Source organism: Prionailurus bengalensis, chromosome C1, assembly GCF_016509475.1.
Source record: "Prionailurus bengalensis isolate Pbe53 chromosome C1, Fcat_Pben_1.1_paternal_pri, whole genome shotgun sequence".
Classification (NCBI taxonomy): domain Eukaryota; kingdom Metazoa; phylum Chordata; class Mammalia; order Carnivora; family Felidae; genus Prionailurus; species Prionailurus bengalensis.
Window position 1 is genome coordinate 166,157,611 of NC_057345.1, and position 72,089 is coordinate 166,229,699.

The window sequence follows — 72,089 nt, forward strand, 5'->3', positions numbered from 1 at the left end:
CCCTTGCTTGGGGAGCACACTTTGGAAGTTATTCCCTGTGATCTCCTTATTTGTTGCAAATAAAGTTTCTTTTGTGTGACAACACCATTTGGTGTAGTCTTTGTAACTCACCAAGGAGCAAACTCCTTAGTTCAGTGACAAAGGGATACAATGTTCCAATTGGCCAGGCCTAAATTACATGCTGCCCCTGTGGTCAGGGATGGTATCAGTTCTTGCTGAACCATGTAGTCTGAGAATGAGAAGTGGGTAGTTTCATAGGAAAATCAGAGTGCTATTACTAGAAGGGAACTGGATGCTAGATAGGTGAAATCACAGATATTCATTCCAGAAGATGTGACAAGGGAAACACAGGGAAGTCATTTGTGAAAAACCTATTACAAAGATTTTAGCTTTTTCAAATTTCCAAGTTGGGACCTGAGAAAGAACATAATCACTGTGTATGATTCATTAATACTTCTAATATCAAATTACCTCCTCATCCTTTAAATCACCCACCTATGAGGTGTGCCTGGTGTATGTGTGTGTATGTGCGTGTGTGTTGGGGAAGAGGGTGTGATCTATCCTATCATCTCAACACACTCATCAGAACTGGCCACTGGGAGAAGATATTGTCAAATGACATATAGGGTAAAGAGTTAGTATCCCAAAATCTATAAAGAACTTATGAAACTCAACACCCAAGAAACAAATCATCCGGTGAAGAAATGTGCCAAAGACATGAATGGACACTTTCCCAAAGAAGACATCCAGATGGCTAACAGACACATGACAAGATGCTCAACATCACTCATCATCAGGGAACTACAAATCAAAACCACAATGAGATACACCTCACACCTGTCAGAATGGCTAAAATTAACAACTCAGGAAATAACAGATATTGTCAAGGATGCAGAGAAAGGGGAACAGTTTTGCACTGCTGATGGGAATTGCACGGTGCAGCCACTCTGGAAAACAGTATAGAGGTTCCTCAAAAAACCTGGGTGGCTCAGTCAGTTAAGCATCTGACTTCGGCTCAGGTCATGATCTCACCATTCATGAGTTTTAGCCCCATTTTGGGTGAACTCAAGCCCTACTTCAGATAAGTTTGAGACCCACTTCAAGTAAGCACGAGCCCTGCTTCAGGTGAGTCACGCTTTTCTCTCTCTCCCTCTCTCTCTGTGTCTCTCTGCCCCTCGTAGGAATCTCTTTCTCTCTCCCTCTCTCTCTGCCCCTTGGTCTCTTGTGCCCGCTCTCTTGCTCAAAAAAAAATTTTTTTTTGTTTTAAAATAGAGCTACCCTACAACACAGCAATTGCACTACTAGGTATTTTCCAAAGGATATCAAAAATACTGATTCAAAGGGGCACATGCATCCCAATGTTTATAGCAGCACTATCAACAACAGCCAAATTATGTAAAGAGCCCAAATGTCCATCAACTGACGAATAGATAAAGAAGATGTGGTATATACACAATGGAATATTACTCAGCAATCAAAAATAATGAAATCTTGCCATTTGTAACAACGTGGATGGAACTAGACTGCATTATGCTAAGGAAAATAAGTCAGTGAGAGAAAGATAAATATCCTATGATTTCACTCATATGTGGAATTTAAGAAACAAAACAGATGAATAGAGGGGAAGGGAAGGAAAAATAAGACAAAAACAGAGGGAGGCAAACCATAAGAGACTCTTAAATACAGAGAACAAACTGAGGGTTGCTGGAGGGTTGGGTGGGGGGATGGGCTAAATGAGTGATGGGCATTAAGGAGGGCACTTGTTGGGATGAGCACTGGGTGTTATATGTAAGTGATAAATCACTAAATTCTATTCCTGAAATCATTATTACACTATATGTTAACTAACTTGGATTTCAATAAAAATTTAAAAAATTAAAAATTAAAAAGAATTGCTAAATAACAATCATTCCCCCCTCCCCCCACAAAAAAACTAAAAAACCAAAATCGACCACTACTTTAACCTCCCTGGGAAGTATATGCAAATTCCATGAGGGTTCTCAGTATTACAAATCTTGTGTAAACAGAGGGAGAAGACAATGGAGGAAAGGACCAGAGAGGAGCTGAGAGAACCCTTAAGGGGAGAATCAACGTCCTAAATAAAGACAAGGTAGGAGAACACCAAAAAAGGAGGGATAGGCAGTAATACCAGTCCCTGGGTTAGGGAGGTATGCTATGGATTGAATGTGTTGCCTACAAATTCATATGTTGGAACCCTAATCCCCAATGTGTTGGTAACCCCCAATGTGTTGGGAGATGGGGCCTTTAGGAGACAGTTAAGTCATTAAGGTATAGTCCTCGTGATGGGATGAATGTTCTTATAAAGAAGAAATGCAAGAGCTAGCTCTCTCTCTCTTCCAAGTGAGGACACAGCAAGAAGGCAGCCATCTGCAATCAGCAAGAGGGCTCTTACAAGAACCCACCCATACTGGCAGTCTGATAGACTTCCCAGTCTAAAACTGTGAAAAATAAATGTTTTTAATTCACTCAGTCTGTGGTATCTTGTTAAGCAGCCTAAACTAAGTCAAAGTTATGGTTATACATACACGTTCATGTATTTTTAAGGCATTGATTAAGCCTAGAAGAAAATATAAATGGAGAGACACTAAGTTGTTGACTGTGGTTAAATCTATGTAATAGGATTTGTAGGGGAGAGAATTTTGTTTTGTGTTTTACTTTAAATACTCCTTATTTAAAAACCAAGATTTTAGAGAAGTAAAACTATTATCATATTCTGAATATAGTGGTGGATGATAGAGCTTGTAGTATGTTACACTTCCTCCTTTCTCAGAATTACATGTCCAAAATATTTTCATTCAATTTCCATTCTCTTTTCATTCTGACTTTGTCATCATTTCCTGTTAATCTTGGAAAAAATCAATTCCTTGATCTGCATAACAGTTTTCTCATTCACAAAATGAGGCATGCAATCTAGGTAGGGCTTCCCAACTACTGCATTTTGGCCTGCTGGTGTCCTGGATGTGGGTTAAGAAACTGACTTCTCCTGCAACTGGGCAATTAAGAAGGGCCAGGGAGAGCCAGAGTCCTCTGGGCCAGTACCTCTGGCTGTGAGCAGCCTTGTTTAGGTCTCTTTAGGGCAGCCTGTGCAAAGCAGTCTGGGGTGTATCCTAAAGCAGCAGCAAGCACAGTGGACAACAACCAGCACTTACTGTTCTGTCGGATGTGCATGGCCAAGGAGATGCCTATCACTTGGGCATCCATATGCAAAGGACCTCACTGCCCATCAGTGACTGGAGATTTTGGAGCCAGTGCTCAAATTTGTGATCCAGATATCCAGGGGTCACAACACACAGCCTCAGGGGTGGTCTGTTAGAGGGTGAAAGAGGACAGAGTGGGGTTTCCAGTGGGCTCAACTCCAGGCAATGCCCTTCATATCTGTCTTAACATATAGTGGTTATTTCTATCCCTTTGTAACAATGTACTCTTTTTCTGGTGTCCAGGCTAGCTGTTGACAATGCATGCATGTTCTGAAAGCTAGAGTTTCGATATGGAAATCCTGATATAAAAATATACTATTGGGTTCCAAATCCATTTTCATTATCTTATGAAATTGCAATATGACATTTGTCAGTAAAAGGGTTGTTATTCTTTGCATATAATTATAATTGTAAATTTTGAATGGTTGTATAAAATGGTTTTAAATATTCTATCACCCACTTACATGATCAGAGTCCCTCACCGATAATTACTATTTGGAATATGAGAAGTTTATTATTAAGAAGTCTGGATCAGAAACTGCATAAAGCCACTTCGACCATAAAACCTAATGTCAAAATGTATTCACAGGATGATCTTTAATGATCAAGTTGATCATTAAAAAATGTGGAAAATTTTTATTTGAAAGATTTATTCTAATTTAATTTTTAATATATTCTCTAATGCATTATTACTTATTTTATAATTATATAAAGATAATGCTATGACTTTTTTTTACCATCAGTTAGATGCCTCCAAATCTCTTCTTTTATGTTACTAGTTTGCTGTGCAAAAATTATCCTTTTCTGTATGTGTTATGATATGAAAGATGTTGAGAGGCCCTGATATAATTTCTTTATAAAGTGTGTCTGCCATCTCATCTCACCCTAGGACCTTGTCCCCTGCTTCCCGCACCATATAGTTTCTTTCTCTCTTTCTCACATTTCAAAGAGTGCCAGGGCTACAGTGTACAGTGGCCAAGGTTTAACTCTGTATCCAACAGGGTCAAGTACTCCAGCATGGATATTTTTATGAGATACTATGTGGCTCCAGGGCCGGAGGGTAAACTTAGACAAAAGCATAACAAATAGCTAATGTCGAAAAATCACTTAACAGCAAACCTGGATAAATCCAAAGAGAGGAATCCATATTTACTCAAGGATAAAAGACGTGAATGAATGTACAGACATATCATATTCTTGGATGGAAGTACTTAATACCCTATCCCCCATCATTTCTCATATGAATATAAGAATTTAATACAATTAAAAAAAGAATAATAGCAAATTATGATTATTATTACTAATTAGAACTAACTTGGTTAGCAAACACCTAGACAAACATGCCCTATGGTGAAGCCAAGTGATCAGGTTTTTTTTGTTTTTTTCCTAAGTAAGCTCAATGCCCAATTCGGGGCTTGAACTCGTGACCCTGAGATCAATAGTCACATGCTGTACTGACTGAGCAGGCCAGGCGCCCCAAGTGATCAGTCTTCTTGATGACCTTTGCAGTGGCTCTTAGGTATCTTGGTGTAGACACTACCTTCCTAAGTGAAGACGTCTTTAACTTTGTGTTTTTCTTTTTTCTAATTTTTTTTAACGTTTTATTTATTTTTGAGACCGGGAGAGGCAGAGCATGAACAGGGGAGGGTCAGAGAGAGGGAGACACAGAATCGGAAACAGGATCCAGGCTCTGAGCTGTCAGCACAGAGCCCGAGGCGGGGCTCGAACTCACGGACCGCGAGATCATGACCTGCGCCCAAGTCGGCCGCTTAACTGACTGAGCCACCCAGGCGCCCCTTTGTGTTTTTCTGAGTACTCAGAATTGTCCAAGTTATTCATGACTATTTCACAATAATCAAACTCACAAAGCCTGATGTATTAACCAGACACTAAGGGTATATATTTTCTGAATGTCTTAACTACTTTTGTTGGCTATCAGGAGTACCTGATAAAAATACATAATGGTTTGCTTGTGATGTGGAGTCATAATAGGAAGAGGCTGATTTAGAGGGTTATTTCATCCAAGTTACATTAAGGCCTGGTGACTGGGTTCTGCCTCAGAACAGAGTACTTTTTGTTCATGCCTCCTAAATAAAACACCTGTTCCACTTGGCAGCGCTAGATAAACATCAACAAATTCTTATTCTTTGCGCTCCCTTTTCCAAACTCCAAGCCCACCATTCCCTATTTAACACAAACTGTTTTTCAAGCGATTTATATATTTGATTAGATTTCTAATCTTTCCAAAGGAGCGCTTGCTCAATTCTAAAGTGGCTGACTGCTTCTTTACGGATCGTTACATTAAAATACCGGGCATTTCTTAGCAGGGTAGGAGACTTGCCAATTGTGGCCACTTTTATCAGTACCTTCGTTTAGACACGGATCGGTAGATTATTAATTTACAGCTCCCATAGGTGTTGGAGACTCACCTCCATTTTTCATTTAAAAAACTAAAACTAGAGCTCAGTAAGGTCGAATGATGTAAAATCACTACATAAAGGATTATTAGATCGGTTTTCTATCTGTCTCGTTCGTTATACTTCAAAATCGAGTTGGAAACATTAAGATAAAGATCACTCGCGTAAAAGAAGCCTAACTGACCACCCTTTTAGAAATCTTGTAAATCATTCCTGAAATTACGTCCACGAGAACAGCTGTTTCAGCTTTCCACGTTAACCAGAAGTTAGAAATCTGTGGCGATAGATTTAAGTTCAGTGAGTACCTAATGAACTGACCTCGACCAGTCCTGCCTCAGCTCATTAAGGGTGAAATTTCACTAGATCAGCCGCGTTTTGAGGCCTTTCCAAGGTGCCTATGAATCACACATGTCGGGGTCGCAGGGATACCTCACAGTGGGCATCGCAGTCACAGAATCTGGTCTCTGGCATGTGGAAACGTGCGAGGAGATGCCGAGGGGCCCACAGGGCTTTCTTGCAACCTTAAAGCACAGGTGAGAAAAGTGCGGTTTTATTCAGGCACGGGAATGAAATGAATTCGTAAGAGCAAACCGAGAAGCCTACGTGGGGGAGGGGAAAAAAGCGCGAGAAGAAAGAGAAAAGCCTTTTCTCCGGTGACGCGCGGTCACGAGGCATTCTCCCGACGTGGGCGCTCGCTATTGGCTGAGTCCCCGCTGACGTCCCCGCCTGAGCCCCGGCGCGAACGTCGGAAAAGGCGGCACCGCACTGGAAGTTGGCGAGGCGCGCGCGCTCCCGCGGACCGGCCCGCCCCCGCTCCCCGCCCGCCAACCCGCTCGTCCATTCCCTCTTCGCGCCTAGTTGCCCACGCCCCCTTCCGAACTTGCCCCTCCCCCACAGGCCGGTGGCGCGCGGAAAGCGCGTCACGTGATGACTAGCCCCGCCTCTTCCTCTCGGTCCCATATTGAACTCGAGTTGGAAGAGGCGAGTCCGGTCTCAAAATGGAGGTAAAACCGCCGCCCGGTCGCCCCCAGCCCGACTCCGGCCGTCGCCGCCGCCGCCGGGGGGAGGAGGTATTAGGGGGAGAGCGGGGGGTTGACGGGTAGTGGCCGGCGTGGGGGGCCTAGTTCGGTGGGAGCGGGGAGGCCGGGTGGACCGTGTCGACCGTCCCGCGCTCTGCGTTGAGACGGGCGGTGGGAGGGGGAGGGGAGCGGGCCTCGGAGGCCTTCTGGGGGCCCTTCGCTCCCCTTGCCTTCTCCTTCGGCTGCACAGGTGGCCCCTCGGAGGCGTTGCGTGGCTGGGGAGATCTCGGGAGAGGAGCTGGCCGGGAGGCCGCGCGGCCTCGGATCCAAGGCCGAGGGCGGCATGGCGGGCCTCGGCGGGAGCGGTTGGGAGGAGGCGGTGGGGGAGGGGAGGGGACGAGCAGTCACATCCGGGCGAGCGAGCAGCCGGGCGGCGGCCACATTGACATTGATCCGCTGCCGCGTTACGAAATGGCGCATTGGGCCGCAATGGCCGCCGCCTCGCTCCGCCGCCGGGAAAGAGCGCGGGATTGGAAGGAAGCGGGAGGAGGCGGCCCGGCAGAAAATGCCACAAACGTTCTTGGGTCTTGGGGCCTAGTGCTTTCGCTGAAGTTATGCCCGCGCGTTTCTCGTCCTTTCAGATATTTTTAAGGCGACGAGAATTTTAATTCTCCTGTTTTTTTCTTCGCAGCACCCAGTTGACAATAATGAAATTTTTAAAAAGTTTGCTGCTTTAGAATACTTCCTGATTTACTGTTCTTGCTAAAGTACTTAGAATTATACGTATTTTCGCGCCTTGTGGGTTGGCTGTAATGGTTTCTTTGATTTTTGTTGTAGAGGACTGCAACCACAGTTGAATTTTTCCTGTGTTTGAGATAATTTTATGCGGTTATAAGTTTTTTTTTTGGTCATCTTTGTGTTTTGTCGATTAAGTGCTGTTAACCAAGATTTGAAAAGATTACGTGAATGGTGCTTTAGGCTATTAATCATTTAACATTTTTTTCTAGCATGTGACAGTCTTTTCATATTAAATGCCTTAACATCTCTACTTTGGAAGACACACGAAGACATTAGAATGTAAATGTGAGCCCCTTTATTTAAGGACTTTGGATGAATTAATTTTAATGCATGCATTAAATGGCAGTTCATGTAACTTTATTAAGGAAGTAGTTAAATTGCAAAACAATTCAGTCCATATCACATCTTAATTTTTTTAAATCTCGTTTTGTTTTGTTCTCCATTCTTGTCGAACATTACATACTATATTTAATGTAACTTGTCCTTTTTGTGATCCTATGTTTTTGAAATTTTTGCCATGTGATACAAGTGCAAATACAGATTCTTTTTGTAATTTTTGGAGGAAGAATGCTGGTTTAGCCTGGTATTGAGGAATACCTGTTTTAACATCTTTTTTTGAAATTGATGAATTTTTAAAAGTTTACCACTAAGAACCTTTAAGTTTTTCTTCACGGTTTTGTGGTTTAAAACTAAAATGCTTGAAACGTAGACTGAGGAGGGAAGACATGAAAATAAATGGCATGGATGGAATACTGCTTCTACAACACATTGGTTTCTTTTTTTTTTTTTAAGTTTTTTTTTTTTTTAACGTTTATTTATTTTTGAGACTGAGAGAGACAGAGCATGAATGGGGGAGGGTCAGAGAGAGAGGGAGACACAGAATCTGAAACAGGCTTCAGGCTCTGAGCCATCAGCACAGAGCCTGACGCGGGGCTTGAACTCACAAACCGCGAGATCATGACCTGAGCTGAAGTCGGACGCTGAACCGACTGAGCCACCCCGGCGCCCCAACACATTGGTTTCTTAAAGAATGAATAGTTTGCCAGTAGCAACTTCTAAACTCTGTCCCCAGATACTTTTAGTTGAAGTCTAAAGTTAAGGGACTTTTGATTCCAAGTTTTCTTGGACTTCAATGTAGTTGAAGTGATGTTGGCATTTGAAAGACTGGCTACAGAATTTTTTGGTGTTGGTACCTTTAATCAGTTGATGCGTGATCTTACTCCAGTTTTTAATTGGACAAGTGTTAAAGGTACAGGAATTTGATGTGAGTTTATCATATGTAGCAGATTAAAGCTTTGTGCACCTTAGCAATTCATCCGCTCAAAGAAATAATTAACATGTATTTGTTTTCTCAGGGCCATGATCCAAAGGAACCAGAGCAGTTAAGAAAACTGTTTATTGGTGGTTTGAGCTTTGAAACTACAGATGATAGTTTAAGAGAACATTTTGAAAAATGGGGCACACTTACAGATTGTGTGGTAAGTTAACTAAAAGAGCAAAAAAAGGTTGTTAGGGGGTGTGGGACCTGTACAGATGTATTTCAGTACTTTAAAAATTCTGTTTTATAGGTGATGAGAGACCCCCAAACAAAACGTTCCAGGGGTTTTGGTTTTGTGACTTACTCTTGTGTGGAGGAGGTGGATGCAGCAATGTGTGCTCGACCACACAAGGTTGATGGGCGTGTAGTGGAACCAAAGAGAGCTGTTTCTAGAGAGGTATTTTGATATTATGCTGCATAATGTGCGAAATTGTTGAAGAATTTGAATTTGGTTTTTGACATGTATTTTTTATACGTAGGATTCTGTAAAGCCTGGTGCCCATCTAACTGTGAAGAAAATTTTTGTCGGTGGTATTAAAGAAGATACAGAAGAATATAATTTGAGAGACTACTTTGAAAAGTATGGCAAGATTGAAACCATAGAAGTTATGGAGGACAGGCAGAGTGGAAAAAAGAGAGGATTTGCTTTTGTAACTTTTGATGATCATGATACAGTTGATAAAATTGTTGGTAAGTAGGAATTTATTGGAGCTTGAATGAGAAAACAAAAGGTTCCTTTGTGCTATGCTGGATTTGCCAGACTGCTTATCATTTTGTATTGTGTTTCATAGCATATAAAGCATATGGTTCAGTTTTCATAAATGACTACACCTGTGTAACCAGCATCCGGATCAAGAAATAAACCTTATTTATTGTTCCAGAACACTCCCTCATTCCCATTCAGTCACTACTTTCTTGATGATATTTTAATGAGTTTTAAAAAGGCTATCATTTATATGTGCTTTTCCAAACATCAAATAACTTCTGTTTGTTTGTTTGATTAAAAAAAAATTTAGTTCAGAAATACCACACTATTAATGGGCATAATTGTGAAGTGAAAAAGGCCCTTTCTAAACAAGAAATGCAGTCTGCTGGATCGCAAAGAGGTGAGTAGAACAATGTATATATACACAATAGAAGTGAGTGGTGTTTGTAAGGTTTTTAAAGATCTTCCTTGCCCGTGTTAAAGGTCGTGGAGGTGGATCTGGCAACTTTATGGGTCGTGGAGGAAACTTTGGAGGTGGTGGTAACTTTGGCCGCGGTGGAAACTTTGGTGGAAGAGGTAAGATAGTTATCTTTTAATGTGTCTACCTAAAATTTGCTAAGTGGAGTATTTATTTTTAATTCATAACCTTTTCCTCAGGAGGCTATGGTGGTGGAGGTGGTGGCAGCAGAGGTAGTTATGGAGGAGGTGATGGTGGATATAATGGATTTGGAGGTGATGGTAAGTTTTTAACTGTTTGATGTTTTGACTTTATGTACTTTATTGGTAGTTAAGCATTTGTTTATATTCTGAGTTTTAGTGAAAACTTCCATGGCTTATTACAAAGTGTGATTTTTTATAACTAATGACGTGAAAGACCAGATCCCCCCCCCCCCTTAATTTTTCACATCAGCTAGTTCTCTTTGGTTAATAATGTTTATTGTACTAGCAGGTGAGCCAGACTGTGTCAGTGGATACTGTTCACTATTTTCTTCAGTGAACTTTAACTTCAAAAAAGTAGAACAATTTTTTTTTTAGTATGAAAAGATACTTAAGCTTTTATCTTCATTCTCAGTAGCCCAGGTTTCTGATGCTGTGTTAATGAGGTATTACCAGCCTTTAGAGTGTTAAGTCATTGGTTTATTTTTCAGTTGGTTGGTGGTGATATAAATGTAGTTCAATAATTTGACTCTACGTTTGTGGGGTTTTTTGTGACTTTTTTTTTTTTTTTTTTTTTTTTTAGGTGGCAACTATGGTGGTGGTCCTGGTTATAGTAGTAGAGGAGGCTATGGTGGCGGTGGACCAGGATATGGAAACCAAGGAGGTGGATATGGTGGCGGTGGTGGAGGATATGATGGTTACAATGAAGGAGGAAATTTTGGAGGTGGTAAGCTTTTACTTGTTTTAAATATTCCATATCATTTATAGGTCATTACAGATGTCTTAAAAAATGTTAAAATGTAGCATTTAGTCAAATCATAATACTAGAAAATACTCAAATGATGGGTGATGAAACCAAATTTTTTTGCTGGCTACTTAGCAAATTGGTAAAATGTGTTCAACTGTTATGTAATCGAAATGGACATATTTTTAGTAATTGCCAGAATTAACTTAATTCTAGGCACTTTAAAATTGGACAAATGGGAACTGCAAATTAAATACAGACACGTTGAAAACTCAGTTGTCATCTAGGGTTTAGGTGACAGGAGTATTTTGAATTTTGATGTCAGGTACATTTCAGATAATCCAGTTTCGTCATTATTGCATGATACTGTAGATGAAGAGCTTTGTTAGGGATACATTGAGTTTCGTTGGGATGTTAATGTGTCAACAACAGAAGGTTTTTAAGTTTTTGTCATTTTAAATTATTTAATTTTTAAGTAAGCTCTGTGCCCAGTGTGGGGCTTGGACTCAAAACCCCAAGATCAACGGTTGCATACTCTACCCACTGGGCCAGCCAGGTGCCCCTTGAAGATTTTTTTTTTAACTTTAGAGAGTGGGGGAGGGGCAGAGAGCAAGGGAGAGAATCTCCATGCTGAAAGCGTGGAACCCCATGTGGGGCTCTGTCTCAGGACCATAAGATCATGACCTGAGCTGAGATCAAGAGTCAGACACTTACCTGATTGAGCCACCCTTCTTTTTTGAGTAGCTCATTTAGAGTATGTTCTTTGTCATTGATATAAAAGTTGTACTACATTAGAATTAGAGTGAATCAAGCACATTTCTGATGGTGTTAGTAGTATGAAGGCAAGAACATGAACTGGGGCATAACATCTGATGCGGACATAGGAGCTCTTCTGGACCATTTTCACTGATTCCTCCTCTCCTACTTATGCCTGAGGTCTGCTAGTGGGCCTCTGTTGGTAGAGTTGGTAGCTCTGTAAACTGCAAATGGGTTGCATTTTAAGTGTTCCCAAGCGTGCTGTCACAAGAATGGGTACATACGTTAAAAGAGGAAAATAATTGTATAGGTCAACCACCAACAAAACTTTTGTGATTTCAGGTAACTATGGTGGTGGTGGGAACTATAATGATTTTGGAAATTATAGTGGACAACAGCAATCAAATTATGGACCCATGAAGGGGGGCAGTTTTGGTGGAAGAAGCTCGGGCAGTCCCTATGGTGGTAAGTACTTTTTTATTTTTCTGGTTAAGTTTTCCATAGACTTCTTAATTTAAAAACATACACAGATTTTTAAAACAAAACTTGTGTATTTCTAGGTGGTTATGGATCTGGTGGTGGAAGTGGTGGATATGGTAGCAGAAGGTTCTAAAAATTTTCAGAAGAAAAGGGTAGGTATCTTTAAATTTTTATCATGATGATAAAGAATATGTGGAACTGTTCACTGAGTGTAATAATTTTTTTATCCTGTATTATTCAACAGGCTACAGTTCTTAGCAGGAGAGAGAGCGAGGAGTTGTCAGGAAAGCTGCAGGTTACTTTGAGACAGTCGTCCCAAATGCATTAGAGGAACTGTAAAAATCTGCCACAGAAGGAACGATGATCCATAGTCAGAAAAGTTACTGCAGCTTAAACAGGAAACCCTTCTTGTTCAGGACTGTCATAGCCACAGTTTGCAAAAAGTGCAGCTATTGATTAATGCAATGTAGTGTCAATTAGATGTACATTCCTGAGGTCTTTTATCTGTTGTAGCTTTGTCTTTTTCTTTTTCTTTTCATTACATCAGGTATATTGCCCTGTAAATTGTGGTAGTGGTACCAGGAATAAAAAATTAAGGAATTTTTAACTTTTCAATATTTGTGTAGTTCAGTTTTTCTACATTTTAGTACAGAAACTTTAACAAAATGCAGTTTTGAAGGTGTTTCCTTGTGAGTTAACAAGTAAAGAAGATCATTGTTAATTACTATTTTGTATGAATTTTGCTAAAGTTAACTGTAAAGAAACACCTGCTGACTTGCAGTTTAAGGGGAATCTATTCTCTGCATTTCCAAACCATGAAATGAATGGGCTCTGACATGTGGAGAGAATAGATATTTGTATGTTTGCAATGTGTGTTTTAGATAAATAGAATTGGGTATTTAAATTAGCATATTTGTGAATTTAATAGCATTAAGATTTACCTTCAAATGAAAAATCTCAAAATTCCTATTTGGTTTTTGTGCATTTTATTTCAAAATGTAATCATATGATTTTAGTGTGTTAGCTTTGCTGAGAGTCCTAGCTGTGTTTAGAACATCTCCATTCTACATTCACCATGGTCACATGTGAACTGCCATAGTTTTATTTGGGTGTAAAGAATGTCTACTGCCCTCTGTTTAAATTCTGGAAAGGGGTAGTGGATGTTTTCCCTTTCCCTTAAAAACCATTCTTAAAAACTTTTCAAAATAACAGGACCACTAAGCCTGCTGTATCTGAGCAAATTAGTGGCTACTCTTATTTTCCCTTTTTAAAGCACAAGAGGCCCATAAGTCTTCAGTTATTTTCCTTGGTTTAATATATATCTATTTTTTTGATACAAGCTTTCAGAAGCAAGAGAATAAAAATCATGCATTGTTGAACCCTTAACTGGCTGGCATGCTTTCCTGTGTGTACCCTCTGTATTCTGCTGGATAAAACCAAGGACAGTCTAGATAAAATCATCCCAAATGACTTCCTACAGTAGAAGTGTAGCATAGTTGCTTAGTACAAGCTTCTCACTTTCCAGAGACCCAAATTCAAATTTGAATAGTCTGAGTTTTTGCTCACTTAAAAATCCACAAGAACACACTGTTATTCCATATGTATGTTTGAACATATAAATCATGTTGGTATGAGTTAACAGTTTGGTTTGGAAGACCCTGGTTGAGAAGAGTTTTAGATAAGGTCGTAAATATAAAAACCAATGTCTACTGTTGTGCGCCAGCTAGTGCTTACAATTTCATTCGAGCCCTGAGTATGTGCTCTGCTGTTACTCTTTCTTTGGCAGTTGAACGTTGAATTCGAGATTATTTTTGTTTTCAGAAGTACTAAGCAAAACAAGCAATAAAAAGGGGAATGGGGCGTGCTAGTGTTTGAATATGCTCTCTTGTTGCTCTAATTCTGTGCCTCTGTGCATTATTAATATTTGGATGCATGCAATGCCAGCATGGAAATCGGTCTTCACAGATACTGCAGTTTTCCAGAAAACACTCACAAACCAATAAATGTAACAGACAACATTCCATTTGTTAACGGACATATGTGAATAAGCAGCGTAGAAAATAGGCTAATATTAGAAAATGGTTAAGTCTTTAACAACTTCAAATGTGGTTATATAAATGGACACTGTCAATGTTCATAATTTAAACCTGGGTACCTGGTCAAAGTAATGCTTGGGAAACATTTTATTAAAATTGAGCTAAATTGTCTCAAGTTCTTTTATTCATATAATAAAGGTTGAAGGAATGGGGGAGATTGACATTTCCTGTTTCTATGTTTGTGAAAATGTTTGACACAACCTTGACAGTATCCTTTAATGGCATATGAGGTTAATTGTACTGTTAACAAACTTTCTGTGTTCTGGAACTAGTTTAATAGTGAAAATATTTTCAGTAAGTTAATGTTTGCAACCTATAAGCAGGTGAAATCTGTGTATGTGACCTGTTTATAAGTTGTATTAGCTTAGTTCTTGTGAACAGTGTGGAAAAGTAAGCCATGAGGAGAGCGATTTAACCAGCTTTAAAGGACCTAAGATGTGCATTTTAAGCACAGTGTGGATCAAAGGAGACTCACTAAGACAGGACTTCAGCAGCCTTTTGAGTATGGACAAGTCAGCATAAATAAAGAATGACAAGGCAGCAGCAAGAGCTTCAACTACAGAGAAGTGAAGGCATAAGATACTATGGTGATAGTGAGCAACTTTCCAAAAGCTAGTTAAATCTGCTTATTACAACTGAAATATCGAAGAAAGTCTAGCAGGAAGGAGCTCTTCGCCTTTTGGAACATCACAATGAGAGATAGTTGCCACAGTCACTAGGTCTAGCATTTAGACCTGCAAGGAAGGGCAATAAGCATTAGGTAAGGCTTGAATTTGAATTTTTTCACTAATTAAAGAGTAATTTTTTGTAAAGCAAGGTAAGAGTAATCTTTTTGATTTGCAGGTTGAATGAGAACCCTACTTGCCTAAATGAGGAATGTCTTTCCTACCATCTTATATACGAAGGTTTCTGGCTGGGTAAGGTTTGTAGCTCACAGTAAAAGCTCATGACACCATTTGTTTCCCTACAAACTTATATGACATATTTTGAAACTATTAGGTACATTGGCAAAATTACTCAGCTGAATACTTTATTTCAGAACCAGATCCAACATTTTAGAACCACATCCAACAAACACATTTTAAACAGTTTCAGGCCCTGCAACAGCCATGAATATTTATCTTGAGTCAGATGTGGCCCCATATATACAATTCATTGTTGGTGTGTTTAGGGTAAAGTTGATTTTTGATGAGTAACCTTAAATTTTGTGAAGTTTTTGTAATAAGCATGACACTTGTAACAGAAGCATTAAGCTGCTAATCCTTATTCCATGAAAAACACCTTAGAATGAACTTTCAAAATTGTCAGGTGATAGAAGAATGGTCTTCATTCAAGTGGCCTCATAAAGTTCTCTTGCATATAAATCCAGGGAATTACTTGAACTAATAGGATACATTTTGGTTCTTTTGTGTTTTAATCAGTTAACCAGAAGTAGTGGGGGACCTAATTACGCTAATACTCCCTTAAAAGATTTCCCAAAGAGTAATTAAAATATTAATTACTATTTAAATCAGTTGCTGATCATTCATAAGGGCTATTATCACTGTCCCAAAGGGCTTATTAAAAATTTGAGAATTTGAGGGGTGCTTGGCTGGCTCAGTTTGTATAGCATGCAACTCTTGATCATGGGGACATGGGTGAGTTCAAGCCTCATGTTGGACTTAACAACTTCAGAAAAATTGAGATTTGATGTTTATGTACTTGAAAAAAACTTGGGGGACAGGCTTTTAAAACAGTTTCTAAATTACAAAGTTAATACATAGGTGTAGTTTTAGTTTATTCTCAAAATGGTTGGCTGTTTCCTCCAACTAAATCAGGACTAAATTTCCACACATCATCATAAAAATGAAGTGTTGAAGAAGATAATAGTCTTCTAATGATAAATTTTCTTTTAGTGTGAAGCAAATTAACCAAGATAGGTAATATTCTTTACAGTCCATCTCCTTTCTTTTGAAATAAAATGATTTTATTTAAATGTAGTTCCACTGTCATTTCTGAAAAATGTGCTCTTTAGTCATAGCACCAGTAAACCAAATAAGGAAGTTCTAGAAGGGGGAAAATGGTTGAGCCAGGCTTTGTAACAGATTTTTGTCAAACCAACTTACAGGTTATTGCTTCCCACACTACATTAAAAAAAAAAAATGCCTGATAGACACTCAAGTTCTAAAAAAGAAAATTTGGTACTAAAGATCATTTGTTAAGGAACCGAACGGTTGGAATAGGCTTGGTTTTAAGAGTTCTGGTATGTCACAACTTGAAACATTTCTAATGAAGGGACAGTATCGGAGTTCCAATAATTGAATGTCACAAATAGGTGAATAAGCAAGTTAATGGCAGGGGTAATGAAAGGATTGTTAGCCTATATAATACTCAAGATTACTTTTAAAATTCAATGTTTTATCCTGATTTTTAAGACTTAAGAGGTGGTCTGTAATGGATTCAAATGTTTCATTTGTAGTATTAATGAAATGTTTACAGAAAGATAACTTTTTCATTAAAATATTTTTAGAAATGTGTGTGTTGTTTTGTTGCTTTCCAGTGTTTGTGTGATTTAAACACTCTAGGTGAATATTACATACTTTATTAGTAATAAAATAATGGGAAACTTGAAATGAGCCTTTACATAGCAGTTCAAGGTTATGGATTCTATTCAGTGGGAAACATACATGACACTGGAAATGGGGACAGAAAATGAACTGAAAGCCTGTTGCTTAAGGATTTAAGTCTTGAATACCAGTGTATGAGATGCTTGGGTGGTAAGTGAGGAATCTGAACTTAAAAAAAAAAAAAAAACGCAGTTAAGGATACTTAAATGACTGAAAAGATAGGAAAGATAAAGGGGTTTCAGCTGTTGGATGCATTGGGTTTCAGTGGATTGGTTGAGTATTCTGTGGTGTGAGGGTGGACTGGGAGAAAACAGGAAATTCAGCCAGACTGGAATACTGCATTTTTATCCAAATAAAGGTGGTAATAGTCCTCTGTTAAAGCAAGAACTTTGGTGGGTAGAGTTTTAAGAATTGTGACTTTTAGAGAAACTTTGTAGCACAAATATTTGGATTCTTAGCATTAGTAGCTATTAAGAACATGTTGAATAGGAGTTGTAGCCATGTAAGGAATTCTAGCTGTTAGAATTGCAACGCATTTTGCTTGGGTTTGGTTTCAACACTGGTTTTCGTGGTATGTGCAGTGGTCTTACTCTGCAGCAGTAAGTACCTTATAATTCCAGTAGAACACTTTATATAAAGACTGGTAATGGCAAGGGTGCATTGAACTGCATTCTAGAGGTTAAGTGGGTACTATGCTGAAAGCTAGCTAGGAAATAGGAGTTTGCCCAGGATACTCAACTTCTAAGATTTATTGATGTGTTAAATACAACGATATTTGGCAGCTTTAAAATACTTGGAAATGTGAAATGGTTAGGTTTTACCATATCCATGTATATAGCCATAATATGTTAAAAGGGCCTATAATGACAAAAGATGAATTCTATGAAATGTTAACTAGTTTGGAAGTTAAGATACAGGTAATTTTCACTTTAGAATACACTGTTAGTCCATACATTGTTGATAGAAATGTTGAGTAAACTATAAGTACTTATTGAAAAGAACTCTGATAGGTGGTCTATTTGGATTTAATCTTTTGTCTCCTCTTTAATAGGTATTAGAATAATGCAATTAGATTTTTGTTTATATCAAGTTTAAGTCAGTACAGTATTTAAATACAGAACTTAAGCTGTTTTGTGAGCTTGGGCAAGTTATTTGGGGTTTCTTTATGCATGCTACCCATTGGCAGTTTGATGCCAACACAGACCCTAGGAATCTTGGTTTCATATGCATTAAGTACGTAGAACTAAACATTACATTGAAAATAGTAAAGTTTTGTTTAGTAATACATGCTTTAAGTATCAAATGAGGCTAGGAGGGTCTGACTTCTGACTTTGAAGTTATGTATGAATGGCATTTAGAAATAACAGTAACCTGATAATGTTTAACTGACAGTTTACTGTTAATGCTATTGTGGATTGTCGTCTGTAGTGTTGAAGAAAATACTAAATTCATTAACTTAGTGAAAAGAAGTAACTTTCTCCATGAAAACTCAAACTTAACTTCTATACAGATTAGGAGCTGTTTTTACCTAATAACTTGTGTAAAGCGGAGATGATACCCACCCTCTTTCTCATTGAGTCTGGAGGTTGAATCTGATGCTGGGTTTAAGGAACTTAACCTAGCATCTGGTCCACGGTCTCTGAAGATATTTGGGGTAATTATGGGTGCTTTCTTACTATCCTGAAGAATACTTAATTTTAACGGGTTACAATAAAGTTAATTATGCCAATGTCCTACAAGTTTTTCTCTCCACACAGTTTTTGTGGCCTTTAAATATTTCTCAGTTCTCTTGGGGTGTGGTGCCTTGGGTGGCTCAGTTGGTTAAGCATCCAACTCTTGGTTTTGGCTTCGGTCATGACTCAATTTCGTGAGTTTGAGCCCTGCATCAGGGTCCATCCTGACAGTGCAGAGCGTGCTTGGGATTCAGTCTCCCTCCTCCCTCTCTGTGCCCCTTTCCCACTCATCGCTGTTTCTGTCTCTAAACCTAAACAACAAAACAAAACTCTATTTTAAAGAAATTTTTCCAGTTCTCAAAGTATAAAAGCAACTGAAAACAACCTGTTCCTGATAAGTATCTGTAAAATAGAAATGGCAATTACTTTGTGTACATTCAGAGGCTTAAAAACAAGTATGGGTAGGATAAATGTAAGTTAATGTGATTAGCCACTCCTTCCCTAAACATGGGCTTGAGAAATCTCAGCAAGAAAATGTTTCTTTACATAATAAATGCAGTATCGTTCAGTTAAGATTCCTAAGAATGCTTGCTATAAATCAATGTAAAAGGCATAGATACTTTTTTTTTTTTTTTAACGTTTATTTTTTTGAGACAGAGACAGCATGAACAGGGGAGGAGCAGAGAGGGAGACATAGAATCCGAAACAGGCTCCAGGCTCTGAGCTGTCAGCACAGAGCCCAACGCGGGGCTCGAACTCACGGACCGTGAGATCATGACCTGAGCTTAAGTCGGACGCTCAACTGACCAAGCCACCTAGGCGCCCCATAATACGCTTTTTTTTTTGAAAAAATGTTTAAGGTTCAGTTTTGAGAGTGGGAGTGGGGCAAGGGGCTAAGAGGGAGTTAGAGGATCTGAAGCAGGCTTTAGGCTCCCTATCAGCAACAGCCTGATGTGGGGCCTGAACCCACAAACCTTGAGATCATGATATAAGCTGAAATTTGGATGCTTAATTGAGCCACCCAGGTATCCTGCATAGGTACACATTTTAAAATTAGAAACTTGAGTTTAGTGTTTGAATAACTGGATAGCCAAAATTAAACTGAGGACAGTATAAAGCTCTAACAAGTCTAGATCAAAAGATGAAAACTTGGCTTTAATTTTTGTCATAAGTAGGTTTTGTTATATTTAAACATTAAGTTCTGCATAATGCCGTATTTTATTTAAAAATTGCAAGAGAGTGGGGGAGGGGCAGAGAATCCAAAGCAGGCTCCACTCAGCAGAGCCTGACTTGGGCAGGAGGAGTGTATCACAACTGAGATCATGACCTGAGTTGGACACTTAACCTGAGTCACTCAGACGCCTATTTATTGTTTTCAGAGAACTAGAGAGAATGTTTTGTACTTACAAGTTATTTTTTCAGATCCTGTACAAAAAATGAGTCACCACAGTGAACTCAACTGTTATCAGGCTAGAAGTCTGTTCCAGTCTGCCCAGCAGTGCTTCTCACCCCTTGTAGGTGTGCCAATCCCAGGTGTTCAAGTGGGGCTGCAGGTAATGGATTCATGCCACATACCCCCATAATGCCTAAGGGTGGAGCACTTCAGTCTTTTGTCTTGAGGTTGGAAAAATGTCTCTGGAAAAATGTCCATCACCACCAGTTACAGAAGAGATTCTTGACTGTGCCAGAGAGGCCAGCAGCAGAATCTGAATGCCTGCTACATTCATTAGTCTCTGAAGTCGTGTTCAACCCCAAGCTGAGCTTTGTCATTCAGGCCAGGTTTTCTTACTGGCTAATTTCACTTTAGTTTCTTTCACTAGCAACTAAAAGCATCCCAATACAAGGCTAAGGAAAATGGAAAATATGCCTGTTGAGTGCTTAGTGAGCTAGGCACAATACTTTTTGCATAGTAACTCAATACTTCCTCTACAGATGAGGAAATGAGCCTGAGTGTCTTCAGTTATTGGAGGTCATTTAGCAAAATGGCAGCAGAAAGCCCAGCGCCTCTAGGGCCTGTGGGCCTCTGCATTGTATTTATTCTAAATGTGTTTTAATCCTCAAGATGAATCTCCCATTACCCCACTTTTTTTTTTTTTTAAGCTTGCTTTTAAGAGCATGAGTGGACAGAGGAGAGGGACCAAGCAAGTTCCATACTGCCAGGAGAGCCCAACAGTGGGCTTGAACTCGTGAACCATGAAATCATGACCTGAGCCAAAATCAAGAGATGCTTGACTGATTGAGCCACCCAGATGCCCCTCAGTTCTTAAAGATATTACAAGTCCTTGACTCTCATCTTCACCCAACATCTATCAGAAAGTTCTTATAGTTCTACCTTTGAAACCTGCAGAATCCAGTGCCTTCTCACTGTTCCTACTATCCCCACCCTAGACCAAAACACTATCCTATCTATTCCAGAACTTTCCCATTGCTCTTCCTGCTCCCACCTTAACCTTCTAGACTGTCTTCAATACACAGGCTAAGGAAACTTAAAAATCAGATGTTACTCCTTAACACCTATGGCTCCCCACTTTCCTAGGGAAAAGCCAAAGTCCTCATGAAGGTGTAACAAGGTTCTATGCCGTATTCCACTTCTACCTGCTTTGTTTCTCCCTCCATTTTCAGCTGTATACTTTTTTTGAGCAGCAGTCAAAAGTCTATTAGAATATAAGATGAGAAAGCAAGAATATAAGGAAGCTCTCTTTACAGAGGGGACATTTGAAAGTGAATGCTGGTCAGCCGTATAGTCCTTGTTTTTAGAGTTCAGAGCCTTTGAACATCCTATATCATGGCTGTTATACTCTTTAGTTAATAGAGTGGGTCACCTTCAAACGTTGCCATCTCAATAGGCTTTTACTGTTTGCAACCCTATTTTTTTTTAAACTTATTTTGAGAGGGAGGGGCAGAGAGAGAATCCCAAACAGGCTCTGCACTGTCAACACAGAGCCCGAAGAGGGGCTTGAACTCCTGAACCGCAACATCATGAGCCGAGCTGAAATCAAGAGTTGGACGCTTAACTGAGCCACCCAGGAGTCCCTGCAACCCTAGTTTAAATTGCAATGTTTCCTTTCTACTGGTCTTCCCAATCCTGGTGTGTGTGGCTTTGCTGTCTTCCTTCAGTTCCAGGAGTACTGGGATTTTCATGTCCTGTTCTTCAAAAAATACCTAGTACATGGTAGGCGTACATGTATTGATGTAAGTAAACTGAATGTTTCCATGTCCACATATTTTCCTTGGTTGAGCTGTGTTTGCTATTGAAGAGATAAAACATCTTCTGGATATACTTTATTTCTTTAGGTCTCTGGGACCAGAAGTTCAGTATAAAATGCTTTTCATATTTATAATGAATGGAAATGTTCTGAATGTTGTTTCTAAATATGTTAAGTGTGTTATGGAAAATACTGTGAATAAACTCAAATGAATTCCAAAGATAATTTAACAGTCATAATACTCCTTTATTAGTACCAGCTTTTCAACTAAATTGGTTTTTGCCATAGCTAAACAATTTAATATAAAAAAAATGCTTTTTGTTCATACAGTATTTATAAAAAAGTACATAGTGGTTAGTTTTGCAATTTGCTTTTAGCCAGATGTATCATATAAATCTATGAATGTAACAAATGAGATAAGAACAGTATAAATAAGTTTTTGTAGTATTTACACTTATACAGGAACTAGCCCAAATGGTGTTCTAAGAAATTAAGTTCGCAGTTAAAGTGAAACTACTGATTCAGCATACTGATGACTGACTTTAATGCTTTTTTAAAGTTTATATTATTTCCTATACTAGGTTTTTACTATAATTTTGCATAGAATTACTTATAAAGTATGTTTTTGCATTTCACATCACAGTAGGAGCTTTTAGTATAACAGTACAAAAAAAAAAAAAAAAACCCACTAGCTTAGAAAAGGTCAGATCCTTCCAAATCTAGTTTTTCTTCACATCTGGCTTCTTACTCTTGGGCACAAGGAACACATTGCCATCTCTTGTTTGCTGCAGGGAGTATTCACTAGGAGAGTAAGGTTTTCCATCTTCATCACGTAACATGCTGAAGACTTCAAGATACAGGGTGCTAAGCTGTTTTTTCAGTAGATGCAGGCTTTTGTCATTCTCGCCCTTTTCTCTGAGCAATTTTTCTTTTTCGTCTTTCAAATGATCCAAATCTTGTTCCAGTTCCACTATATTTTCCAGTTTTCTTTTTCTGCAGTTCTGAGCAGCCACTTTATTCTTACCCCGCCTGCGTATATCTCGAATTAATGCCAGTTGAGCTTCGTTGAATTGTTCCTTGGACATCATCTCATTGAAGTCATCAACAGGGAGGTTAATGATCTTTTCAACAGGGAATGGGATGTGGAGAGCTTTGGCCCTTAGCTCATCTCTTGTGAGATGAGCCTCCAAGCGGCTTGAATGTTTGTCTTTTGTGAATGGGGTTTTTCGATGACTGGGACTTACAGGCAATTCTTTCTTGGGCGTGTTTTCACACTGGGCATCACTCACTGGAGCACTGTGCCCTGGGGATGGTGACAGGGGTTGGACTGTATCTCCAGAAGACTGTACGGGTTGTGTTTTAGGACCATTCTGTTTGACACTCCCAGGGGCACTATCTATCTCTTCCATTTCAGAATCACTGAAGCCAAGCGGTGTGTCTCCATAGACAGAAGATTCCACTGAGTGTTCTGGTGATGCCAGGCCAGGACTCGTGTTCAGCGAAATGCCAGAGTCAGAGTCATTGAATTCTGTGCTTTCAGGGTGGCTTTGGTTGAAGGCTTTACAAAGTGATAGATCAGAAACATCAATGGGCCCATTAAGAAGTTCAGAGAGTGACTGGCTTAAAGTAGCCGAGGAGGGCATGCTATTGCTGCTACTAGGTTCTGCTATGAAAGCAGAATAAAATTCATCACCAAAATCAGTGTTTATTGTGGCATCTGAATTTAATGAGTTCACGGTCAACTGGCTGGAATCTTCTGTGGAGAGGATGCTGCTGAAGGAATCCTCAAAAGCACTGAGAAAATGTGGACTGCAGTTACCTACTTCCTTTTCCAGTGAGGGCATCGATGAGTAGAAATGATAATTGTTGTCAATTTCTGTCATTTTGGTTTCTGGACTTGGGACCGTGCTAGTCTCAACCAACTTGTCATTTTGAATATTAAGACACTGCACAGAAAAGAAATTTTTACCAAATGTAAGTCAAGTTAAATATTTTTAATAGCTGATAATCTGTATCTGATGGCACATATTTTTACTTATTTTGAAAGATTTTATTTTTAAGTGATCTCTACACCCAATGTGGGGCTTGGACTCAAAACCCTGAGGTCAAGAGTCACACGCTCCAGCTCCACAGACTGAGCCAGCCAGGTGCCCCTGAATGCAAATGTTTTTAATAGCTGATAATCTATATTTGATGGTAAACTCTCCCCACCCTCATTCTTCCCAAGGTCTTCTATAATTCAGATAATTCCTATTTCTAACAGATGTTTATGTCTAAGCATATGTATTTTCACAGTTCTTAGATCAGACTTCAGGTTTACAACTTGATCTTTCCTCAAGACATCCAGTCCATTTAATTAACAAAAGCATACTTAAGTGAGCATGGGCAGCTCTCATGACTAATTTCATTTATTTAAGTAATGTCTACATCCAGTGTGGGGCTTGAACTCACGACCCTGAGGTCAAGAGTCACATGCTCTTCTGACTGAACCAGCCAGGCACCCCTCTCGTGACTAATTTAAAAGCACCCTCCAATCCTTCCTAGAAGTAGGTGGCATATAAAGAGTAAGTGGAATAAATAATTTAAAGGCATTGAATATGAAAGTGTTTTTGGCACTTACTGTTATTAGATCTTAGTTACCTGTAATTCTGGAATGGACAGTAGCTCCTCCCAAACTTGCTCAATGTCCTGCTGCATATTGTCTAAATCAGCAATGACTGACTGAGTGACAAGAGTCTGAGGTGACTGAGCCTGATTAGGAGCAATGAAGACGGGGTTCTCGATTTGGCTGGGAATATCAGGAACAAGTGACTGAAACGCAGCTGAAGAAACCTAAAATTGACAAAGCATTTATCTGTGTGAGTCTGCCAGCAACAGTGGAGAAAGAAGTACATGCCGGGGCACCATCACAACACTTTAAACTGGAATTAGCCAACAGTTCTGTGGCCCCTATTTCTATATAATGAAACAAATCTCCCCCCCCCCCCCGACAAAATAACTCCACATTTATTCATTTACTGGCTTGTTTTAGCCTATGCGTTTGAAGGTAAATTTCAAGGAAAGTGATACGCTTTTGGATTTAATTTGCATCTCCCTGTATAATAGCTAGTATAGTGCTTCAAACACAAAACAAACGAATTGTTAACTGAGCAAGTCTTGGTTTGTTACCCAGCTTGCTTTTTACTCACCCAAATTTATTTCTCAGTACCTGTATGTATCAAATGAGTTACCTGTTTTCATGGTTATGCAGATCCATGCTTCTGGCTATGCAAGGATAAGAGGATTTGGTCTTGCATGGTGTAGGGACCTTTTCTTTCTTTTTTTTTTTTTTTGAATTGTAACGTTATCTATAGGCTAAGATTTCTTTGACAAAATTTCCCCCTAAAATACTTAAAAAAAATTTTTTTTTTCAACATTTATTTATTTTTGGGACAGAGAGAGACAGAGCATGAACGGGGGAGGGGCAGAGAGAGAGGGAGACACAGAATCGGAAACAGGCTCCAGGCTCCGAGCCATCAGCCCAGAGCCCGACGCGGGGCTCGAACTCACGGACCGCGAGATCGTGACCTGGCTGAAGTCGGACGCTTAACCGACTGCGCCACCCAGGCGCCCCTAAAATACTTCAATGAAGGCACACTCATAGGATGTATGAGATATAGTTGGGGAGTTTTGCTGTTAACCAAATGTTGTACCTCATTGTCATCTACAAATGGGAATGTCTCTGCCAAAAGCTGCATGCAGTCATCAAAGTACAGAGCATCTGGTTTGGGAATGTGGGCAACCTGGATAAAAAGGAAAGACATAGAAGAAGAGAAATACTGTTCAGTGTCCTACAATGATTACGATTTGGTTAATCAAACGTTTCTCTTCTCCTGAAATCAGTTTAGTGTAGTATAGCACACAGAATCAAACAGACCAGACTATCTGGGTTCAAATCTTGGCTTCCCTGATTTCTTGTGTGCTCCGGGCAAGTTACTGAATCTCTGAGCTTCAACTGCCCATCTGGAAATAAAACGCTAGTACTCTTGTACTACAGTTTCTACTATGACTACTGCTGCTGCTTGCTCGATCCTTACAGGACGTTTCCACAGCTTCCAAAGCACTTTCATGTAATTTATGTCCTCTCAATCCTTACAACGACTCTGTGAGGAAAGTCAGGTTTTGAACTCCTCAGGAAGCTGGGGCTGGGAAGTTGACTTGATATGGTCATGAAGACAGTAAAAAGGCAAATCTGGAACTCCAATGCAGATATTTTAAACTCACCGGTCAGTATCGGTTCCTTAAACCCTGCCACACACCTTCCCAAGAACTGAGAATTCTATACCTGGGAGTAGTTGGCAGATCCACTGGTTTCTGATGGGATGTGTTGGGCAGGCTGAATTGGGAGGAATTCACCTGTCTCTTCATCTAGTTGTAACTGAGCAAAGAAGGCTTTCTCTTGCTCCTTTTGGAGTTGTTCTTGTCTTTCCTTTTCAAGTTTTTTCTGTTTTTCCAGCTCATGTTCCTTCCGTCGTTGACTGAAGTCAAATACCTCTCGACTTACCCCGAGATCTATATCTTGCCTCCAAAGTATGTCAATCAAATCCATGTCCTATGTTAAAAAAAAAAAAAAAAGGAAAGAGAGACCATGGTTAAGATGGTTTTTTAAAATGGCAGATATCCTAAAATTTATATTATGCCATTATTGATGTTGCAGGATAGGGAAATTAGAAACAATCTGAATGGGAACACAGATCCAATGTTCTGGAAGGGCACAGTTAATTCCATTCAATGAATCTATTCATTAAAAGAAAAAACAACCTAAAAACACAGCCATCCATTCTAATCACTTATTACTTGGATTATTAACGACTGGGTGATAGTAGAGGTCACTAAAGAGCAAAGTAACATGTTGCACACTACAGCTCTTGAATTAAAAGAAATCTCACACTTGTTTAGTGGAATATAGAAATTGGAGCAAACACTCCAAGCCACTGGTATTATGAGACATGGAAAGCATGATCAAATATGTAGAATTTTTTCTAAACCTCAGCAAATATCCAGTTTACAGAGAAAAGGGGGAAAACCCTGGTTAAATGTCAATCTAGCAGTTGCGAAATATCACCAATCTTTTGGTATTTCCTACACTGGATTACTTTCCCCCATCATTTCTTGCTACTCTAATCCCTGTGGCTCACTTATTAAAACAATTTAATCTTGATTTGAGTTTTAGCTCCTGAGGTATGAACAAACTGGTAAAGAAAAGTCCTAGCTGGGGCGCCTGGGTGGCGCAGTCGGTTAAGCGTCCGACTTCAGCCAGGTCACGATCTTGCGGTCCGTGGGTTCAAGCCCCGCGTCAGGCTCTGGGCTGATGGCTCAGAGCCTGGAGCCTGTTTCTGATTCTGTGTCTCCCTCTCTCTCTGCCCCTCCCCCGTTCATGCTCTGTCTCTCTCTGTCCCAAAAATAAACGTTGAAAAGTCCTAGCTAATGGTAATCTTGTGACCCATGGGTGAAGCAAGAGGCTGGCCCTGGAAAAGGGGTAGTACCCACTAGTTTCACTTCTGAGAAATCACAGATAACCCTCTTAAACACACACACACACACACACACACACAGGAGAAAAAAAAAACCATGGTTCCACTGAAGGATGGAAGGTACTGAAAGCTTAAGACATGGGGAGATCTTACAATGAAGGAATGGTTATTTTGATCTCTATAACAAAACTAGGCCTAGGTACCACGTCCAGATTTTCCTAACCACAAATATGTCAAAACCAATTTTTTGACTTACAACTTTAGTTTTTGGAAAAGTCTTCACAGGTAGGAAATTTAAATCACTTTCCATTTAAGAAATCATCTATACTGAAAATAAGAAAATGAGACTGAGACTGGAAAAATCAAGACATGGGGGGAAGGCAGTTGGGGCCTGAAAGCCAGTAGACACTATGCACAAACATCACATGTGTTTTGCTTCTGATGATGGCTGGCAGCACAGGGTTGCCCAGTGCGTCTAGACTCTACTTTCTGCCTCCAAGGACAAAAATAACATGGCTGTTGCTTCACTGAGCAGTCAGGCTATTTTTACCCAACAAAGGAGGGGGCAGGCCACCCAGCCTAAAGGCAGCACAGCTACTTGGACAGCAGAGGCTATGGCATTCGAGCCCTGGTGGTAGAATCTTAAATGCTGTGAAACCCTTCCTGACCATGGGGTTTATCAGTATTCTAGCCTTGAGCAGTGTTAAAGAGTCTACAGCAAACAGAGTAGGTATAATTATAACACCGTCTATAGCTCTTTAGAACTGGCTAACGTGTATCTTTTTAAGCCAACGTTTATTAAAGGCTTTCTACATGCCAAGCATTGTTCAAAGTACTTTATATATATACAAATTAATCTGCAAACAACCATATGAAGATAACATACATCCTATTTTTTACAGATAAAAATACTGAGGTTTAGAAAGAAGGGATACTTCTAGGAAGTATACAGGGATATGTCCTGGGTAGTCTCAATCCTGGACTCATGCTTTTTTAACCACAAGCTACACTAAAAAAAAATATAATCTGATCACTGGCCAGTGGTTCCCAAACCGGGCAGGATATAAAATCCATTGTCGTATATATACTCTGCTTTAACATCTTGGGGATGTGAAAAAGTGGCCAGGTTACAGAAGGCTGGATTGAGCACATCACCTCATTCGCTTTCCTGGCCACGACACAGAATAGCAACCACAGAGCATTTATTCATACATGGCTATCTCCACAGGGAACTCCCCACTAACACAAAACATGAAAATAATTTCCATTTTAAAAATGATGGGTTTTCATGCTAATGGACATGTTTATCCAAAGGTGTTGAACGAGAAAGGTCCAAGGTATTAGAGAAACCTACTTTAAAATTCTAATTAGATTGGGCCATATCTTCTTAGTGAATTTAGAACAGTGGGGTATCCTATCTAGGCTTTCTCCAAGCTGGAGCTAAAGGAGCCAGGTATTAAGGAGGTGTTCGGTATATTCACACCCACTAAATGCTAGCACTAGAATTTAAAGGCATGCATGATCACACAGTCTCAGTTGAACTCCAGTTTCTCTCTATAAGACAGGCACTACCTGTTCCTAGCACCGCCCCCCACCAAAAACAAAACAAAACAAAACAAAAACTGATGTGGACAGTGTGCTGAGCTCTTCAGAAGATGAATCAAAGAGAAACCCAAACACTTGCCCCTGCACCTAGGGACCACTCTGACACATCCCTTCCTGAATTTCCCCAGAATGCCTAGGCGGGGCCTTCTCCTTGTTAAGAGATCTCAGGATAAAAACCAACATCCAGCTTTGACTTTTTCATAAAAGAACTGAAAGAACGCCGAAGCAGTTCATGTTGCCAACACCTGCTCACAAATCAGACTATTCCAGAGGATCCCCAGAACCCAGCCCTATGGGCTGAAAGAAAATGTCTAATGTAATTTACTCTAAAATTAACAGAGGCAAGTACACCAAAAGTTGATACAAGTCTATTCTTTCCTTTCTCCCCCTTCCCTCCCCACCAGATGAGATGCTTGAGTGGGTTCAGATGGTTTAGCTATAAATTTAGTATATAACTGTTCTGTCCCACTCCTGCCATACAGATGTTGGCTGATCAAGTGAGATGTGAAAGAAACCTCTCTATATGTAAAGTATATGCAAATGTTGCTATGCATGTTGACAGTGATGGTTCTAATACCTGCTGTAATATAAGCAAGATCAAACTCAAGGCCAATGGATAATAATGAAGCTGTGGACCTAACTGTACTGGGAGCCTGAAAAACATTCAGCAGGGAGGCTACTCGGTTCTTCCTCAGGGAGGGTCTGAAATTGACTCCCTGGCTTGTGCAACATGGGTTGAAAACAAAAACAGTAACCTATACTTTTATGTAAGCATGGATAGCACATATATACCCATTCAACAGCCATTCAATTCCTGATATGACTACCCTTCAATGCACAGCCAAACTAATTCAATTTCTTAAAATTTCCCATAAGAGGATCAGAAAAGGGCACCTTAATGGATCCTCATCCACAAACAGGAAAAATAAAACCTGAATCGTTTGGATCAGCTCTTGAGCATCCCATTCTTCTCTGATCTGAAACAATGCTGCACCCTAGGGGGCAGAGCAGCTCCTACCGCTCTAGCTTACTGTCTCCACCATTAATGCCACCAAAAGATGTTTCATGTGACATCTAATTGTTCTTAGTGCAGGCCAGGCAGCCTTCAGTGAGATCACAGGTGACAAAGCAGGTTTCAAAGTGTTCTCGGAGGTTTTCCTCTGTATTTTTTTTTAAGTTTATTCATTTTGAGAGAGAGCACGCACGTATGCACATAGAGGAGGGGCAGAGAAAGAGGGAGAGAGAGAATCTCAAGCAGGCTCTGAGCTGTCAGTGCATGGGGCTCAATCCCACAAACCATGAGATTGTGACCTGAGCCAAAATCAAGAATTGGATACACTTAACTGACTGAGCCACCCAGGCACCCCTCTGTATTTAAAGTTTATTATTTTTTGAATTTTTAAAATTGTATATATATATTTTTGAGAGAGAGAGAGCGAGCGAGCGCATCAGGTGAGGGGCAGAGGGAGACAGAATCTTAAGCAGGTTCCACACCCAGTGCAGAGCCTGACACTGGGCTCTATCTCATGATCCTGGGATCATGACCTGAGCTGAAATCAAGAGGACACTCAACCGACTGAGCCACCCAGGCGCCCCTTTTAAAGTGTATTTTTATTATTATTTTTTTAATGTTTATTTTTGAGAAAGAGAGAGACAGAGTGCTAGTGGGAGAGGGACAGAGAGAGACAGACACACAAAATCCAAAGCAGGCTCCAGGCTCTGAGCTGTCAGTACAGAGGCCGACATGGGGCTTGAACTCACAAGCAGTGAGATCATGACCTGAGCCGAAGTTGGACACTTAACCGACTGAGCCACCCAGGCACCCCAAAGTTTATTTTATGTACTATTTACTGTTGCTATGAGAAGTCTCTAAAAGAAAACTTATGCTTGAAAATAAAAGCAATGGTAGTTTTAACTACCCTGAATTCCTTAAAACAAATGTTCTGATCAAATTTTGAATAAAGCAACAATGGGTTTCTTGTCATGGCCTTAACATATTATACTCTGTTACTCAAATTTTCACTTCAACTTCAGAAGAAAAAAACCTGCAGAGATTTGATGGTGTATGAAACAAAGCTTTATGCTGAAAATGAGAACAGCAGAAATGTGTCCACCTAAGACTTGCTGTTGGGGAACCCCACGGGCTTGGGACTGTTCTGTGCTACCCTCACAGGCAGTGAGCATTTCCTGCAAGGAACCCTGTGACTAGGCACATGACTTACTCCACAAATGACCCACCTCTGCAAGGCTCGTGAACCATCTAAGAGGAAGTAGTCCGGGTGGAGCCTATAACAAACAAGAACAGGACGCAGGACAGCGGGGAAGGGAAATGCCTAAGGAAAAGCTAAAACTGCTCTTTGGCACATAAACCTGAGGCCCTGAGAAAGAAGAGCTTCTTATCCTTTCCAGGCCCCCAAAAAGGCAGGCCACCAGGTAAAATGGCAGATCGGTAGAGTCTGGGGATGGAGAGGAAAGCAGGGGGATGGTTTTCCACAGCATTCCAACAGGTATTTTTCCTGAAGACCTGGGAAAAACTTCCCAGAGCAACTGAGGCGCTGGATGGGAGCCTTCACAGACCATATGGAGCCACTTAGCATCTGACTTTTTTGTTGTTGTCCTTTAGTGATTCCTGAGTGTGTTGCAAATTATGCTGGTAGCTTGGCTTACACAAAAGATGACAATTTAATAAGAAACATAAATGTTTGACAATTCGCATTAAATCACCATCTGGTCCAACGGAAATATTCATATTTAAAATGTATATATCATCATTTGCCATCTGTGTAATCTATTACATGTTTTATGGGGAATCTGAAGTTGGTTTATTAACTCATACCACTTCGAAACAAGTATCTTTGTTCTAGGATAAAGAAAGAAGAGAGGCTTGAACACTGAATCCCATATTAAATATGTCTTCAGGGGTGCCTGGGTGGCTCAGTCGGTTAAGCATCCGACTTTTGATTTTGGCTCAAGTCATGATCTCATGGTTCAGGAGCTCGAGCTCTGTATCAGGCTTTGTACTGACAACTTGGAGCCTGCTTACAATTCTCTTTCTCCCTCTCTCTGCCCCTACCCTGCTCTCGCTCTCAAAATAAGGTTTTGTACCTTGAACAAACCAGCATTTTTCATGCTCAGATGATCCAAAAAAACCAGAAAAGATAAGGCAAGATAGCATCATTTTCTCTTAAGGTAATTCTGTAAACTGAGGCTTTGGGGAAGTATTTGAAATGAAAAATAAGATGGTTTCTATAATATATTCACACGTGTCAATGAGGCTTGCACCTCCCAACCCAGTGTCCTCCCCTCCCTCTCCCATCCTTTATTTTGTCTTTAGGATGGGAAGGTGGTAGGAGGTTTGTTTATAAAAATAAATTTCACCAATAAACTTAAAAAAAACTGCACAGACTACTAAAAATGTAAGTAGAAAATAAAAGCTGCTCATTTCCAAATTAAAAAAAAATTTTTTTTAAGTTTTTTTTGAGAAAGAGAGAAAGCCCGTGCCTGTGCAAGGGGGAGGGGCAGAGAGAGAATCCCAAGCAGGCCTCCCACTGTCAGCGCAGAGCCCAACTCGGGGCTTGAACTCTGAACGGTGAGATCAAGACCTGAGCCTAAATCAAGTGTCGGATGCTCAACCACCTGAGCCACCTCCGTGCCCCTCCTCATTTCCAACTTCACTGTGTAAGAGCAAATTGATGTCAAGCTACCCCTTAAAATCATGTACTTCCAGCATGAAAATAATGTCTTTTAAATTTTATTCCCCTGAGATCTCTTTGAAATATTAATTACTTTGTTCAAATATTAATTACTGACATTCAGAGTTTATGGGGTTTTTTTTTGGTAATTTTTTCCCCATACACTTCAGTCTTTAGATGGATTATGCCCCGGTGGTTATATTATTCACGTAAAAAGTAAATCTGGTTTAATATTTTCTCCACTGAAGCTGCTCAAATAGTTTTGAGCAAAACCAGATGGAACATGAATCACATCAAATGAAAGCTACCGGTGGTTACAAAAACAACCAAGTGCATGTGAATTTTGAAGAATTGATCAAATAACAAGTTACTCCTTAGTTCACAAGTCACAATCCTTGCTAAACAAAGTAAAATGACACCGAGCAGGTGTATTTTTAAAATACATCTCACTGACGATGATTATATTTCATAAATAGTTATCTGCCTATTTACTTCTCTTTGCATCTCTCCCACTGCTTCATTACAGGAAGATACACAAACAATGCCCATTGTTTTTACAGTGAGCATTCTAGAGAAGACAGAGGACAGGTTATTCTTTTTAGTTTGCCCACAGTCAAGTATTTTTAGTTCTACTGGACTGATGTGCTAACTTTTAAATATATTGCTATAATAATTACGAAGTAGGTAATTAAAATGAATCACAAGGCGTGCGTCTGTGTGTGTGTGTGTAAATATATAAAATCACAGAATGTTAGAGATGGAAGGGGTCATAAAGCCATCTAGGCCAAGTGTAAATGTCACTGAGTTAATTTCTGTGTAACTACAACTCCATTTTTAAAAATAACTGGCCTAGTAAGCAGTTATGTGTCAGCAGAGATCCTAGTAGGTGGTAATAGTTACCAATAGTCCAAGTTTTCCTTCTAGAGAAAACTTACTAAGGATTATTCCCTCAATCTCTAACAACCAGCCATTTCTGACAGAATAAACATTTTCAAACATACACCAAGAGATGAATTATTCAACAAGTTAAAACCCGAGATCACAAGTTTGCTATTCCCCGAGTAGTGGACCCATCCTTCCACCCTTTTGTCTTTCAACTAGAGAACAGTCCAGTTTCCTCAGTCTGGCATGTTACTATGTACAGACATTTTCATGGGCTGCTTCCTGTTCACAAGCAAGTTTCTCAGCAATGACTCAATCTAAGAAATACAATCCAGCCAGTTTACTGGAACTCTCACCCATTATGCTTGTCTGCAAGCTGCAAAAATTGTACAAAGATAAAGCAAAACTGGTAAGTGAACTGAATAGGAACTTGGGACTGTTGATTTTCTCAAGAGATATATAGCTGTTTAGCCAAAAAGAAATCAGAAAGGGCAGTTAATTTCCAATAAAGGTAGGTGATCCCACCTGCTATAAAAAGTGCACTGGCTCCAGCTTTTCCATGAGAACTTTCACACCTGGACCCCAAAAGACTTCTTTTTTTGGCGGTCTGTATTTGAGCAGATGATGCTGCCATGCCTGGAAAGGCTTCTATAAGGGTTACGAGGAGTTTGCCAAGAGAATGGCTTGGTTTGGTAAGCAAACTTCAGAATACATTTTTCTAATCCCTTCCCCATTTTTTAACAAGCATGTATATATTCAGTTCTGGATGCTGTCCTCCACACATGAAAGGAACTTTGTGAGTACGTCTTCCATCACTATTAGAATGATTCTACTGGAAAACACACACACACACACACACACACACACACAGAGGCGCGGCACAAGAGAACCTTCTGGAGCACTGGGTCTAACTCCTCAACCGACTTTACCTAATGTACCCTGAAATTCACTGGGTGTGGTCTCCCTACACGGCTCAGCTATCCCCCTGGAGGTCGAACAGCCCCGCCTACTCATCCTGGTGGCCCTCCCTCCTCCGGGGAGGCCGGGAGGCCACGGTGAGGGAGAACAGTGCTCCATCCAGCACGACCCAACTGCCACCACCCAACTGGTGGGGCTCTTTACAGCCACTTCCGCTACTTCTAAATGCCCTGTGTGATACTTTTCCCTCCTTGGGTCCTGCGTTTGTAAAAAGAAGTTATGTCAATCTTAAAGTTTCTTTTCAGATTTCACTGTGTACCGTTAGCTTTAGAAAGTAAGAATCAGGGTAGTCACCCAGGCTTTCAGGCTGAGTAAGTACTTTATACTGTTTATTGCTACAAGCCAAAGACCTTGTGTGCTGTGGTGGGGGTGGTGTTGAATATTAGATATACTATATAGTATATACTATTATATACTATAATCTATATAAACTGCCTAAAACCCTTAGCCTTTTTTTAAACTGTAGATTCTGTTAAAATACATTCTTACGGGGTCTGTTTACGCTTTTTTAGCATGCACTCTTTTGCGAGTATGAAATATTTCTAGAAATAATAAGCCACTAAAGGCTAAAACCTCATTTTTACTCGAAGGGTGGTGGTAGCTATAATAATGGTAGTGGTAGTCAAGATCAACAAGATTCGTGTACATACTGCCCTCCAATAGATCATCAGTCCATCTACCCATCTAATAATACACGTGTACAGATCACCTCTCAGGTGCCAGGAACCATGCTAGTTGCTGGGGACACAAAGATAAATAAGATAGTCTCTGATCTAATTTTCGACATGATGAGAAGTGTATAGGAGCAAGGCAGCACGAAGGCAAGTGTCACTAAATGCACAGAAAGACCACACTGCGGTCACAACTGTATGAATGTCCTACTCAATAAACAAGGGTTAAGCCTGGTTTCCAAAGGTCTAATCCAAGGAAACATTCGAAAGCAAAGGAGGTTATGGAGATGGAGAGAACAGAGAACAATGAATACATTGCCACTCGCTTTATGCATTCTTGGTCTCCCCTCCTTTTTATTTTTACATTTTTTTTAACGTTTATTCATTAAGAGACAGAGCACAAAAGGGGGAGGGGCAGAGAGGGAGACATAGAATCTGAAGCAGGCTCCAGGCTCCGAGCTGTCAGCACAGAGCCCGACGCGGGGCTTGAACTCCCAAACAGTGAGATCATGACTTGAGCCAAAAGTCAGATGCTTAACCGACGGAGCCACCCAGGCACCCCTCTCAGTCTCCCCTCTTGATGGCGGCAGTGTCTCACCCCCTCTCTCCAGAGACTCAGATCCTCCAGCATGAGGAAAATTCCCACCACCCAGAGACTTTCTCCTCCCATTTGGACTTTTCGGTCAGTGTGACTCATCTCAGCTGAGCTGCGTATCACTGCTAATGCCACAATGTCTGTCACGGAATGTTACAACTGGAAGGGACCACAGGACTCACACAGACAGCCCCTTTCATTTTTCCAATAGGGAAACGGGCCAGAGGATGAAATGACTTGGCCCAAGGTGACAGGTCAAGGATGCCAAAACCACCTAACCTCCACTTTACAGCTCCTGTCAAGTTATTTGACAGAGGGAAAAAGATACATTTTTGCTTCAATTTCATTTTTAAATTAGCATCTCTTGCTGTACGTTGCCAGCCTGCAGATACCCAACAGCTTCTATTACAGCTGGTGTTTGCCAGGCACTTCATGGTTTACAGGGTGTTCGCAGGTGGCATCTCATTCCAGCCTCACTGCGGTGGCCTGAGGGAGGTGGTTCGTCTTCGTTTAGGGATGAGCACATTTAGGCTTTGGGCACCGACCAGCACTGCCCCAAATCACATGTTCGGCAGGTGGCAGAGCCAGGACTCCAACCCAGAAATGATTCCGGGCCTGCCAGGCTCTTCCCAAGCCGTGGTGCCGCTCCTTGGCGCTCATGCCGCACCAGGACAAGGTCTGGAAACTGCTTTAGCCCCAGTACCCTCCCCTCAGGCAGGACATGAAGACCTGGAAGCTGTCCCTCCTGACACTTGGACCTGCCTATCCTGATGACTCATGGCTAAATCAGGTCAACTTAGCTGCACCAGGAGAGGTCAGCATTTAAATCTATCTTCCCATAAAGACAATATTGACCCTGTACTCGATATGTCTTATCTGGGCTTTCTTATAATGGTCTGGCTAAACTGTAAACTCCTGCAGAGCATGACAATGTCTTTTTTTTTTTTTTTAACGTTTATTTATTTTTGAGACAGAGAGAGACAGAGCATGAACGGGGGGGGGGGGGGGGGGGGGGGGGGGGGGGGGGGGGGGGGCAGAGAGAGAGGGAGACACAGAATCTGAAACAGGCTCCAGGCTCTGAGCTGTCAGCACAGAGCCCGACGTGGGGCTCGAACTCACGGACCGTGAGATCATGACCTGAGCTGAAGTCAGACGCTTAACCGACCAAGCCACCCAGGCGCCCCGACAATGTCTTTTTTAACATAGATAACATATGTGGAAAAAAATTTAAAAGTTGCGAAAGTAATATCCCAGTTACCTTTCCCCAAGGCAACTGCTGGCATCAATTTTTTGTGTTTTCTTAGGAAGATATTCTATTAAACACACACATACAAACAGCATATAATCATAGTGTTTCACACTTACTAATGTATTTTAGAGACTGTTCTAAATCAGGGCATAGAGTTGTTCCATTATTTTTTTTAAAAAGATTTTATTTTTAAGTCATCTCTACGCCCAGCGAGGCACTTGAACTTACAATCCTGAGATCAACAGTCACATACTCCACCAACTGAGCTGGCCAGGTGCCCTTGTTCCACTTTTTTTTTTTTTTTGTTTTTTTACTTTTGAAGGAGAGAGAGAGACAGAGCATCGAGCGGGGGAGGGTCAGAGAGGGAGACACAGAATCCGAAACAGGCTCCAGGCTCTGAGCTGTCAACACAGAGCCCAACACAAAGGCTTGAACTCACGAATCGCGAGATCATAACCTGAGCCAAAGTTGGAGGCTTAACTGACTGAGCCACCCAGGCCTCCCCCAACCCTGCTTCCATTATTTTTAATGGCTGAGCAGTGCTTCATCATAAAGGTGCACTAGCATAATATATTATTTAATAATATAATTATTTAATCAGTCCCTCATTGGGCTTTTAAGATATTTTGAATCTTTTGCTATTACAAATTAATGCTACAATGAATATCCTTGTGCACAAATCATTTCATAAAAATGTGTGGAGACATCTACGGAATAAATAATCATAAGTGGAACTGCCGGGTCAAACAGTACAGTTGAGCCTTGAACAATGTGGGAATTAGTGGCACTGACCTCCCCTCCCCCAGTCAAAAATCCATGTTCAAAAACCAGAAGCCTTACTGGTAACAAATGGTAGATTAACACCTACTTTGTATGTTATATGCATTATATACGTATTCTTACAATATAGTAAGCTAGAGAAAAGAAAATGTTATTATGAAAATCAGAAAAGAGAGAAAATACACTTATCCAAAAAACGTGTGTATAAGTGGACCTGCACAGTTCAAAGCTGTGTTGTTCAAGGGTCAACTGCATCTGTATTTATAATCATGACAGATACTGCTCAACAGTTCTACACGGAGGTTGTAGCCACATGTGGGACTGCCCATTTCCCCACTCGTGTGTCCTTCATAGCTTGCATCACGGGGACATAGTACCCACACAACAAATACATACTAACTGTACAAGGTCCCCTATGTTAATTCTGGAATCACTTCAAACCAGTCCCTCCCTCTATCTTCACTGTGAAACTAAGGCTACAGAGGAGAATGAATATTACACAGTTGGTTGGCTAGCAAGCATCATTTCTTTAAACACCAGTCTACGTCTGGCCTTGCTCTAGCCAACTTAACCTTGGATGGTACCTTAGGAGCCAGCAGAGCATCTGCAGTAGCAAAAAAAAGGAAAGGGTATGGCACAGACAGGTAAGACAGAGGCTGGGCAAGGTCTCAATAGCTGAAATACCAAAACATGTCGGGCAAAGTCAGTGACTCCGCCTTTCTCAGACAAGGTAAACTACAAAGGGAAAAAGGAAAGCTGACAGTGATCTTGGAGACCATAGTCTAAACCCCAGGTTTATAAATGAGGTTCCTGAGGCCAAGAGATGCTAAATGAGTATCCGACCTGTCTCTCGTTTCATGAAGCAGCCCCGAAGAGGTCATATGGTCAAACCTAACACAAATTAGATTTTAAAATAGACTTTCTATTGCAATTTCTCTTAAGACTCAAAAAGTATTAGGAATTAGTTTGAAAACAGACCTTTACAAACTGTTGTATGGCATTGAACCCTGTGGCCAAACTAATGGCCTATAAAACCCTGCTACGTGACAAATGTCTAATGTGCATTTTTCTGTACAAAACTTTCCTTCCCTCACAGCCGAGCTCTAAATACCATGTAGTTTCCTAAAGACTGTGTCCCTGATCAATATAACAGAACTAAGCCCCCTTCAGGCAGATCATCTCTGCTACAACAAAAGCAACTCAGAACCAGTGTGGACCCCCAAGAATCCCCAAATCACGGAGTCAAGGTCATGTACCCACCAAATGCACATTCCAAATTTGAAAGAATCATCCAAGTGTTCACCGAGAGCAAGCGTGACCCAAGAAATAGTCCTGCATTGCGGCGGCGAAGGCCCTGCAGACACCCGCCCACACATCTGTAGTGCTTTAAGATCACAAAACACTTTCACTTGCATTCTTATGTCATGTAATCCTCACACTAAGTGTGAAGATCAGTGAGATGAAGAAATGGAGGTTGAGAAAGGCTAAATGTTAAATCAAAGGTCGCCCACTTGTCACCTGCACTTTAGGCACAAGCAGCCTCCTCTGATCTGACGGACATACTCATAAATCAAATCGCCATTTAGTAAATCATAATGCCTTCCCTTCTTCTTCCACTCCTCAAAACAAATACAATTCGGGTTTGCTCAAAGGGTGTTCCTTTTAGTTTGTTGGTGGTTTCTTCCTTTAAATCTGTTTTGCTACACTTGTAAAGAAACAATACCATAAAGCAGGCCTAGACTTTTACCAAGTGACCGCAGACGACCTGCCTAAATGATAAACACGTGAAGTCAAGAGCTCTTTGTCTGTTTTTCCAGGACAAAAGCTGTGGGTCTGGTTTAAAATCTCTGGCTTTGGGAAAAGGATTTCTTTCTTTTTTTTTTAATTAAAAAAAAATTTTTTAATGTTTATTTTTGACAGAGAGAGAAAGAGAGAGAGAGAGCATGAGCAGGGGAGGGGCAGAGAGAGAAGGAGACACAGAATTCCAAGCAGGCTCCAGGCTCTGAGCTGCCAGCATAGAGCCCCGGCATGGGGCTTGAGCTCACGTTCGTGAGATCATGACCTGAGCCAAAGTCGGACGCTCAACCGACTGAGCCACACAGGTGTCCCAAGAATTTCTTAAATTAAAACATGAAAGCCAGATGTATGGAGGCTCCCAAAGTAAATGTTCACACAAAGCGTGGGAATTATTTTTACCTTATTACTATTCCCCATGACTGTATCATTCATTATTCTGCCCAACAAAAATACATGTCAAACACGGAATTGACTCTCTTGTCCATCCACTGGTAGGCAAAGCAAAAAAATTATTTTTCCTTACCACTCAAAATAATTTTTTCTTAAAGGCCTTTTCTTCAGTCTGGCTCTGGGAGGAGTTTTCAGATTTTTGCAGCCCTGATGCCCACCAGGTTCCAAGGCCAAGCAAACCGTGGACCCAAAGCAGGAGGCCATCAAGAACATCAGGTTCCAGTCCCCACCTAATCATACCATTCTACCTTATCTTTTAGCCTCGGTTTCTTTCTCTGCCAAAGGACAGGGCTGGGTTAGGGAACTCCTGAGATCCCTTCCTCTAAATACCTCTGGTTCTATGATATCCAAAATGCAAGTCTCAAATCTAATTTTGAATTTTACTTATTTCTTTTTTTAAGCTTTTATTTTCTTTAAGTAATCTCTACACCCAATGTGGGGCTCGAACTCACACCCCCAAGATCAAGAGTCACATGCTCTACTGACTGAGCCAGCCAGGCGCCCCTAATTTTGAATTTTAAAACAAGCTAATTTTAGCTACCTGTAATAGATGCTCTAAAGTAGTACTGTCCAATAGAAATATAACACAAGCCACATGTGTCATTTAAAAATTTTAGTAGCCTTACTAAAAAGACAAAAAAGAAACAAGTGAATTTAATTTTAGCAATATGTGTAATACAATATATCAAAAAATATTTTAACATTTAACCAAAAACTTAAAATTATTAATGAGATATCAGAAGTGATGAACACAATATACATTACAACACATCTCACGGATATGATCACATGAAATGTAGCTGCCTTCCAGAATAAAGAATTAACAAAAGATCTTAACAATGTTTCTGGTTTTACATTTACTTATTTTTCCTGTTTTAAAATGTAAGTCAAAATTAATTAAAATTAAAAATTCAGTTCCTCAGCTGCACTAGCTCCGTTGGTTAGTGACAGTGCAGTTGCAAGGGGGGCTCAGATTCTATTGAACCAAACTCTTCTGTTTTGCAAATTAGTTCTTCAGGATACAGTGAGAACATGAACCCTCCCAAACTTCACCAGGTAGTACTTACACTGTTAGCAATTATTTGTAAAAAGCTCCTACAGTGACCTGCAAGTGCCAGTGTGAGTCTGAATGACTAAAGGGGCTCGTAATGACAGAACGGACCATTTGGATGTTACTCAGGGTGGTGTGGTCCAGACGCCACACAATTACAAATTATTGCAAACGTCATCTGAAGAATGGGGAGAAATAAGGGGCTTAGGTGACAGGAAAGCACTGTCTATTCCAACTAAGGATATGAATGAAGCTGAGTTTGGAAATTCTATTTCAGCTGCTTTCAGATGCATATGTTTGAAAACACACAGTACCCACTGTTGTTGCCAACCTCCAGGTGGCAACTTGGACCTCTTATAGAAAATTATAATTAGTGTCTATATTGTATCTCATGCTCTTAAGATCAGTACAGAAATCTTTTCTTTTCCTTAATGTCAATCTTTTCAATTAACTTGCTAAATAAATATGTAAGGACACTGGTTAGCGGGTGAGCCTTCACATTAAGACTTGAGAATGAAAGATCATAGTACGGCACTCTAAATCCAGATTAAGAGTGGTATGACATAATGTAAGTAATAATGTTAATAATAATGGCTACCATTTGTAGTTCACTTTCTCTGACTCAACATGACAGCAAGCACTTGTATCTAGCATCTCCTTTACTCACACCAATCTGCAAGGCAGGGAGTGTTATCACCATTGCCCTTTTGAAGCAAAGAAACTGAACCACAAAGAGGTTCAGTAATTTTGCCTGAAGACCCACATCTACTAACTGGGAACAGTGAGCTCCAACCCAGGTGTAGGTCACAGAGTCACTCGAATAACCTAGGCCTCTTCAGAGAGAGACCGCCCAATGTGGCACCAGTTAGGGCTCTGCTGCTAACCAGCTGCACAGGGGAGCGTGGACCTCGCAGCCCAACCTCACTGTGCCATTCCTACCAGGACTAACCAAGACACTAAGCCTAGCCTCACAGAGCTTTTTTTTCATATGAAAAAAAAAAGTACATAATGCCCCTTAAAAATATAAAGGACAACCAGGGGTGAAGTATTAAAACCATTAATAAATTCAACTTCTATTGCCAATGTCAAATGAACACGAGAAGAATCTAAATTTTAAGCTTCTGGGTCTAACCACTATATAAGAAATGGAAGGTGAGGTCGTAATTTATGCACGCATCAGACATCACGGCAATACCAAAGGGTAGTGAATGGAAGAAGTTTTCAGCTAGGTTACCTCCCCTCAAGGGTTTTATAGAAGGTCTTCTTTCCCTTCACCACTCTACCCTTTACTTTTTATCCTTTTTAAAGTTCATTTATTTTTGAGAGAAAAAGACAGCATGAGCCAGGGAGGGCGGGGAGAGGGAGAGAGGGAGAGGAAGAGGGAGAGGGAGAGGGAGAGGGAGAGGGGGAGAGAGAGAGAGAGAGAGAGAGAGAGAGAGAGAGAGAGAGAGAGAGATTGAGGGAGAGAGAATCCCAAGCAGGCTCCATACCCAGCAGCACAGTGCCATGCTCGAACTCACGAAACCATGAGATTATGACCTGAGCCAAAACCAAGAGTCAGACGCTTGGTCCACTGAGCCACCCAGGCTCCCCAACCGCCCCCCTCCTTTTTTTAAGGTGTGAGTTACTCAGGGGTAGCATTACAAAAGGACCATTTCAGACTTTGAAGACTAAATGATGTAGGGCAGGGCTGGGAAGAGGACAAGGCTGCAGGGGTCAGCTCAGCTCATGTTTGGATTTATACTTCCACTAACGTGCTTCCATTCCCCAAACTCTGCTGCTTTTCTAGGCCCGGAACCCCCGAGTAAGAAATTCTGCCCCAAGTGAAGGAGTGTGTCTGGGAAGAAGCTCAAAGAGATGGCAGCTTATCAATCCACACTAGTACAGGGAATCCAGCAGATAGGCTGGAGGGTCCCACAGGGGAGACTGGGCCAGCAGGTAGCCCTCTGCTGCCACAGGGCACATGTAAGGTCTTGCCACAGATTGTTTTCTGTCTCTAGAGACTTCAGTCCCCACGTGAAAGACACACATAGGAAAGACCACAGGAGAATAAGTTTACGGCAAAGAGCAAAAAGAGTATGAGTGTTTATGCCACTACACAGAATTCAAGAAAGGAATTTTTCAAGTGTGCCTAAGAAATCTCAGCTCCCCACACATCAAACATCCCCGACAGAGAAGAAATACAGTTATTAAGAAAAATTTATTTATTTATTTATTTTTGAGAGACAGCGAGAGAGCGTGAGCAGGGGAGGGGCAGAGAGAGGGAGACACAGAATCAGAAGCAGGCTCCAGGCTCTGTCAGCACAGAGCCCGATGCGAGGCTCAAACCTACAAACCGTGAGATCACGACCTGAGCTGAAGTCGGACACTTAACCAACCGAGCCACCCGCACCAAAGAAATACAGTCATGGTAAGAACACCACAGCCACCATTTGCTGAATGTGTGCTGTGCGATAGACCTTATGCCCAGCTCTTTTGTTACTCAGTTCTAAGAGCACCGTGGCAGGTGTCATACACATTCCAATGTTGAGGGAACTGAAGCACATGCCACTGTAACGTCCATCGACTCAAACTCTCTGGGCGTCAGCCCTTGGCCTGCAACATTGGGATAATGCCTGCCTCACAGGGTGAATAAGGAGCGCAAACAACAAATTCAGTGTGTTGAAGCATTAGCACCCTGGCCAGCACTGAGAAGAGCCCGAGAGACTGTGGCTGCTATCACCAATATGGTTAGATGCCTACCTCTGTTAGCTTGGGGCTTATGAAAAAGAGAGGATACTGTCTGTTCTTTCTTTTCTTCGGTGAATACTGCTAATCACTGGGCTTGGAAGCCAAGGATAAGACTGTTACAGTTGAAAATGGGCAGTAAGAGTAAATCGATCTTAGAGAAGGGCACAAAGAGACAAACTCCCTGTATGCCACCTTGGAGAAAAAAACAATCCATCCCTCAAGCAAAGCAGCAATTTCTGGGTTGTTTCCCTCCCCTTTCATCAGGGGAATGAACACACCGGTGGATGAGTTCCTGTTAAAACGTAGAAACAGCTTGAGCACAAATGGTATCATGATGGGGCCAACAGAAAGAGGAAATCTACTCCTCTCCTATGAAAAGGGGGCTTAAAAAATTCTTCTTAAATGGCTAACAAAGGTAGTTACAGATTAGAGTTACAAGACAGATCCTCAGTACATGTGCTGATGCCAAACCACACCCACACCTCTCCACTCCCCCCCCCCCCCATCCCTCTGTCTCCAACGTCTCCATTTTCTGATGCATGGGCCATAATAACTTCCTGTCCACATTCAGCCCATGTGTCTTGCCCTTTCCAAAGCCTTCTGTGTTTTAAGATACTTACAGAAAACTTGAAATGCCACACATGGACAGTGAAGGGCTCTCTACAACCAGCCCCAAATTAACCTTCTCATCCCTAGTGACCCAATCGGTTGCCAGAAGTCTGGCTTGTGCCTGCATCCTTCCTCAGGGTTCCAAATGAAGTCTGAGCCAAAGAAATCCTTTGGACTTAAAAAACAAAAACAAAAATAAAAACCTGTAGTTAAAATGCTACCTCCTCCAGGATGTCCTCCGAGCACCCCAGTTGGAAGTGACACTTTCTCTTCTGCACTGTCATGGGGCTGTCATGTGTCACAGATGAGCCTGTGTAAATACCGAGCACCTGGAGGGCAGTAAGACTCACCCTCAGTTTAGGGAGCAACTACTATTATGTAAAGTCTAGGCATGATGCCAGACACCAGAGTTATAAAAAAGAAATAAAATACAGTCTCTGCCCTAGAGGAAGACCTTAAGCAGAGAAAACAGAGATATAAAGTAAATTATGCTCAATGATATGAAACATGCCCTATAATCCAGGTGTACAAAGAGCAAAGCGTTTGATTAGGAGGAGGGAAAACTTGAAAAGCAAATGTCTTTCAAGGAAGACAACACATTTGCCACATTATCTTGGAAGATGAAAACAACTTCATGCCCTGAAAGTTCCTAGGGTGTGTAAATTCCTAATAAATTTTTGTGGAATGAGTAGGTGCACATTTAGGCTCAGAATTCAGTATTTTCACTGTGCACATAAGGTGTCTGGGTTCAAAGAATTCTAATTACTTACATAACAAAGGTACCGTGTTTCCTATCACTTATGACCCAACTACCAATCGTAGAAAAATTATTTAAAGTTATCAAAGTTATTTCATAGTAATAATACTTCAAATTATTCTTTGGGTGCTCTACTAAAAATAAAGTATTATACCTTAAATCTATAAACACATATTCCTTCAAGTTAACAATAAAATTGATTTTTTGAGAGAATCAAATATCCTGGGGGCACCTGGGTGACACAGGTGGTTAAGCGGCCAACTTCGGCTCAGGTCATGATCTCGCGGTTCCTGAGATTGAGCCCTGCATCGGGCCCTGTGCTGACAGCTCTGAGCCTGGAGCTTGCTTCGGATTCTGTGTCTCCCTCTCTCTCTGCCCCTCCCCCACTAACGCTCTGTCTTTTTCTCTCAAAAATAAACATTAAAAAAAAAACAACACCTTGCAACCTGAACACGTCAGTCAACATAAATGCTAAGTATATTTCCTTAGAGGCCCCTAGTTATGTCCCTCAGACTGACGGTGGAACATGGTAACCTCACTTTGCCCCCATATTCTAGACTTTTTTTTTTTCCCAAAGCATCAATCTATTACCATAATTAACCTCTTCAGCTATTCTATACTCAGGACTCAGCCTTCTTCACGAAGTACCCAGTAGAAAAGGCAGTAAAGATCCAGAGAGGTATGGTACATGGCTTTTAACTTCATCTTGAAATTTTAAAATAATGTTTAGCTTATCTTTTGAGGAAAGCTTCCTTGTAGCTGTAGGCCTGAGAAACGGTGAATATCAGCAATGATGATATTACCATATCAAATGACAATGACCTCTGTGTTAAGTGAACTGGACTAGACACTCTACCTGAGTAAATGAAATGTTCTTGGTCCCTCTGGTTTCTAGAGCTTTTGTGGCTCTCTCTCTCTCTGTTACTCCCTTCAGGTTTAGGATAAAAGGTGTGAACAGGCTGCCATCTGAGGAGATGGGGCCTTCCTACAAAGAACCAGGAAGTACACGTGGAGTCCCGTTATTCCACCAGTTTCAGTTACCTGTAGTCAACCGAGGTCCAGAAGCAGACGATCCTCCTGATGTATTGTCAGAAGGTCAACAGCAGCCTAATTTACGTCGCAAGGCCTATGTCGCTCACTTCATCTCAACACATAGGCCTTTTATCACCTCACATCATCACAAGAAGAGTAGTATTTTGGAAGACCACATTTATAACTTTTATTACATTACATTGTTATAATTGGTCTATTTTATCATGTTGTTGTTCATCTCTTACTGTGCCTAATTTAGAAATTAAACTTTGTCATGGGTATGCAGGTATAGGAAAAAACATCGTGTATATAGGGTTTAGTACTATCTGCGGTTTCAGGCAACCATTGGGCATCTTGGACCATGAGGGACTCCTGTAATGCCCTGAGCTTTCCTGGGAACAGTAATATCCTGGCTTCAACAGTCTCTAGAAGACCGTGCAGGACAGCGGTTCCACTGGGGCTGGTACCACCACTGAGCAGCAACCGAAACTGGATGGAAATGGGGGTGGGGGGGTTCCTAGCTGTCACAATAGTGCTGAATATCCTGTAATGTGGGACAGCCCTCCACTCCAAAGAGAGAAGTCCAGCCCACGTGTCAGCAGCACTCCCTTTGGAAAACACTGAGTAAAGCTCCTTGAGGTAAGGACACTGCCTTAATTAATCTTTGTAAAGGAGTACCTCATTCCTTAGTTTCTAACAAAATACCCACAGTTACTAGACAAGAAAAGAAACGGAAGGAACAAGGAAAATGGACAGGAGAGCAGGGATTATGGACATGCTAAATCCCTGTTCTGCCATCATGAGTGACATGGCCCCAGACAACTTATTTTACCTCTTTGAGTAGGTTTCCTCACCTGTAAAATGGAGGTAATAGCCTTTATCACCACAGATTTATTGTCAAGATCAAGTAAGAAGACCTACTACAGTATTACCAGGTGTTCAGTAAATGTCAGCTTTTTCCCTTTCCTTCCCTATGAAATAGCTGGTTGTCTGTATTCAGATGCCTTGTAACATCGAAAGGCTGATTCTTTCATGACGTTGGAAGGAAGCTGGTTAAACGTGACTGCAAGGGAAGACTAATTGTCCCCTCCGTCTCTTCATCATGACCACCTCCACCAGCACAGCCACAACTGCTAAAGCTCTACAGTACCATTATCAACTGGACTCTGAGCCATGTACTCCAGGAGCCCCAGACTTCCAAGAGTCCCACAGGCACAGAGGAAAGGAAGATGGATGAGTTATCTAGGGGTGTCATTCTTACTCCCATCTCTCTGGGGGAGAAAAGGCTTTATTTTTCAGGATCATTGAGAAAAGACGTGAGGTTCCCCAGCTCTTAAGATATTTTCCCTCCTTTCTGAACCTCCCCAGAAGTTTAAGAGCCAGAGGCCCAAGTCCTTCAGCAACATCAAAAACATGGCTACACAGAATCAATCCTGCCCTGGCATCCCAGAGGCACCTCACAGGGAAAGGGAGGCACTTGGCCTACCAACAATGGGAATACTCACCCAAACTGGGAACTCGTCGAATGGAGACTCCATCTGTACTCTATAGGGATTTCTAAGATGACATTATTGAATTACCCAGTGGTCACATATTTGCACTCCATCAACTAGAAGGGGCACAGGAGAGGGGCTGGAGGGTGGGAGGGAGAACCCCTCTCAGTGCTGCCAGCTCCTGATGCGGTGCCAGCTTCTGAGTGGCTTCCTGAGGCTGCTAATCTTTGGGTTGTCTGTCCAATCAGTTATACATTAATTTCCTGTATTAAATTCCCTGTCTGAAACATCTCGTGTGGTTTCTGGTTTACTAAACTGAACTCTGGGCTGTTTTTTAACCTCTCCAAAGAGTCTTCTCAGGAAAAGACAAAGCCTACATTAACAGGGTTGTTGAAAGAACTAAAGACCACGAGTGTCAACACCACAAGTAAATACTCAAAATTGCTTTCTCTTTCCTCACATGGAGAACGTAAGTGCCGGCTGCACACTGAAGAGCAAATCCAAGTATTAAACATTTAGGAGATCTTCAGGTACAAATTCCAAGTCCATCTGATGCTTTCCTCAGGAAAAGTCCAAAAAGTCTGTATTCCTCCTGGGTCCATGAAAAGAAGTCCCTTAAACTAGTTTTCTTTTTCCTCCCAATCTCTCTCCCTTTCATGCTAGCACCTTTTTTTCCAAGTCAAATAGAACCCAGAATTTGCCCTCTTGAAGTCACCATCCTTACTCTCAATCCAATGCCCCAAGGTTCTCCCAAACATGCAGCCTTAAGTAAAGAAGTTTCCAGCAGAGGGTGAGCCTCTGTCTTTGGAGAAGAAAGAGCCTGAACCCACAGAATGGTTCTCATTCCTGGTCCTGGTCTCAGCAGAAGAACATACAGGGCAAGGACCGCAGTTAGCATAAAGTGAACCAGCCCTGGTCCTGTCCTTGGGGGTTGGTTCCTCAAAGCATATTTTACTTCTGTTTCACGGAGAATTACCAAGAACAAAAACAACTTCTTCAAAATTGGCAATTTCCCCTATGGCAATTAAAAAATATATTTTTAATTTTTGGTGGTTTTTATTACCAGGATTTTAACATTAAAAATTTTTTTATTTATTTTTTGCTACGTCAAAAAAATTCAGGGCTCTTCCAGTCTCTAGACACAGCAATAAGACTCCCTAGATCCAATACAAAAAAAAACACAAAGCAACAGAAAGGACAGGTTCTGTAGTCAGCCCTCAAACACCTGAAAAAGTAGAGTAATTCTACCATGTGTCACTCTTCTGTTTCAGTTCTGTTCACAGAAAGCAACAGAACAGGATAATCACTTTCCCCGGTATTCTAATCCCTTAGACTGAGAACAGGTTGAGTTCTACATCCATGTGCATTATACTTTTGTGCCAAAGCAGAGCAGACAAAAGGCTGTCAAGTCTGGAGTACAGCAAAGTTCCATACTCTTTATCAGCAGGCCACCCACACAGGCAGTCAGTATTGTTCCTGATCTTACACAGACATGGGGTGGGGAGAGGGACGGGCACTAACCCACCCTGGATGATGGCTATATCCCAGCAAAGAAGGAAAACAGCCTTTACCGGGGCAAGTCATTCACTGAAATACAAGTATGCATTGCATACAGCCTAAATGTTAACACTGAAATCCCACTGTTTGAAGGTACTTTAAACACACATTACACCTATCCTCAGGACAAAACTCTTAGGAACAAATGAAAGAATAAGATATTGTTTTTTAAATCTTAAAGCAAAAAGGAAGAATGGGTTAAAAGAATTTCGAACTACTGATGGCTACAGAAAGGCTGGAGGTGGGCTGCCAAAGTTTTACCTGGCCACAGTAGAGAGAGGCTGTGGCTGGAACCGGGTGTCTGCTCCCTTCTGGGCCCAATCCCAGTATGGGACCATACTTTCAGGTCTCTTGAGTGGTACTGCAGTGCTGTAGCTCACACACACACACACACACACACACACACACACACACACACACTCACTCGTAAAAGATTCAGAAGTTAGCCCCAGTTTCCAAAGATATAAACCAGAAAGCCATTTGGGTAAGTACAAATGGCAGCTACCGCGGTCAGAATATAAAGTATACTTCACTAGGCAGATTACAGGGAGCCAAAAAATTGAATTGCTAAAAGTTGCCTTGCAGATGTAAGGTTTTTGTTCTCTTCAAATGGAGAGGATAACAAGGCCGAAAAACTCAGAGCACGGAATTTCCTAGAGGAAGGCAAAGTGTGTCCTAGCCTCCGGGCTCTCCAACACTTAGCCCAAGCATTCTGTCCCCACTGCCTTTCCTAGGCTCACCCTAAATGATTGAGACTGCACGTTCTCACAGGTCACATTCCTGACCAAACACAGAGGAATTCTGACCCCCTTGGGGAAAACCTCTTGATAACAAAATTATCACCCAAATCCCCATGAGGGATTAAAGAGCTCAAGTTATATTTACTGAATTTCCAACATTCGCCAGGCACCTTAAAACAGATCTCAGATTTGGGTGTTAACCTTAGGTTGTGAAGGTCAGTGATCAAATACAAAGACACTTCTTTTCATGATTTTCGACAAATATCCTAACCAGATTTTCTAAATCACTATAAATACCTTCAGTGGGTACCAAGCACTGAGCTAGGTGCTCTAAGGCACTGGTTCATAAACCTGACTGCACACTGGAAAATCTCTTTTCAGAAGCTTAAAAAAAATATACTGATGTTTGGGTCCCACCACCACAGATTTTGTTTTAATGAGGGATATGACCTGGATGTCAGCATGTTAAAATACTTATGGTTGATTCAACTAGAAAACAAAGTTTAAGAACCATTGCTGTAGGGAACAAAAAGAAATACATAAAGCAGAAACAACCCAAATGTCCATCAACTGATGAGAACAGAAATTAAATGTGGTGTATCCATACAGTGGAACAGCAGCCGGCAATAAAAAGGAATGAAGTCCTGATACATGCTACCCCGTGGTCAAACCTTATAAACAAGGTATCAAATGAAAGAAGCCAATCACACAAAACCACATAAGGCATGATTTCATTTACATGAAATATCCAGAACAGACAACTCCACAGAGATAAAAAAATGGATGAGTGGTTACCAGAGACTAAGGGAGTTGAAGGGAAATGGGGAGTTACTGCTAATAATTATGCGGTTTCTTTTTGGGGTACTGAAAATGTTCTAAAATCGGTTGTGGTGATGGCTGCACGACTCTGAATACACTAAATCACTGAACTATTTTAAATGGGTACACCATACGGTATGTGAATTCTATCTCATATAGCTGTTTCCAAAAAAGCACAGGGGCACCTGGGTGGCTCAGCTGGTTAAGCATCTGACTTGGTTTCAGCTCAGGTCATGACCTCGAGGTTCAGGAGTCCTGAGTCGAGGTCTGCACTGACAGTGTGGAGCCTGCTTGGGATTCTCTCTCCCTCTCTCTCTCTGCCCCTCCCCTGCTCAGGCTCTCGCTCTCTCTCCTCTCAAAAGTAAATATTTTTTTTTTTTTTTAAAAAAGGAGAGAAATACAAATTCTATGCCCAGCTTTCAAGAAATTCACAATCTAGCTGTAGAGGGGGGAAAAATACACAGTCAAGACAAATATCAGAGATTTTAAAAGGCGATGCAACAGAATTGCCTAATGCAGAAAATAAAAACTCTGAAGTTCAAAAGAAAGTTTCAAAGTCAAAATGACCTGATTTTTTTTTTTTCTTTTCTTACACAATCATTCTCTTATTTTAAAAAAAAGCAACGGAGGGCTCAGATCTGGCCAGTATGCTATTACCACAGGCACCAAAGTCTCCATTTCGGAGTTTATGAGAAAGGAGTGACTACCTGGCATTGCCAAGGATTTTTTTTAATCTTCCTGAACACAGGCTGTCGATAGGATTCTAATGACTCTCAAGAGCCAATTATCAACAGGGCCATTGATAGATGGACTTGGTGTTCTAAACCCTTCTTATGCCCTGGATTTGTCTTCACTATCAGAGTTTGGGTCAAATAAACTTACATGCTTACACACACAGAAAGACTCTCATATAGGAGGCTTTATGACATGCAGGTATTATAGGCCATGTGCCATAAAGATGATCAGTTAAAAGTGCCTCCTACCCTCAGAGTTCCTAACTTTTTTTAAGTAATCTCTACACCTAACCTGGGGTTCAAACTCATGACCCTGAGATCAAGAGTCACATGCTCTACCAACTGAGCCAGCCCAGGTTCTTAAAACTGTTAGTACCAATAACTGAAAAGTGATTATTGTGGCAGGGGCTGACACAAAGAAAACCAACAACTTTAGGCAGAACGGAATTTTGTTTAGCAGTCTTGGTGTTTTCTTGGAGGGAGGGTGTCTGTGTGTGGGGGAAGGTTAGTGTAAGAATACCATTTTTTTTCCTAATACTGTTTTGGAATGTAAATATTATAAAATTTTTGCTTTCATTTCCAGAAAACATGCCATATCAACTGGGCAATTGAAAAAGCCTTGGCCTGTATCTTAGACCCCTTTCAATAAATGTCTGTTGGACCATATTTAAAAGCAGGTGGCAATGAAATTTTAGTAACTCCTAAAAATCATATTATCAAAATATAAACTCTATTATTCATGTTAACAGTAAATTTAAAACAAACATACAGCCAAAGGTGAAGGAGGTACGTTAAATAAAGCATTAGTAAATTTGTCCTCCCATACCCTGGTATGCAACAGATTTCAGCAAACTTTCAGAAATGGCTGGACCAGGCATTTATTTTCTTATTTTCTTTTAATGTTTATTTATTTTTGAGAGAGAGAGAGAGAGAGAGAGAGAGAGAGAGAGAGACAGGAGAGAGAGAGAGAATGAGCAGGGGAGAGCAGAGAGAGGGAGACAGAATCCAAAGCAGGCTCCAGGCTCTGAGCTATCAGCACAGAGCCCGATGCGGGGCTCAAACCCACAAACTGAGATCATGACCCGAGCCGAAGTCAGATGCTAAACCGACTAAGCCACCCAGGCACCCCTGGACCAGGGATTTAAATACCCTGGGTTTACCCACACTAACTTTCAGGCAAATCCTAAAAATCCTGCACCATCTTTAATTCACACAAATAAGACGATAATTCTGAAAACAACTTGTTTAACAATAAAGACTAAGAAATAATATATTTGATTTTGAAATATTCAAAACCCTAAATAAGCTTCATTGAGATAACTTGAGCCCTTATGCTTGCTTCAATTCAGAAGTGCCCTAAACAAAAGACTGGTGTTTAATTTGAGCCAACAAATTTCTCCTAGCCATTTTCCATTCAAATTCTCCCCATTCTACCCAGTGACTTTCAACCTGGCCTAACCCTGTCAATCCCACTTTTCACTATATATATATACATACATACATATATATATATATATATATATATATATATATATATGTATATATATAATCAAACTTATTTTTGACTACTTCAAAGCAAAAAAAGTCAATGAACAGGAGAATGTACCAACTAACAAGGCAAATAAAGGTAAGCAAAGGGGGGTCTAGCAGCTAACAGATTTAATTAAGAAAAAGGAAAAATGGTCCCTGAAAAATGTAATGCCCCAACCCTAACATAACCCTAACTTTAATCTTGAACACTGCTGAGATCCCATGAATTTTTAAAAGTATTATTATATTGAGAAGTGGCCCTGGGGCGCCTGGCTGGCTCAGTCAGCAGAGTGTGTGACTCCTGATCTCAGGGTTGTGAGTTTGAGCCCCATGTGGAGATTACTAAGAAAGAAAGAAAAGAAAGAAAAGAAAGAAAGAAAAGAAAGAAAGAAAAGAAAAGAAAGAAAAGAAAAGAAAGAAAGGAAGAAAGAAAGAAAGAAAGAAAGAAAGAAAGAAAGAAAGAAAGAAAGAAAGAAAGAAAGAAAAGAAATGGTCCTGCCCCTCCAAATGAAACCCCTCTAGGTCTCAGTGTCTTCCTTAAAAAGCCCCCATGTGGTAATGAATTGCCAGGTTGTATTTACTTGCACTGAATTTAAGAGGGCCCGCCTCCTCCAATACATACAAAGTTAATGAATTTCTTGTTAAGTGGAAAAGGTACAGAAGTTAATCTTTTTAATTCCTGCCTCTCTTTCCCCTAGTTCTTCTCAATTAATCCACTTTTTAAAATGTGAGCTATTCCTCCTGTTTAAAGTTTAAGCAGTCCTGGTCAAGTCTGGAAGTGGTGATTTAAAGCCATTGGAGTCAGACTATCTAGGTTTGAATCCCATCTCCACCAGTCAATAGTTGGGGCATTTCAGGCGCCTGGCTGGCTCAGTAGGTGGAATGTGGGACTCTTGATCTCCAGGTAGTGAGTTTAAGCTCCATGTTGGGTGCAGAGATTACTTATGTAAATAAAGTAATTAATAAAAAATAGTTGGGGGCACTTTAAGCAGGACTCTTGGCCTCTTTGTGCCTCTATTCTCCCCCTGGAAACTGGAGATAATAGTATTTCCCATGGGGTTAGTGTGGAATTATGCATGTGAAGCAATTATTGCAGCTCCTGGCACTCAAGGAAGTGCCCAATAACTCATCTATTATCATCTTAGTGCCGAATTCTTCCTGCACCCAAGAGTTTGCACTGAAAAGTTAACCCCAGATCAAAGAAAAATTCAAGAGAAAATATTTTTTATGCAAAACCCACTTTAAATTATGTTCAGCCAGTAGGTAGGAAATTCTCAACAACAACAACAACAAAAAAAATGTGCTTATAGTCCACAGAGGCTTCCTTTTCTCATGTAGCTCTGAAGAATATTCATCCTGAATGAAAATAAATATTAAGAAAAACTGTATTTGGTTTTCAACTGATCCTGGTAATCCTAAAGAAAGACAGGAGTTCTTTTTTATCCAGCATTGTTTATAAAAACCCAAGTTAACAACAAAGATTCCAGAATGACCCATTATTTTTAAAGCAGAAAGACTGATATGAATTGTGTATTTATTCTCCTACATGCAGCTTCCATAGTCTCTCAACTCTAAAAAGTCGTATTTAAAAAGTCAAGTTGTTCTTTGCTTAACATTCATTCAGATGAGAGGCCTGTCTTATGTTCCTTTAAAAATAATCTTAATCAGTCTAGTCCAAGATCAACTCCATCCCTCATATATAAAAGTACTTTATCTGAGACACCATTGAAAGGGACAATGGATGGTTCCTTCAGCTAACAGAAATACAGAATCTCAGGCTCTGCTTTCTACCCTGTTTATCAATACCTCCTCTGCCCACAGGATGAAAAACTGAATCCTAGTACCACCTCATACCTGGAATTTATTTGACAAAGTTCAGAATCCATTCTTGACTTTTTGTTGAAATCTTTCCAGACTACCACTATTATTTAATATGATTAACAGTTACACACATGAACTTGATTTCAAATTTTACTCCATTTCCTTTTTTCATAGTTTTCAAATATGAAAACTGTGTCTGATTACAAAGGAGGAAAAGTAGTTATCTTATCAAATATAACTGAAAATTCACATTTAAAAGAGAAAGGAATACACATGCTTAATGAACTTTTGTATATATAGAATGTTAAATTACACAGGAAAACAAATTAAAAATAATAGAGAACTCTAGAACACAGTTTAGAAAAACAAAAGTCCATTAGCCTTTTATATCCTTTGGTTATATAGATTACTGTATAAATAGCTAGATGGTTATATAAATTCTGTTGAATAGCAGTTAAATCGGAAAGTACAATATACTTCATAGTAGCGCGAACTGAGGGAATACAATCCTAATCATTAAGGGGGGGGGGGAGAGGTTAAGACAAACAGCTTTAAATAACAAAAAAGCACAATATATTGTCAATAACTTAAAATCTTAAATCTTCAAGATTAATGTAAAACTTCACATTTAACAGTATAAACATATGCTCTTACTTATACCTATTACACTACACATTTCCTTGAACCAAGTATTAAGTATTTTTCCTAAAAACCCAATTACCAAAAATATTTGGAAATATAAATATCTACTTCTTTGAAAGTCCCTACAAAGTATGAACAGTAACTTGTTTTCACTTTTATAACAATTTACAAAACTCGCTAGCAAAATACTATGAAACCCAAGTGTCCCACCTTCTGCCCTAGCAAAAGAAACATGCTAAGAAATCGAAGCAAATTCTCAACTAGAAAAAAACGAAAGCATCCAAGGAAGAAATAATATATGACAGCAAAAAATTTACTAACAGCCTAAAATCAATAGAAATTCTAATCCACTCTCGAAACTCTTACCCTTGACAGCACAGCACAGAATATCCTGCCTTACACATTTTGGAACTGCAATTCTGAAACGTTAAATCCAAAGACAAAGCCGCCCTGGGGAAAATAACAATTGCGCAACAGATCAACAGCTCCAACTTGTCCCTTGGCCCCGGCGCGGCAAGGTTTGCACGCTATAAAGCAGGAAAGGGCCAACCGAGGGCCGCCGTGACAGCCAACGGGCCACTGTCTTGGAGGCCGAGTCCACGCACCCGGCGTGCGCCACTGGGAGGCACCACGCGGGTACCGGGAAGCCGCGTCCGACCTCAGTTCGCTGCCCCGCCCGCATTTACCCGCCGGTTGCCAGAGGCCGACCCCGGATCTCCGAAGCCGAACATTTCCCACCACGCGAGGGAGCGCCTGGTCCCGCCGCCGCACGTCGGGGCATCGCAGAACGCTGGGCACTTAGTGACCTCCTCCCTCCCCCCACCCTGGGGGCTGGGCTTTCTCGCCAAGCTGCCTACGAGCGATCTGATGGATGGATTGACTGATTACTTTGCCAAGGGGTGCCCTTAGACGGGCCAGCAGGGTGAGCGCGCAGAGCCACCGCCCGCGCCCGCGGAGAACGTGGATGGGGGCGGCGGTAGGGCAGGGGCTCCAGGTCCCAGTCCGGAGGAGACCTCAACTCCCCCGAGAGCGGCCCCGTGACTAGGCACATTTTTGCCGGCTCCGAGGCGGGGGAGCAGCGCAGCCCCGGAAGGGCCGGGCCGCGCCGGCTCAGACCGCCAGCGTCCGCCCCCTCCTGCCCTGCCACCTCTGGGGCTGCTCAAACTCCAGCTGGAGCTCCCGAGTCCCAGCTCCGGAAGCCGGGGACGCGGCTAGAGAGGCCCCTTCGCCCTACGCACACGGAAGTAGCTTCCAGACCTCCACATAGTCACCCTCGGGGGTCGCACTCCCACTCCCCTCGCGTCCCACAGGATCCTCGCAGCCCTTTGGGTCCCCCGCTCCTTCTCCCCGCCCGGGCCCCAGCGCAAGCGCAGCGGCTCTAGTGCGCGGCCACAGCAGTCCGGACTCAGGCCGTAGACGGGAGAAGCCGGCTGCGGTTGTCCCGCCCAGTCCGCAGCTCCCTGAGCCCCTGTCCCCGTCCTGGCACCACCGCTGGGCTCCAAGGGCCGGGGCAGCACCTGCTGGGACGGCAGTCCGGGCGGCGGCAGCTCCAAGTCCATCATGATGAGCTGGGGACCGTGGTGTGGCGCTCCCCGACGGCAGCCTTGTCCCAGGTGCCGAGGCGCGGCGCGGACTGGGCGGCACAGGCGACGGCTGCTCCTCCGGTCACCGCAGCACTCCCGCGACACGGCCCGAGTGGCCCGCTGGGCTGTTGCCCCGCTCCGCCTCCCGCCCCCCCAGAGGGCGGGGCAAGAGCCCGGGCCAGTCGTTCCCAGGCTGGCTGCGCAGACAGAGCTTCCGAAAATCCCCCACCCCCGCCCCAGCTGACGCAAGAAGCTCGTGGGCCCGGGGCAGGGAAGGGCCGCGGGCGGGGGTCCCCGCGGACAGGCCTGCGGGGTGCCGGGAGGAGGGCTGAATTGGCTTCCTGGTCCCCGCGCTCAATCCCTCCCTCTCCCCGCAAATAAAACCTAAACTCTCGGCCCGCGAGATTGAGAGTTGTTTGCAGAAGGTCGTTTGGGTTCAGGCGCTTTGAAACAGTTTAAACAGTTGGAACAAACACTACTGGAGACCCCGCGGAGGCGCGGGTGTCGGAGCTGCGCCTCCCTGATCTGGAGTTGCAGAACCTTGCCCGGCTTTATCTCACTCCACCGCCCGAGAGTGGCGCCAGCCCTGGGGGTGGGGGTTAAATGTTTAGACCCAGGCCGTGCGCGACGCGAACTGCCCTCTCGCCCTCCGTCCATACCTGGGCCGGGGCCAGTGGGACTTGCCCAGGGCAGCCGTGGACCGCGCGGGTAGCTCGTGCTCTCGGTCACCCTGAACGCCCTCCGCTTACTCCCACGCGCTGGCACTCTAGCTGGCCCATCGCTGTGGGCAAACGGGGAGGTCTCTTTTGGTCGGAGAATGGTCAGTATTGCCCACCAGGAGTCTTCTCTTCCCACCAAAGCGCACACCTCACACCACAGATGGTGCCTTTTAAGACTGCAATACTACAACATGCCAGAATCTTAACAAGTTTCTTTTCACGTACCCAGCATATGATGTAAACAATAAAAATAAAAAAGGCCAAGCTATAAAATAGTTTGTGTAGTATGGACCCGTCTTGTAAAAACAGGTGGTGTCTAGGAAAAAAATTAAACAACTTTAATGTTTACTAAAATCGTAGCTGTAAGCTCACGAATGATTTTTACCTTTCTCGTTGTTACTTTAAGTATATTTTAAATCTACAATATATATTGCCTTTTACATTAAAAGCAATTATTTAAAAATAAAGCATTGTCCACAGAAAACTTCAAGTACTTGAAAACAGGAATATTGTGAAATCTTTTCAGATTTAAGAGAGAAGAGATAAATAGTTTTGGGGTTTTTTTCTCTCTTATGTGTTAACAATCTTTCTAACTCTTTAGTAATCCTTTTTTTTTAGTTTCTAGTTTCTTGGAATTATGCAAAGCCAGGTGAAGTAGACAGTGCTGGCAGAGGTTTTACTATTTCATTCAAAAACCTGACAGGAGAAAAAAAAAAAGAAAAAAAAGCCTGACTGTAGCAGATCAACGCCCAAAAAACTGCAAAGAACTTACTTTCTCTTGGTTGCATAATTTGACACTGCCAAGATTTATCTGTAAAGTCATATGTTCAAATATTCCTTGAGCTAAGTGAAGCCTAACTAAATTAATTGCTTGTAATTGAAGCCAGCTTCTTCAACTTGAATTAAACCTTTTCAGCTGTTATTTGAAAAGCCTGCAAAATGACCTGCACACTGAAAACAAGCTTAGGTGAAATTATTTACAATGAACCTGATATGAAACATGCAGAGACATAATGAAATGACACTTCTGCGTCAAAGGGCACAAGAGCATATTGCTTAACAATTCAAGTTACTTATGAAAACTACTACATCTGAGAAAGTAGACAGTGAACCCAGGGGGTAGGAGATACTAAAGTCATATATGACACAGTAGTTGCCCTCGAGTATAAGGCGTTTGTTATTTCCTTGTTAAGCAACAAATTTCCATTGAATTTAATGAATGAAATAACCTTTATTTTTCAAAACTGCAATTGCTGGGAGTGTATTATTTTAGGCACCTCCAGAGTACATATTTTTAGAGGGAGGAGAATAATATGATAACAGTCTAAACATGTCAAAGAAAAATAAACATTAACAAAAAGCTGCTTGGTGTTAAATGGTGGTTCAGCACAAGAAAAGGGAACCCCAGTCTCAGACCATCTATGTCAAGGAGGTTCCTAGTCTTTGCAGACACTCTGCAGAATTAGATAGTCTTCATGTGAGAACCTGGGTCCTTCCTTGCCCTCTAAACTTACCTACTGTGCTGTGAGGGCACAGATACTATGCACTGAGAAGCTCCAGAGGAACAGGAAAGAGGATGCTGGTTTTCCTCTCCTGTTCTGGTACCATGGGAATCTTTACTGCCAGCTCTCCTAGCTACTATTTTATTTTTCCCCCTATCTGTTTTGCATTCTACTAACCCTTGCACATTTCCACTGCTGTCTGAATTTTTTGCTGTCTTTGGAAAGACAACCCTGCGTATATGCTTCAAATGTGTCAGAACTGTAATACTTGGTTATAGAGTTCTCACAAAAAAAATAAAAATCATTAATTAAGCCTTCTGAGTACACAAAATTTGGATAATGGGGATTCAATGGCCAATTTATTTCACATTCCTCTCTCTGATCTAATCTGCCAGGTTTGCAAGGACAAGGAAACACCTACTGTTTCAAAATCCTTCATCACCTTGAGACTTCTTATCTCTTCTTTTCATTTCTTTAATTGTACTCTGTTTGAGCCAGAAAATATCCAGATTTTTGGAATTATAGTTGAAATTCTAAATTTGTCCTGTTTATAGTTGGAGAATATTGGGTTACTAGTTTCCAAAAATGGCACCCAATGAACCACTGCTCCTCATACTGATGTGCTTGTATAGTCTCCCCACATTGAATCAAGGCTGGCCCTGAGTTGTTTTACCTTATGGAAAGAGGCTGAAAGTGATACTATGCCAGGCCTCTGCCTCTGCCTTAAAAAGTCCTGGGAGCTTTAATTTTACACTCATAGAGGTCAGTCATGTAAGAAGTCTATCTTCATGGGAAGAGAGGTCATGGAGAAAACCCTGGGGGAAGAGGCTCCAGGTGGAGAGGGAGGCTATGTGAACCAAAGCACCGGACATGTGAGTGAAGAAAACACCTTGGAACCTTCCAGTCCACCTAGTCAAGCCCCCAGAAGAATTCTAGCCCCAGATGCTATCTAACACCATCAATGAGAGACTCCAAGCAAGACAGGTAGAAGACTACCTGGCTGTGTCTAATCAGCCCAAAGAATTGCAAGAGATTATAATCAATTGTTTTCAGGCACTAAATTTTGGGGGTGGCTTGTTTCTCAGCAATAGATAACAAAGACAAGGTTTCTCCTGGCTGCTTTTTGTTTGTTAACCATCATTGGGGGGTACATATAGGGATGATATTTTGCAATGTAATAGTCTCAAACCCTTAGAGGCATATTGACTTCCCTGTGAGTGAGGAAGGTATCTTTCCTATTATATATATATATATATATATATATATATATATATTTTTTTTTTTTTTTTGCTACATACAAAATAAGTCACCTTATCACAGCATGCACCAGTATCATACCATTAGATAGATGATGTTAGATGATGAGATATTCTTGTCAAAATACACTGAAGGAACACAGACATTTCATCAATTATATAGATGGAGATAAAATTCATATCGAAATTCTAGCTGTGACATGACTTCCATTTATACTAGTTATGTAAGATACTTGCTGAATATCTGCTGAGGGAATTTAAACTTCAGGAGCAGCATGCCCAGTGGATAAACTGAACTCACATACATCAGTGTTCAAAGTAATTTGTGTATTAATTTCAAAACACACCCATAACCTTGGGTCCTTGGTGTGCATACATCACTATGCAAACTACTGATACAAAGAAGTGTATGTCTCCAAAGCCAGTTTTAACTTGTATGGTTTCCTGCTCATAATAGAAATAACGCTCTGCAGAAACTGCAGTGCAGTGAGCAAAGAAAAAACCCAGAAGTTTAAGAGTGCTTTTGAATTATGTGTTGATACTTCCATAAATATATATGCATTGAAAAAAAAGACTGAACATATATGCTCCAAAATGTTAATCATAATCATTCTGATTAGATTGCTTATGATTTTATTTTTCTCATTTTTGCCTGTTTTCCTAAATAAACATATATTACTTTATATTATAATAATAAGCAAAAAAAAAAGTGGGGGTGAGGTATGGGGTAAAGGAGTAACATTTGCTTTCTCCCAAGCCACTGGGTCCATTTCATTTTCAAACTGAATTTTAACCACAAGCTTTGCAAATTGTTCCATTCTGTATTTACTAGAGTGGAGCCTGGAGAATTCAACCATATCTTTAAGTGCAGTTGTGGTAAGGGTCTAAAGATCCTTTGCGCTTTCAATCTACTGCTATATTTGCAACGTTCACTCAGCCGAATAGGAGCCCCCAGACAAAGATGGAATTTTTTGAGTACATTGAGTAGAGACTAAGAATCACAGCTTCAGAATGATACTCAAAGTTGCCTATACATAACACTGCAATATAAAGAAAATAAACAGAGTACAGAAACATGCACCGAGAGCTATGTCTGCAAGGCCAGTTACCAAATATTAATAATGGGTGTTGAATATCAGAAAATTTTCACTGCTATTTGTACTTTTCTGTACTGTTCAAATTTTTATAGTAAGCATTTTTAGAATTAGGGGGAAAATCAATTAAACTATTTTCATTTTGAAAAAACAAAAAGCTGAATGCAATCATGGAAGAGCAAAGTATCCTCATGGACAGGCCTTGCAGACAGAGTCTTTAATACTCTCAGAGGTTGGAATGTGAAAAGAGAAGAATTGCCAAGGTATTTATCTTTTGGCATTTGCTATTCCATGGACTCTCATTTTGGCCTCTGCATAATATGAGAATTAAAAGAATCTTTAAAGATTTACTGACCCAAAGATGGCCAGAAAGTTTTATTTTGATTGCCAACTCTACAATGCTTTGTTGAGAATTCAGAAGCAGCTTCCCAATTTGGTAGAAAAATTTCAGCGATTGATTAATGATGTCTGCCATGGACACAGAATAGTAGGAGTAGTGGCACATATCACGTGTTTTCCCTTCCTGATCTAGTCCAACTCTCTACTTTTACATTTGAGGAAACTGAGGGGTGAAGTGGTTACCACTGATCACAGAGCTAGCTATTGGCACAGTGAGGAGTAGAACAACATTTCCTGATCCTGGTATTATGTTCTTCCCACACAACAAATTGACCAGGGCTTTGGAAGGCAAATTAAGTACTGGACCAGATCTAAAGGGTTAGTTGTAAATTTTACTTACATGCCAGCACCTTATTTTTGGAGGAGATTAATAACCCAGTTTATTAATGATGATAATTATTTCATATATTTTATAAATATTCCTACAAATCATAGAGACGTGGTTAGGCCCAATATTATAAATCAGAAGATGACAAAAAAATGACATGAGTTGCTCAAAGCTCAAGAAAAGTATTCTCTGAAACTGTCCAGTTCTAAAGCCCAGGCTCGGTCCACTCTAGGTCAGGTCTCTGTAGAGTCCCTTGGCTGTGCTGTATTTACTGAGGGAACTGACAGCAAGGCACCCTGGAGATTACATTTTTCCACATTCTGTTTAATTAATTCCCCACGGACAGAATGATAAAGTAGTTTTCACTAGAGAGAAAACTTGCAAACAAATATGAGAACAGGATTTCTACATGTAAGAACCTCAAAGTAAAGGGCAGGAAAAAACTAAGTGGACTGTTTGCAATTTCAGCCTCTCTACCTAATGGTAGAGTTTTTATTTTTCTGTTTTAATGAAAAGGTCTAAGAGCCTTGGTATAAAATACACTGACAAGATTATAAGCTATTATAACCGTTGCATTTCTTCCAATAAACTAAATTCCTCTCGTTGTGTGGTTCTAAAAAGCCTAACATGTAGGTAATTTTATTTTATTTTATTTTTTTAATTTACATCCAAGTTAGTTAGCATATAGTGCAACAATGATTTCAGGAGTAGATTCCTTAATGCCCCTTACCCTTTTAGCCCATCCCCCCTCCCACACCCCTCCAGTAACCCTTGTTTGTTCTCCATATTTAAGAGTCTCTTATGGTCTGTCCCCCTCCCTGTTTTTGTATTATTTTTGCTTCCCTTCCCTGATGTTCATCTATTCTGTGTCTTAAAGTCCTCATATGAGTGAAGTCATATGATATTTGTCTTTCTGTGACTAATTTCGCTTAGCATAATACCCTCTAGTTCCATCCACGTAGTTGCAAATGTAATGCCAGTTTAAAAAAAAATGTTTATTTGTTAACTATTTGGAGAGAGAGAGCGAAACCAACCAACCAAACATTTAAAAAAAAAGCTATCTTTCCTGGTGAGGTTTAGGTACCTGTTCATCACATTTCTTTCTCCTGATGAAAGATGAAATATTTCAATCTTTGAGGTTCATAAACTTTGAAAGGCTTTGTGATAGTAAATGTATGAATTCATTTGCATTTTAAAAATTGAGTTTTGACTATGGACCATGCACTTTACATGGATTATTTTATCTAATCCTCTCAGAAAACCAATGACATAAGTATATTATAATCTCCTTTAACAATGAGGAAACAGGGCACTTGGCTGGCTCAGACAGTGGAGCATGATGGGACTCTTGATCTCGGGGTTGTGGGTTCAAGCCCCACATTGGGTGTAGAGATGACTTAAAAATCAAATATTTATGGCACAAAAACAGACACTCAGATCAATGGAACAGAATAGAGAACTCAGAAATGGACTCACAAACATATGGCCAACTAATCTTTGACAAAGCAGTTAAGGATATCCAATAGAATAAAGACAGTCTCTTCATCAAGTGGTGCTAGGAAAACTGGACGGTGACATGCAGAAAAATAACCTGGAGCACTGTCTTTCACCATACACAAAAATAAACTCAAAATGGATACATAAACTCAAAATAATAAACTCCAAAAAATAAACTCAAAATAAACTCAAAACAGACCTAACTGTAAGACAGGAAGCCACCAAAATCCTCGAGGAGAAAGCAGACAAAAACCTCTTTGACCTCGGCTGCAGCAACTTCTCACTCAATACGTCTCCAGAGGCAAGGGAAACCAAAGCAAAAATGAACTATTGGGACCTCATCAAAATAAAAAGCTTCTGCACAGCGAAGGAAACAATAAGCAAAACTAAAAGGCAACAGATGAAATGGGAGAAGATATTTGCAAACAACAAATCAGACAAAGGGTTAGTATCCAAAATCTATAAAGAACTTATCAGACTCAACACCCAAAAAACAAATCATCCAGTGAAGAAATGGGCAAAAGCCGTGAATAGACACTTCTCCAAAAAAGACCTCCAGATGGCCAACCAATGCATGAAAAAATGCTCAACATCACTCATCATCAGGGAAATACAAATCAAAACCACACTGAGATACCACCTCACACCTGGCAGAATGGCTAACATTAACAACTCAGGCAACAACAGATGTTGGTGAGGATGCAGAGAGACAGGATCTCTTTTCCACTGCTGGTGGGAATGCAAATTGGTGCAGTCACTCTGGAAAACAGTATGAAGGTTCCTCAAAAAATTAAAAATAGAACTACCCTATGACCCAGCAATTGTACTACTAGGTATTTATCCAAGGGATACGTGTATGCTGTTTTGAAGGGACACATGCACCCCAATGTTTACAGCAGCACTATCAACAATAGCCAAAGTATGGAAAGAGCCCAAATGTCCATCGATGGATGAATGGATAAAGGAGATGTGGTATACGCGCGCGCGCGCACACACACACACACACACACACACACACACACACAAATGGAGTATTACTCAGCAATCAAAAAGAATGAAATCTTGCTATTTGCAACTACGTGGATGGAAGTAGAGGATATTATGCTAAGCGAAATTAGTCAGTCAGAGAAATACACATATCGACTTCACTCATATGAGGACTTTAAGACACAGAATAGATGAACATCAGGGAAGGGAAGCAAAAATAATACAAAAACAGGGAGGGGGACAGAACATAAGAGACTCTTAAATATGGAGAACAAACAAGGGTTACTGGAGGGGTGTGGGAGGGGGGATGGGCTAAAAGGGTAAGGGGCATTAAGGAATCTACTCCTGAAATCATTGTTGCACTATATGCTAACTAACTTGGATGTAAATTACAAATTAATTCATTAATTAAAATAAAATATTTAAATAATAATAAATAAATAAAAATGAGGAAAGAGAGGCCTGGAGTGGCTAGCTGATTCTAACTATGGCTGAGTAGTTAGTAGGTAGCTGAGCAGTTTACTCTGGCACTAAAGTTCTTAAGCATGAAGATTTGCTGCCCCACTTGGATGTTAAATAGCAAGAGTTAGTTAGGGAATTTGGGTAGAACAGTTTCCTGAAATGTTTTGCCAAAAAGTATCCAGGTAATTTATTCATTTAAAAAATAACAGTTGATGAGGGGTACCATGCTGGGCATTTGAAGGAAGGCCAAAATGAATTAAACATGGATTCTACCCTTAAGGTCAATGTCCAGTAGTAAAACATCACCATTGCCTACAGCCAGGAAGTGGTGGATGCCACAGAAAAGAGGCAGTGGATCTAGCCAACCTGATGGCACAAGGTCAGCGTTGTCTCTTCATTTTTATGAAAAATTGACACAATGTTTGTTTTTCTAAAACAGCTTTAGGTATAGCTGACATACAATAATTGAATAAGTTTTGATGTTTTTGTGTGAAGCCATCAAAACGATCAAGATAATAAATATGTCCATCACTCCCAGAAGTTTGCTTGTGTCTCATTTTAATTCTGCTTCTCCCTATCCCCTATCCCATCCCCTAGGATGGGCAACTAGTGATCTACTTTCCCCTATCCCCTATCCCCTAGGCAACTAGTGATCTACTTTCTGGAACTATGGATTCATTTGCATGTTCTAGAATATTATAAATGGAATCATTCAATGTATACTCTTTTTAAATCTGGCTTCTTTCACTCCACATAATTGAGATTCATATATGTTTTTGCAAGTATCACCAGTTAATGGTTTTTTATTGTTGAGTAGTATTCACTGTGTGGATATACCACAACTTATTTATTCATTCACATGTTGATAGACATTGGGTTGTTTCCATTTTTTAGCTATGAATAACGCTGCTGGACATTCACATATAAGTCTTTGTAAGAATATACATTTAATTTCTCTTGGGTAAATACCTAGGAGTAGAATGCATGGGTCATATGGTAGAAGTATGTTTTAACTTCGTAAGAATCAGCTAGATATTTTCATAAGTGGCCATACCATTTTATATTCCCACTAGCAATCTATTAGAGTTCCTTCACATTCTTGCCAAGACTGCTTAGTATAGCCATTCATGTGTGTGTGTGACTGTGGTTTTAATTTGCATTTAATTTGAATTCCTCTAATGACTAAAGATGTGGATTATCTTTCAGAGCTCAGCAGTTTTAATGTGTAATATAATGTTTTCTATACATTGACTGAAAGGAAGGGGATATATCTCTACACTATGCTTCATTGTTAGAAACTTTGCTGTTAGATAATCAAAGAGAAATTATGGGAAACCAATATCATTAACTATTGATTTAAATGACATAAAATTCCAAAAAATATAAAATATGCATCTTAATGCAAATTTGAGTTTGTAAAAAAAGATACTACAAAATACTACATATACTATGCATTGATGGACCTACTTACTCGTACTTCCTGAACTGTGTTGAGAAGCAACAGCTATTACCTGTTTCTTTTATCTCCTTGATTCCTCTCTCTTTGAAACCCTAGTTGTTACCATAAACAATTTGAACCAAGTTGGTTAAAATCATTTATTAAGTACCCTAACAAGGTCACTGCAGATTTATTAATAACAACATCAACAAGCCCTAAACACTGAGTAAACAGATATTTTGTGACAATACTTATTTATAAGATAAAGGAAGTTTTTGTGTATACTATAGACTTCTCCATAAAGGAACATTATGGGGACATTTTTTGCTAAAGTTAGTCTGTTCTAGTCTCCTGGGGAAGTAAGTACTGCATTGTCAGCAGCAAGAAATACGCCCTTTCAATTTCAATTGCCCATTCCAGGAGGAAGGTCACATACTACGAACACTTAATTTCCTTGCAATCAATTCGACAAAAAATTGTTGTGTAATTATTCAATAAAAAATTATTACTTCGTGAAATATCCCATGTGAGACTTGAGTTTATTGAGTGCCTACTATGTAAGAACCTCTACTTCCAAACCTTTTATCAGTCATTACTAACCCTCACAACAACCATTTTACACATGATAAAGCTTAGTTCAATCCAATACAGTAACTTGGCCAAGGTCACAACTCTATGATTCAGTAACTTAGCCAGGCTTCCATGGCAGAGTTCACATGATATCCTAGGTTTAGCTCATTCCAAACCTTTGCCTTTTCACTGGGCCAAGCTAGGTCCCAAGATACCACCCAGTTATTATTTACAATAATTTATTCATAATAAATTAATCATTTGTGAATAATTAAACAAAGTAGGGACTATGATCTGTACCATAACTTTTGCCATGGATCCCACTTAAGTGTATGACACACTTTGAAGGGTGTAGCATAATTTTATGCTATCGGCATATAATAAAGCTATATAAACTATGCTATAATTTTCATGTTGAAATTCAGTTTCAGATTCCAAATATTTGTTTTTCTCTCTTGATCGCTGCTTGCCAGCCCTTTACTATTGACCCAAATCTGTAAATACATAAAAAAGAAAGAAAGAAAGAAAGAAAGAAAGAAAGAAAGAAAGAAAGATTACAAGGGCCCCTAGAAATCTGTATCTGATTGCTAGTTGCTCACAGGTGAATTTGAACAATATCACTCCAAAGAACATGGTTCAGATTTTATGGTCTGATTCCAAGGTCCAAGTTCTTCAAAGCTAACTGCCAATCAGTGCCAGATTCAATCATGAGATTTTACCCAATTATTTCTTTTACTATATAGATCACCTTCATTGCAAAAATCCAAACCCTGCTCTGAGCGAGCTGTGCATCAATAATTTATTGTAAAGTGAATGTCCTGCTCCTTGAAGACTTAAAAGTAGAGAAGCATGTATGTTAGGAGGTGAGTCACACCAGTGTGGTTAAAAGAAGAAAAATCAGGCACCTTTTAAAAAACAGTAATAATATAATGTAAAAATATTATAGTAACTTAAAAAATATAATAGACTCGCTGTGGATATTCAAAAGACGTAGAGCAAAGCAGTTCAAATGAACAAAAGATAAGGCTACAGGCAGGTTTATGGATAAAAAGGTAAAGGAAACGTTGAAAAAAAAAAAAAGGGGGCGCCTGGGTGGCGCAGTCGGTTAAGCGTCCGACTTCAGCCAGGTCACGATCTCGCGGTCCGTGAGTTCGAGCCCCGCGTCGGGCTCTGGGCTGATGGCTCAGAGCCTGGAGCCTGTTTCCGATTCTGTGTCTCCCTCTCTCTCTGCCCCTCCCCCGTTCATGCTCTGTCTCTCTCTGTCCCAAAAATAAAAAATAAACGTTGAAAAAAAAAAAGGTAAAGGAATATGTGGGGGAAAAAACAGTAATTTCATTTATACACTGCTCATTTTAATGCAGAGTATTGTAATGATTGAAACAAATAGTTATCCAATGTCATTTCATGTTCTTCTTAAAATGACATTACGGCGCTCAGAAATACATTGTTTAGTTATAGTGTGCTTTTCTGTAAGAAATTCTCTGTGATGGGCGCCCGTATGGTTCAGGTGGTTAAGTGTCCAACTCTTGATTTTGGCTTAGGTCATGATCTCACAGTCTGTGAGTTCAAGCTCCGCATCAGGATCTGTGCTCACAGTGCAGAGCCTGCTTAGTATTCTCTGTTTCCCTCTCTCTCTGCCCTTCTCTCTCTCTCTTTCGAAAATAAACATTAAAAAAAGAAAATCTCTGTAAAGCAGCAGCAGATTTAACAATCAAATTACAATCATATACCCTGCAAGTATTAATATTAATTACAATTTCTGCAGCTTACATTTTGACAAATCCTGCTGGATACTACGGTAGAGAGAATATAAATGCTAGAGACAGATCTGGATTCACTTACTAGCTGTGTGATGCAGGGAAAGTTGATTAATCTCACTGACATCAGTTTCCTCACCTGTGAAATGAAAGTTTTGTGAGGTAACTGTCATAATGTATATAAAATTACTTGTGAAGACAAAGAGAAGTTAGATCCTCTAAAATGGTAATCCAAAAATTACTATGTGAAAAGCATTAATAATAGATAATTGCCATTCTTTTAGATTTAGTTCTTTTCATAAATGCTTGATGTTTGGTGTAATCAAAAGAAGCACTGGTCTGAACTTGAGAGGCCTGGAGATTCTTCAAAATAAAAATAAAGGAGTTAGCTGAGGTAAGCTTCTCAAGGGCCAGGAACTGTGTTATTCATCTTCTTATGCTATTGCTTTTTACTTTGCCTGAGACATGGGGACACTTGATAACTATTTGTTAAATGAATGAATGATTGCATGAGAGGACTTGTTGATTTCTAAGGTTTCTTCCAACATCAACACACTACTTTTATAAGAAGAGAGGAAAGAGAGTGTATTGTATAAACATTGTTTTGTTGTGTTGTATTAAGGCACATGTACTAAAAATATCAACTGCTGGTTTGGCTAGAGACCCTGCAATTTATTTTGAAACAGGGAGGAGATATGTATGTTTTTTGTCACAGATATTTATAACATTCATTTCCTACTCATCAAGGAATTTTTTGAATCAAAGGAACATGATTTCAAGGGGGGGCCTTGTAACATGATATTTGCTTCACTGCAGTAGTGGAATGTCAGATTCCAGTTAGAAAATATTTTAAAATAATTTTTAATAATGGCAGTGGAAAATTAGGAATAATTTTTAGTGTTCTTTGCAACTCTTTTAAATTTGTAATTTAGATGCCCTTGCTAGCTGAATTCTGTGGTTCCAGTGCCAAGAATTTTCAGACTACATAAACATTTTCATTTGCTGAAATGTTAATATCTTAATTTCACATACACATGATCCTTAGCCCGTTAGAGCTAATGGTCTCTACCATTCACTTTTACATTGCTACCTAATTCAGAATTATTTTCTAGTTCTAATTTTACATATACCTGAACTCACATAGGATTGAATGTGCTATGTAAGTCCAGTGGCTCACTCTGAGCATGCAGAAAGAGGTCAATATTTATTTCAGCTGTTTATCTTTGGTCTAAGCAGATTTGGCAACGCCACAACAACATTTCAGAGACTCAGAAAATAATGTTTTCCTTGCCTAATACATAATTTTTAAAAAAGTATCCTATCTCCTTCTCAATGACTAAATCTCTTAAAGTCAATGGCCGTCTGTTGGCATTGGTTTTCTCTGAGTGGTAGGTTTAGAGGTAGGGGACCATTCATTTCCTACCTTAGGCATTTCTGTATTGTTTGATCTTTTTTACAAGCACTTTAAAAATATTTAATATTTTAATAAATAATATATGCCCATGACTCGAACATCTACAAAATATGAAAGGCGAAAATTTCTCTCCCTTCCTATCTCCCATTCACTAGATCTCTTCCCAATTCATGGTTACTGGTTTCTTGGATATCATTTTAGAGTAGTTTATGGGTATACAAGCAAATACATACATACATACATACATACATACATATATATATTACATTATATATACATTACATAATATATATGTGTGTGTATATATATATATTACATTTTTTCTTTTATCACACAGAAGATAGTGCATACTGCATTTTTCATTAAAAATATCTTGGAGGGGCACCTGAGTGGCTCAGTCTGTTGAGTGCCCAACTCCTGATTTTGGTTCGGGTTATGATTCCAGGTTGTGCGATTGAGCCCCACGCCACACAGCATATCCTTTCTTTTTTATGTATTTCTTATGTTTATGGCTGCATAATATTCCATTACATGGATACATTATGATTTACTTAACCAGTTTTGTATTGATGGACATTGGGTTGTTTCCAATTTTGCTATTAGAAGTAATGCTACAAGGAATAAACTTGTACCTAGATCATTTTATGTGTCAAATGTATTCAAAGGATATATTTGATTAGAAGGAATTGTTGGCTCAAAGGATATGTGCATGTGTAAGATTGATGGATTTTGCCAAATTACCCTTCATGGAATTGTACCAATTTATAATCCCACAAAGATAATCAAATTTTTAAATATTTGAAAATCTGATATATGAAAAATGATATATCAGCATAGCTTTAATTTGCATTTCTCTTATGAGTGAAGTTGAATATGTTTTCATATATTTATGAAATTTTCTGTGAGTTGTGACTTTGTGATTTATAATAAGAAATATGTATTTGGCCTCCTTAAGTTTATGGCAGAGCTCCTAAAACTCTTGAATTCTTAAGTGATGGGCACAATAAAGATATCATTTGTTATGTCAATGAGGTGACTTTTGGAAAGGACTTAAGGATGGGGGTGGGTTGTTAGGGGAGCCAACCTTTTGATTAGAGGCTTGGAACTTTCAGTCACACCCCCCTGACCTCCTGGGGTGTGAGAGGAACTGGATATTGCATTCAATCACCAATGGCCAATGATGGAATCAATAATGCCCAGGAAATGAAGCCTCCCAAAAAAACAGAGGGATTCAGACAACTTCCAGGTTGGTGAACATGTGGAGACTGGAGCTGTCAGAGAGCATGGAAACTCCATAACTTTCTTCATACCTTGCCCTATGCATCTCTTCCATCTAGCTGTTCCTGAGTTATATCCTTTTATAATAAAAAGGTAATCTAGGAAATAAAATGTTTCTTTGAGTTCTGTGGGCTGCTCTAGCAAATTAATCAAACCCAAGAAGGGGATTGTTGGAACCTCTAATCTATAACCCACCCAGGTGACAACCTGGACTTGCTGTTGGCATCTGAAGTGGAGAACAGGCAGTGTTGTACGACTGAGTCCTTAACTTATGGGATCTGAGCCAATCTCCAGGTTAAATAGTTTCAGAATGGAGTACAATTGTAGGACACCCAGCTTGGTCTGAGAATTGCTTGTTAGAATTGGTACAGAAGCCATTGGTT

At 40.5% G+C, this 72,089-nt stretch overlaps 2 protein-coding genes across 12 annotated transcripts; one reads left to right on the forward strand and one right to left on the reverse strand.

Moving 5' to 3' along the window:
• The first annotated feature begins 6,509 nt into the window (after positions 1-6,509).
• HNRNPA3 (heterogeneous nuclear ribonucleoprotein A3) lies at positions 6,510-16,726 on the forward strand. Of its 9 annotated transcripts, none has more exons than XM_043577132.1 (11): positions 6,510-6,639; positions 8,808-8,930; positions 9,021-9,167; positions 9,250-9,460; positions 9,787-9,876; positions 9,960-10,052; positions 10,134-10,214; positions 10,717-10,860; positions 11,977-12,099; positions 12,195-12,266; positions 12,359-16,726. In XM_043577132.1, the coding sequence occupies exons 1-10, from the start codon at positions 6,634-6,636 to the stop codon at positions 12,245-12,247; spliced, it is 1,071 nt and encodes a 356-aa protein (XP_043433067.1). In that variant the 5' UTR covers positions 6,510-6,633; the 3' UTR covers positions 12,248-12,266; positions 12,359-16,726. The 9 variants fall into 9 exon arrangements, with proteins under 9 accessions (XP_043433067.1, XP_043433068.1, XP_043433069.1 ...); XM_043577133.1 differs by having other exon boundaries at positions 15,054-16,726; XM_043577134.1 differs by having other exon boundaries at positions 10,717-10,857.
• A 5,191-nt stretch (positions 16,727-21,917) lies between these two features.
• NFE2L2 (nuclear factor, erythroid 2 like 2) lies at positions 21,918-57,418 on the reverse strand. Of its 3 annotated transcripts, none has more exons than XM_043577125.1 (5): positions 56,940-57,418; positions 26,020-26,286; positions 25,388-25,477; positions 24,336-24,527; positions 21,918-23,641 (listed from the first exon to the last, which is right to left on the reverse strand). In XM_043577125.1, exons 1-5 carry the CDS (start codon positions 56,982-56,984, stop codon positions 22,415-22,417), a joined length of 1,821 nt encoding a protein of 606 aa, XP_043433060.1. In that variant the 5' UTR covers positions 56,985-57,418; the 3' UTR covers positions 21,918-22,414. The 3 variants fall into 3 exon arrangements, with proteins under 3 accessions (XP_043433060.1, XP_043433059.1, XP_043433061.1); XM_043577124.1 differs by lacking the exon at positions 56,940-57,418 and adding an exon at positions 56,109-56,204; XM_043577126.1 differs by lacking the exon at positions 56,940-57,418 and adding an exon at positions 55,789-55,935.
• Positions 57,419-72,089: the final 14,671 nt, after the last annotated feature.

Excerpts from the sequence above, each read along its gene's own strand:
- NFE2L2 (XM_043577125.1), bottom strand. The coding sequence starts at position 56,984 with ATGATGGACTTGGAGCTGCCGCCGCCCGGACTGCCGTCCCAGCAG. Across the intron at positions 25,478-26,019 it reads GATCTGCCAACTACTCCCAG|GTTGCCCACATTCCCAAACC; the intron begins GTATAGAATTCT and ends CTTTTTATCCAG. Across the intron at positions 24,528-25,387 it reads CATTTGTAGATGACAATGAG|GTTTCTTCAGCTGCGTTTCA; the intron begins GTACAACATTTG and ends TGTCAATTTTAG.
- HNRNPA3 (XM_043577127.1), top strand. The coding sequence starts at position 6,634 with ATGGAGGTAAAACCGCCGCCCGGTCGCCCCCAGCCCGACTCCGGCCGT. Across the intron at positions 9,168-9,249 it reads AGAGAGCTGTTTCTAGAGAG|GATTCTGTAAAGCCTGGTGC; the intron begins GTATTTTGATAT and ends TTTTATACGTAG. Across the intron at positions 9,877-9,959 it reads GTCTGCTGGATCGCAAAGAG|GTCGTGGAGGTGGATCTGGC; the intron begins GTGAGTAGAACA and ends CCCGTGTTAAAG.